Source organism: Gossypium arboreum, chromosome 1, assembly GCF_025698485.1.
Source record: "Gossypium arboreum isolate Shixiya-1 chromosome 1, ASM2569848v2, whole genome shotgun sequence".
In the NCBI taxonomy this organism is placed as follows: domain Eukaryota; kingdom Viridiplantae; phylum Streptophyta; class Magnoliopsida; order Malvales; family Malvaceae; genus Gossypium; species Gossypium arboreum.
The window spans coordinates 75288951-75361039 of NC_069070.1; the positions used below are offsets into that span (position 1 = coordinate 75288951).

Consider the following 72089-nt stretch of genomic DNA (forward strand, 5'->3'; position numbering starts at 1 on the left):
TTTCCACAACTAAGGATTTTCCCAAATTTACTAATTTGATCAACCTTTTAGGATAATGTTTAACCTTACAAATCCCTTAAGATTTCTACTCAAATCTTAAGATACCAAGATACTAACCCTCTTAAAAAGATACAAATTAGCAAACAATCCTTACAAGAACTGAGCATTTGCAAAATTAAGCTCAATTACAATGAAAAACACTTAAGCAAAAGAATGGAAATAAAACTCACAAGTGTACAAAAGAAAAGTATGGAAATATATGGCACAAAGATTGTTTTGATTGATCTTTAAGTTTGAGTATTCTTTCTAGTTGTTGTAGGACCTTTAAAAGTTGGTATGTATACTTTTTAATTCATTTCCAACCATTGTGGTTGTTGAGAAAATAAATAAAGTCATTGGGATGAAAATATCATATCATTAAATTCATCTGCAACAAAAAAGTATCGATATTTTTTGTAAGATAGTAGCATTTAATGTCAGTGGCCATTAAAGTTAGTTTTCGCAATACCAAAAATGATTTATCAATACCTGGTAAAAGGTATCAATATATTTTTATAGCTATCAATACTTTTTGTCATTTTGAAAGATCATGAAAATAGAATGCAAAATTTGTATCGATATAAAATTTTGGTATCAATAAAATTTTAAAGGTATCGATACTTAATGTTTGTGTTCAATTTTTATTAAAATAGATAACATTTTTGTATCAATAAAAATAAGGTATCTACTAAAATTGTACAAGTATTGATACATTTTGGAAAATATCGATATTGCTTGTAGGGAGTAGTTTTACAATTGATTTGAAACAAATTTAATTAAGTTTAAGAGTTTAAATTTGTTTTCAAAACCTTGTTAAACTTATTCTAAGTGTTCAAAACATTTTCTAAGATGTTTGGAAGTTTTGAAATATTATTTATGCTTTGAATTATTTGTTCAAAAACAAATTTTATTTAAAGATACTTTTGTTTGTTATATCAAAATAATTTATCAAATAAAGCAATTCAACAATCCCCATTTTTGATATAACAAAACACTTTGGTAAACTTGTTTTTGAATTTGTTACTCCCCTTTTTAAAGTTCAATTTGAATCAATGATTTGATTTTTAGAAAGTTTGGAAACAATGATTTGAAAAACAAAAGTGGTCACTTGTTATTGGCATTAAAAGATTAGTCATAAATAAAATCAACCAAATACCAAAAATTTACCTTTCTCTTCTCTTCTCCCCCTTTTTTTGTAATTTCAAAAATCAACAAATAAAGCTAAATAGAGAGACTTTGTTAGTTTAATAAAAGAGTAAATAATTTGAAAAGTAAAGAACTAACATTAATGTGCCAAAATAAAGTATTTACAAATAAGATACTAAAATAAACATTAAGGTCTATCATAGAGATAGGAAAATATGCAATGAAAATGAGTGAAATGCATTAGAAAATGAAATATAGGCTTCTTAGTCATCTTGATGAAGAGGAAGAGGTGGAGGGACGGAAATGAGACTTTAAAAGTGCAATATTTTCCTCCATCCTAGACATCCTAGAGTATAGACTATAAATATTGTTATTAACATGCTCAAATGCATCATCTGGTCAAGTGCGAAAACCTTTAAACCCCTCAATTAAGGAAGTAATGGCACTAAGGATGGCAGCAGACATGTCATTGGAGAGAGGCGAAGCAAACGGTTGAGCTGAGGAAGAGCCTGGTAGAGAGTCTTGTTGGACTAGAGGAATGCCATTATGGTCATCTTCAAGTCCTTCATCATCATCTTCTTGTGGGACATGATGGACATCTTTAACCCAATTTTTGGTAATAGGATCCATTTTAAAACCAACTCTATAAAGGGTAGAAAAGCTAATAGGTTTGTATTTGACAGCCAAAGGAGGATCGACATTTGTATGGATGTTGAGGCATTTAAAAATGTATGACAAAAATGTCCAAAAGGCAGATAGATCTTACTCTCGAGCCTCTAGCCAATACGTTTGGTAATGTCATTAATTAAGATTAACACCAGATCCGGACGCCTATTACGATTAAAAGAATCAATCCACCAATAGTCAGTAAATCAAAGAATGACATGTTTTGAAATGGGATGTAATATCCATGTAATTATAAAATGCAAAATGCGATCATGGACATTTAGCTCGGATGCAAACGAGCGTCGAATGTTCAAGGCCGAATTATAAGGGCCTTTCTCATTTGACTCACCCCGGAGGAAGTTTTAAAAATTCACCAAAATGTTCTAAAGTGAAACGAATAGGAGTGTTCATAAGAAAATAATTTACAGCAACCACAGTCTCACCAGATTCATCATGTTCGAGTCTAGCATTTCAATAAAATGCTTGAACAAGATTAGCATGAGTCGGTGAACGAATTTTAAAAAAGCCGATCCACTGTCATTCGATTAAAGTTTGAAGAAACAAAAAAATTGATTTTGGCTAAAAATTCAATATCAAGGGTGCGAAAAACATTAACTTTTCGTTTTAAAAAGTATTAATTAAAATGGTAAGTATCATTGTTATCTCTAAAACAATCATCGAGGGAATTGGGTTGACCACTAGATAAAGATGAAGGACTGGAACGAGGATGTTTCCTAATAGACATTCTAACTAACTAGACAAGAGAGACCCTATTAGCACTTAAAATTTTGGTTGGGGTATTTTATCGTACACTTTGTGGGCAAAAGGTTTAAAGAAAAATTTTAAGAGTGGTTAAATTTAGGCAACCTCCTGTATGAAAACACAAATATATATTTCAAATCAACCCAAAAACACAAATTTTAACCAACATTTTAATAAAAATTCAACAATTTTCATAATGAAAATATTTTTTTACCTCAAAATGGCTTCGATATAAATTGATATCGATATAAAATATTTGAAAGGTCATGAAAATATAATACAAAATTGGTATTGATATAAAATTTTGGTATCAATAAAATTCAATAGATATCGATAAAATTTTAAAGGTATCGATACTTAATTTTTGTGTTCAATTTTTTATTCAAAATAAAGAGCAATTTTGGTATCGATAAAAAATAAGGTATCGAGTAAAAATTGTAAGTATCGATACATTTTGAAAACAACGATATTGCTTGAAGGGAGCAGTTTTACAATTGATTTGAAATAGTTTTAATCAAGTTTAAGAGTTTAAATTCGTTTTCAAAACTTTTTCAAAATTATTCTAAGTGTTTAAAAGCATTTTCTAAGCTATTTGAAAGTTTTGAAATATTATTTATATTTTGAATTCTTTGTTCAAAAACAAATTTTTATTTAAAGATATTTTTGTTTATTATATCAAAATAATTTATCAAATAGAGCAGTTCAACAAAATTGAAAGGTTAACGTAAGATAAAAAAATCTATGAAAAGTCAGGATCTAAACATAAAAAATTATATGTAATTACCGATTCTTGGCAAAGGTAACAGATGTTTATTGATGACAAATCTAAACTCCAATAGAAAATTATTGAAGGGGGAATGATTTGACTTGGGATAGCAAAGTAATCAATAGTATTTAGAATGAAAATATGATGTAAAGAAAGGGAAGAAAATAAAAAGAAAACAAATAGAAAGATGAAGAGCAAATTCTATTACGATTTGAAAAGGGGCAAATTGAATATTTAATTAGAAAAAGAAGTGAAAAAGATAGTGGAATTCTAATTCTATTGGAATTTTGAAAATGGGCAAGTTGTGAATTCTAATTAGGAAAGAATTTATTAAATTCCTAGGGGCGTCATATGTAATTTTCTCAAGATTTTGCTGAAATTTAAAATTAAAATAAAAGGAGAAAAGGAGGTGGAGGCTTGAACTCAATTCATAAGTAGAAACTAACACTTAACCATTAAACTACTACCCATTTCTTATTTAATTGTGACTCTTAATCATATAGATATGTTTTGGGGATGTTTTTAGTGAAATTATGAAATTAAAAAAAAAAAAAAGAGGAAAGAGTGACTTAAGCCTAAGACCTCTAAAAAAAGTTTTAACATGCCTACCATTAAGCCTAAGTCTATTTTTTATTCAATTTTTACTCCCAACAATATTTATTTTAGTGTGGCTTTTATCTTAGGTTGTTGAAACTAACACTTAACCATTAGGCCTGAATCTTTTTTCTTATTTATTTTAGTCACTTAATTGTATATATTTATTTTGGGCTCAAATTACATATTTTTTATTAGCTTACACATTTTGTAACGTCCTAAATTTTGGGCCTAGAAGAAATAGGCTTCGCGTATCGAAGGAATTGTAATTTAGTTGTGCAAGTGAATGACACAAATAAATGCTTGCTTCAGTGGTTAAGTGTTATGGGAAGTGCCTGAGAACTCTTGGGTTCAAGCCTTAGCTCTTGCAAAATTTTGGTTTTTAAAGGATGAACCATGGCTTTGGCATGTAGGCTTTATAAATAATTGTGGATGATTTATGACACAAAAAGAGCCTGTGGTGGAGTGGTAAGGTGGTGTGTTGTGTAACTGTGAGGTTTGAGGTTCAAGTCTTGGGATGCGCAATGGAGTATTTATTTTGCTATTTGAGCTGTGTAGGAGGTGGAGTTGGACTGAGACTCTGGGGTTGAATTGGTCATGAGAGTTTGAATAGAGTTTGAATGCCAGGTTAGAGTGTACCATGGAGTGATTTATGGAGAGATTTAAGGAGGAAAAAATGGAATTTTAAGTGGGTTATTATTATCTTGTGTTCAAAGAATTCGGTTCTCATTCTTTTCCCAAAAAAATTATAGACGATAGTTTTCCTCTGCTTCTCAAGTCTACCATTTTGTTCTTTACCGATTTTTGCTAGATGGTTCTTTACGATTTCTTTCGATTCCCTTTTTGTTTTGTTCTTTTCTATGGCAACATTTGCACCCTCCTCCTTCCTTGCTGATTTTTTATTGTCTTCTTTTGTTTCTGCCAAATGCCTGTTGAACTTTCTTTTTTTTTTCTTCTCACAGCTTTGGATTTTCCTTATAAGTCATTCCTTCCTTAATCCTTGGTTTTCATTGTCGCAACATGCCACCTTTTTTTTGGGTTCTTGCGTTATTGGTAAGTGTACTGTGAAGTATTCTTTTCCTTTATGGATTTTTGGTGAATCGATCGACTGTTCTATTTGCGAAGCTTAAGGGTTAGAATGACTCGGTTAGCGTTGGAGTAGTGTGACTCTACTGTTATGCGGTTCGTAAGTAAAGTGGCTATATTTTGGTGGTGTTAAAGGAAAGTTTTTCTTTTTCCCCTAGATACGAAATGTGAATTGATGTTGGAATTTGGTCTTTATAGAATTTTTCGTGGTGAACTGTGGAGTAGTGAACTATCTTGTTCGGATCTGCAGGTCCGAAGTGCTCGATAGTGTTTTACAGTAAATCGCATCAGGTGTGTAGTAGTACCGTATTTGATAATCGATCAAAAGTCGAAAGAGTGTGTGAATCTTCATACATTGATTTGACCATAGGTCAGCAAATATCGAAATGTTGAAATGTCGAAATGCCGAGAAGTCAAAAAGTCAAAAAGAGAGGCTTAGAGTGTACAATCGCACGCACGGTAAACCGAGCTCACGAAACGTGGGTGTACGGTGAAAAAGGCCGCCATGAACGAATTCATGGGCTTAGGCCATAATCGGCCCAATCGGCCCAATGGGCCTGTGAGCCCGCTTGTGTAAATCTGACTATTAGGTGGAAAATAGTGGAGCTTGTCATGTCGCACACATGGCATAGGTCATTTTGGGGCTTAATAGGATGAAGCAGGCCGTGTTGGCCAAATGGGCTCGTAGGCCCTATACGGATAAAATCCTCGATAAGTGGCAAACTTTGGACTGGGCTGTTTAGTATGCATAGCAGTGGCTAATTTTGGGCTAATTGGGCCGCACGAGCATATAGGCCTATTTGGGCCGAATAATAAGCCTTGTGCCCATTTTCACCGATAGGATCGTTAGAGTTGTAAAAGTCACTCGGGGCAACTGTAAACCTTTGGATGGGCCGATAAGCATGTCTAGGCCAAACTGTTTATATTATCAAAATACCCCTGTAGGGTAAAATGACTGTTTTGCCCTTGTGGGTAAATGACTGACTTAGACTATGAATTTGACTGATTTGACTGTGATTGTATGACTGTACTTTAACTGACTTGACGGTGGTTGTACGACTGATATGCTTTTAATATATGTTTAAATGATTGTTACTGAGCATGGCCATTTTTCATGCACATGTGATGATTGAGCATAACATACACGACATATTGCATAGGGCTGGGACATTGATACGGAGGAAGTTCTGATAGGATCGCACGGGTCACATGAGATGACTGTGGATCCAGTATTGATTTGTTAAGGTCGTACGGGTCGCATGAGACGACTGTGGATCGATGAATGGCTTAGTGCTGCTTAACCTGATTATGGCTTTGTGCCAACCTAAATATGGCTCTGTGCTATGTTGATTATGGCTTTGTGCAAATCGTATTTACCAGTGGCTATGTGCCTATCATATTTATCGATGACTCTGTGTCAATCATATTTACCCATGGATGTGTGTCGATTATATTACCGTCGCTGATGGCTATGCGCCAAACTTATTACAGTTACCGATGGTTTTGTGCCAATTATAATACCGCTACTGAAGGCTTAAAACTGTATATGTACCAATAGCTTTGCTGCGATTTCTGTTCATGCTGCAACTGGTGCTAACATTGTAAGTGTAGGGATGGCGTAGGTGAGTTATTCCCTACAGGTAGTGCAGGGTTGGGCGGAGGCAAGTGCAGGGCTGGATGGAATAGCATGCATCCATGCATTCATACATTCTGTTTTGTTACTAAGATGGGTTAGGCCCAATTGATTCTGTTATGGGCTGTGACCCAAATGATAATGTAATAGGCTTTGGCCCACTTATGCTCTAAATCGGATCTGCATCATATCGTTAAAGGGCTCGCCTAAATTTCGTTTCAGATCTTGACTATTACTCTAGTAAGGGAATTACATGCTGAGTTTTCGTAAACTCACCCTGTTTTTAACTGTTCAGGCAGTCCCCAGAGTGAGGCGGATCGGTGCTGCGAGGGACTCGTAGATGGCCACACGACTACTCCTACTGCTACGTTAAATTGCTTACTCGTATTTTTTATTTTGGATTTCTGGTTTGTAATAAGACCATTTGTGGGATTTACTTTCTAATTGGGATTTTGATTACTTACTTTAAACTGCTAGTCTAGGAAAAGACAAGTTTTCAAACCAATTACTATTTCCAAAAACATATTTTTTAAACTTCTTTAATTTAAATTAGCTTCCGCAACTGTAAGAGATTTTCAAAAAAAATTAATAACGTTTTTTAAAAGTGATTAACTTTTCAATGAACCACATTTTGAAATTAAACGAACAAAAACTAAGACTTTACACAAGTTTTAAATAGTAAGAAGGGTTTTTTAATGAAATCACGGTTTCAAAAAACACTTCAATGTGACATCGCCAGATTCGGCCATAACATGTAGGCCGAGTTTGGGGTATTACATTTAGTGGTATCAAAGTCAAGTTGCAAAACTCGACTGGGAAATAAGCCTTAGTTTTTGGATTTTAAAGTTATTTACAAACGATTCTAAAGCATTTTGAAGGATTTTTATTGTGTGCTCACCGAGTCTCTGGCGCCGAACCTGTAAGTTTTTGAACCTGTTGTTTGTTTTCATTGAAAAGCAGTAGATAGAAATACTGAGATTTCTTTAAATATTAGACTGTATTGCTACACTTGAAATTAGAGTTTGTATTTATTCTCTATGTGTTCTGGAAATGGTATGCATGTGATATCTATCCGCTCTGAAGGATAGATGGTTTGGTGTGTGCTTGTATTATTAGGATCAGAGTGCGCAGCCCAAGCGTAGCGTGGTAGGCTAAGATGTGCGACTGTTCTGATAGTTGGAAATTTTGAGGACAAAAATTTTTTTAAGGGGGTTAGAGTTGTACGCCCCGAATTTTGGACCTAAAAGAAATGGGCTTCGCGTATCGAAGGAATTGGAATTTAGTTGTGCAAGTGAATGACACAAATAAATGCCTGCTTCAGTGGTTAAGTGTCCTGGGAAGTGCCTAAGAAGTCTTGGGTTCAAGCCTTGGCTCTTGTAAAATTTTGGTTTTTAAGGGATGAACCATGGCTCTAGCATGTAGGCTTTATAAATAATTGTGGATGATTTATGACACAGAAAGAGCCTGTGGTGGAGTGGCAAGGTAGCGTGTTGTGTAACTGTGAGGTTTGAAGTTTAGGTCTTGAGATGCGCAATGGAGTATTTATTTTGCTGTTTGAGCTGTATACGAGGTGGAGTTGGACTGAGACTCTGAGGTTGAATTGGTCATGAAAGTTTGAATAGAGCTCGAATGCCAGGTTAGAGTGTACCATGAAGAGATATTAGGAGAAAATCAATGAGTGATTTATGGAGAGATTTAAGGAGGAAAATATGGGATTTTATGTAGGTTATTGTTATCTTGTGTTCAAAGAATTCGGTTCCCATTCTTTTCCCAAAAAAATTATAGACAATAGTTTTCCTCTGCTTCTCAAGTCTGCCATTTTGTTCTTTGCCGATTTTTGCTAGATGATTCTTTGCGATTTCTTTTGGTTCCCTTTTTGTTCTGTTCTTTCCTATGGCAACATTTACACCCTCCTCCTCCCTTGCCTATTTTTCATTGTCTTCTTTTGTTTTTGCCAACTTCCTGTTGAACTTTCTTTTTCTTTCTTCTCACAGCTTTGGATTTTCCTTATAAGTCATTCCTTCCTTAATCATTGGTTTTCATTGTCGTAACTTGCCACCTGGCAAGTGTCACAACTGTAAAGTATTCTTTTCGTTTATGGATTTTTGGTGAATCGATTGACTGTTCTATTTGCGAAGCTTAAGGGTTGGAACTACTCAGTTAGCGTTGGAGTAGTGAGACTCTACTGCTACGCGGTTGGTAGGTAAAGTGGCTATATTTTGGTGGTGTTAAAGGAAAGTTTTTCTTTTTCCCTTGGATATGAAATGTGAATTGATGTTGGTATTGGGTCTTTACAGAATTGTGCGCGGTGAATTGTGGAGTAGTGAACTATCTTGTTCGGATTTGCAGGTCCTGGAGTGCTTGATAGTGTTTTACAACAAATCGCATCAGGTGTATAGTAGTACTGTATTTGATAATCAGTAAAAAGCTGAAAGAGTGTGTGAATCCACATACATTGATTTGACCATAGGTCGGCAAATGCCTAAATGTTGAAATATCGGGAAGCCGAAAAGACGAAATGAGGGGCTTAGAGCGTGCGATCGCACGCACGGTAAACCGAGCCCCCAAAACGTGGGTGTACGATGGAAAAGGCCACCATGAACGAATTCATGGGCTTAGGCCATGGGTCGAATGGGCTCGATAGGCCTATGGGCTCGCTTGTGTAAATCTGACTGTTAGGTGGAAAATAGTGGGGCTTGTCATGTCGCGCACATGGCATAGGCCATTCTGAGCCTCAATAGGCTGAAGTGGGTCATGTGGGCCTAATAGGCTCGTGGGCCCTGCACAGATAAAATCCTCGATAAGTGATAAACTTTGGACTGGTTGTGTAGTATGCATAGCCGTGGCTAATCTTGGGCTAATTGGGCCGCACGAGCGTGTAAGCCCATTTGGACCGAATAATGGGCTTTGGGCCCATTTTCACTGATAGGATCGTTAGAGTTGTAAAAGTTACTCAGGGCGACTGTAAACCTTCGAATGGGCCTATAAGCATGTTGCGGCCAAACTATTTAAATTACCGAAATACCCCTATAGGGTAAAATGACTGTTTTACCCTTGTGGGTAAATGACTGACTTGGACTATGAATTTGACTAATTTGAATGTGATTGTATGACTGTGCTTTAACTGACTTGATGGTGGTTGTATGACTGATATGCTTTTAATATATGTTTAAATGATTGTTACTGAGCATGGCCATTTTGCATACACGTGTAATAATTGAGCATGACATACACGACATATTGCATGGGGTTGGGACATTAATACAGAGGAAGTTTTGATAGGATTTCACGGGTCACATGAGACGACTATGGATCCAATATTTATCTATTAAGGTCGTACGGGACGCATGAGACGACTGTGGACCAATGAACGGCTTAATGCTGCTTAATCTGATTACGGCTCTGTGCCAACCTAAATATGGCTCTGTGCTATGTTGACTATGGCTTTGTGCAAATCGTATTTACCAGTAGCTATATGCCTATCATATTTATCAATAACTCTGTGTCGATCATATTTACCCATGGCTGTGTGCCGATTATATTACCGTCGCTGATGGCTATGTGCTGAACTTATTACAATTATCGATGGCATTGTGCCAATTATAATACCGCTACTGAAGGCTTAAAGCCGTATATGTACTAGCAACTTTGCTTCGATTTCGGTTAGTCCTGCAACCGGTGCTAACATTGTAAGTGTAGGGATGGCGTGGGTGAGTTATTCCCCACGGTAGTGCAGGGTTAGATGGAGGCAAGTGTAGGGTTGAATGGGATAGCATGCATCCATGCATTCACACATTCTGTTTTGTTACTGAAATGGGCTAGGCCCAAATGATTCTATTATGGGCTGTGACTCAAATGATAATGTAATGGGCTTTGGTCCACTTATGCTCTAAACTGAACTATACTGTTATTGTTAAAGGGCTCGCCTGCATCATTTCTATTTTCAGATCTCGATTGTTACTCTAGTAAGGGATTACACTCGAGTTTTCAGTAAACTCACCCGCTTTTAATCTGCAGTAGTTTCAGCGTGAGGCGAATCGGTGCTGCGAGGGACTCGTAGATGGCCACACGACTACTCCTAATGCTACGTTAAATTGCTTACTCAAATTTTTTATTTTGGATTTCTGGTTTGTAATAAGACCGGCCTTTTGATTACTCACTTTAAACTGCTAGTCTAGGAAAAGACAAGTTTTCAAACCAATTACTGTTTCCAAAAACATATGTTTTAAACTTCTTTAATTTAAATTAGCTTCCGCAACTGTAAGAGATTTTCAACGAAATTAATAACGTTTTTTAAAAGTGATTAACTTTCCAATGAACCACGTTTTGAAATTAAATGAACACAAACTGAGACTTTACACAAGTTTTAAATAGTAAGAAGGGTTTTTCAATGAAATCACGGTTTTGAAAAACACTTCAATGTGACACCGCCAGATTCGTCCATAACGTCTAGGCTGGGTTTGGGGTGTTACACATTTACTTAATTCTTTTATTAACTTGTAATAACCCATTTTCACTGAAATCGGAAGAGTGGTTTCAGGACCAAAATTCGAGCCGGAAAGAAAATTTATTTTTATATTTTTGCATGGTTAGTATTTCATAGGAATGTCATAAGAAAATTCTGATAAGAAAAGTTTATCAATTTTGTGCTTAATTACGGATAGGACCAAATTGCATAAAATGCAAAAGTTAGATTCTAACAGCTAGAAAGATCAAATAGCTATAGAATTCAAAACTTGAGGTCCTTATATGGTAATTAGACCATTAAAGAAAAGTTAGTAGATATTTTTGATGAATCATCCATGGAAAAATTAGAAAAGACTAAGGACTAAATTGAAAATTGAATTAATTAAAAGATGATAAATAATTAAAAGAAAATATCATCTTATTTTATGTCATCTTCTTCCCCAAAATACATGGACACCCTAGGAAAGAGAAAGCAAGCTTTCTTGGCTTAATTGGGTAAGTAATTTTGTCTCGTTTTTAGAAATTTTTATATTTTTTAGATCGAAATAGTTTAATTTATCTATTTGGGGGATTAATTTGAAAAGTTATCAAAGTATAGAAGTTGTGCCATGGTTGAATATGCTGAAAATTTGAAATTTATAGTAGAAAATGAAAGGTTGTTGATAGATAAACAACTTTTACAAAGTGAATTTTGATGAAATTGTGATTTAGGGGCTAAATTATAAAGTTCTGAAAATTGGAAAAAATTCTGAATTTTATAGGATACATGTGCTGTAAATTTTATATTAAAATTTTGGTTAGGCTTGGAATAAGGAGTAAATTGCATAAATTTTATTTTCCGAGCCTAGGGACGAAATTGGAATTTATGAAAAGTTTAAGGGCAAAATGGTAATTTTACCTAGGGTATAAATTGAATTCAATAGAATATGAAATGTGAGAAATTGATGATTAAATTAATTTATATAGATCCAGATAACACAAACTCAAAGCTAGATCGAGAGAAAGAGAAAGTTTCGGATTAGTAGATTTTCTTCTACGAACTATTATCGAGGTAAGTTTGTGTAATTTATTTATGTATATTATCATGTTTGAATTGAATGTTATATTTAATTTGAATAAAGTAAATGTTTATGTGACTATATGAATGTTATAAATATATGAATGATCACATGATGGAAAAGGTCATTATAATGTTAAATTTCGTTTGAATAATGAAAATCGATGGATAAATGTGATTTTTCGTATATGAATGTGATTATGCATATGTTGTAGAAGGGATTTAGCTCAGACGAGTAATCCCGATATAGCCTCTCGAGCATCCTATTATATAGTTCTTGCAAGCATCCTGATCGGTAGTGATTTAGCATATGTTGCGCACTACCACAACTCTTTGCGAGCGTCCTGATACATGTTTCAATCGGTTGTGATCTGGCATATAATGCGGACACAAACTCAACTCTTCATGAGCATCCTGTTAAGCTCGCTTGAACTCTCTGTTACCTTATTTGAAGCTTCCTAATATTATATCTTTGGAGATATCTAAAAGGCTTTATGAGCTTCTTGAGTAAAAACTCTTATGAGTTTCCTGATTAGCTCGAAGAAGTGTTCTGTTACATGATTACATGGCTCGTTTGAGCATCCTGACATGTGGCTTGAGTGTATGCTCCCTAAATAAGAATTGGCGATTTATAGATACGTACGCCTTGAGTGTACTATTTAAGTATTTATCGATATTTCAGTAATTCAACGAATAAAACTCCTAACAAGAGAAAGTGATGAGATAAATAAAATTATATCTTGAATGATTCTGAGTAATCTGATGAATTGTTTTATGATGAGCTCATCTATACTTATTTGATGTACATGAGACTTATGTAACTAACTTGTTTGATTGAGTGTACGTGTTTAGACAATTTGCCAAGTTGATGGAAAAACATGTTAATGTATGCTTAATTTTAATAAATGAAATTGGTAAGTTTAATTCCTATTATACGAACTTACTAAGCATATAATGCTTACTAGGTTTTATTTTCTCTTTTTTATAGTGCTCGGAAGCTCGCGAAGATTGAAGATCGGTCGGAGCATCATCACATTATCCATTAGTTTGTTTTGGTATAAATAGTTAACTCATTTTGGTATAATGACATGTATAGGTAACTTGGCCATTGTTGGCTTATAAATGTTGTTTGTAATCTAGCCATTGGAATGGCTTGTGATGGTTATGTTTTGATATACCTAAAGGTTATTCTATGGCAATATCATGAGTACATATTATGGATTGATTGAGTTATGCTAAATAAGTTTACTTAATAAATATAAAATTATAAATATGTATGCATGTAATAATATACCATGTTAGATGTTAAAATTATTTTGGTTATAATACTTGGATTGGCTGGTATATAATTGTAAGTGTTGGTGTAGGTTACTGGCAAATTTGAGTGAGAAATAAAGCTAGGAATTGGCTTTATTATGTCCATAAAGGTAGACACACGAGTGTGTGTCTTGACCGTATGTGACACAAGGCCTGGCACATGGGCTTGTGGTTTGGCCGTGTGTCCCCTGCATTTTAAAATTGAGGAATAGAATGCTCAGAATTGAGCACACGGACAGAGACACGGGCGTGTGTCTTGGCCGTGTGAACCCTGCACCTAATTTTTAAAAATTAAATTGATCACACGGCCTACTCACACGGGCGTGGGGTTGGCCGTGTGGCACAAGTCAGAGAGTTACACAGGGTCAAACATGGCCTACAGCACAGGCGTGTTTTAGGGTCACACGGGCGTATCCCTTGACCACATGAGCGTGTGTGCTCTGCATTTAAGAAAAAATTTGAAATTTCACGAAAAATTCTCTGAGTTCCCAATTTAGTCCCAACTCGATTCTAATACTCATATTGAGTCTCGAGGGTCCATTTAAGGGACGTTATGAATAATCTTGAGAAATGAATAATAAATGACATGAATTACCTATAAATATTCTAAAAACTTTAATAATGCTCCGTAACCTGTTAGGTGATGAGATCTGAGTTAGGGTGTTACATAACTTATTTAATTTATAGTTCTTAGCACATTTCATTTTAGTTTATATATAACAATTAATACTCATAGTCAAGTCTCAATATTAATATTTTAATTCATTTCACCCTTAGTAAACTCTAATAAAATAACTTAGATACATGGAAACCATCAAGCATAATATTCATTTTTATTTAACATACCACATAAGTAACATTCATAATTCAACAATTAAATCATATGTACAGTATAAAACAATTTATTAAGGACAATAATTGAAAGAAAATTCTAGAATTGATAAGTAAAATTCATTTAATTTTTAAAGCAAAGTTTAAGGATTAAATTGTACTTTTGTAAAACTTTTTGTAAAATCGAGAGTAAAATTATGAAATTATCCAAATAAGATTTAATCATGCAAAATTTTAAGTCATTTTATAGTATTTAGGGACTTCAATTGCATAGCATAAAATTCAGGACTCAATTATAAATATAACATAATATGCCCAATTTACCTATCATGTCAATTTTTCTATTTTAACATATCTTATATCATATGTATATTATACAAATCATAATTATAATAAAACATACATTAGCACATTTTAACAATCATACATATTTAAATTTAAATCCAATCAATCAATTAATCACCAACTCCTATTTTTTTTATATCACTTAGGATTCAAGGTATAGTTTAGAGACATTTTTCTATTAAAGCCTTTAGTTATTACACAACTAAAACCGGCTTTTGTCTGATTCCTACAAGTTAACAAAAAGGATCAAAATTTGGCATCGCACTCTGTTTTGTGGAAGCCACATATGTGTGCAGTAACATGAAAATAAGTTGCATAAAAAAATTGTTCCTATCCTACACCGGACTTGGGATTCATCGTCTCTTCACTTACCACAACTCACAGTTTTCTGAAAATTTCGTTAATCAGAGACCAACCCTGTTGAAAATCTCAATACCCATTTCTCAGAGGCCCAAAACTTAGTACTTTCATACCTTCAAAAGCTCAATCCTCAACCTTTTGGTCATTTTAATGGTGGAAAAGGTGGTAAACTTCCATCATTTTTGAGCTTTTTAAACCCTTTATTTCCTTTAAATAGAGAGTTACGACTCGCGATTTCTGAAAGTTTCATTAATCAGGGAACACTGAGTTCAAAATTCTCAATACCCATTTCCCAAAATCCCAAAACTCTGTACTTTGATACCTTCAAGAGTTCAATTTTCAACCTTTTGCTCATTCTTATGGTGGAAAGCTGGTAAACTTCCATCTTTTTTTAGCTTTTTAAACCCTTTATTTCGTTATAGAAACATGAGTTTAGGTTGTTATCAAACCATTCTGTTCCCTACAAAAGGGAAGTCGGGTTTTTCGTCCTGGAATCCATTGAAAAACTCACAATTGAAAGGTAACAAGATTAGTGGTGTCGAATTCAGCAACTTTCACGTCATTCAAAGGAGAAAAGGCATTCCTATGAGATTGAAATCCCTGTTGAGTGTAGACAGTGCGGTGGAGATAGAGGGAAAGGAAGGAGTCAATACGGGGAGTAAATATGATGCAATAGTTATAGGGTCAGGGATAGGAGGGCTTGTTGCAGCTACACAGTTGGCTGTTAAAGGAGCCAAGGTTTTGGTACTGGAGAAGTATGTGATTCCTGGAGGGAGTTCTGGGTATTACCAGAGAGATGGATATACTTTCGATGTAGGATCTTCTGTCATGTTTGGATTCAGTGATAAGGTCTGTTTCTTTCTTATCACTCTTTTTGTTTAACCTATGTTACTCATTTGTGTATGTTTTAAGTTTTTCATGCATTTGGATTGTGGAACTGTTTGCTGGCTTTTGTCTATGAATAGGGTAATGTGAGATATGTTTTAAACAATTATGAAATATTGGAGTCTTTGGACCTTTTCTTTGGTGTATGTCTTAGTGGTGAAGAAATCAGTAACTAGTTCTTAGCAGTGTCTGTGTTAATCTACATTACTTGGATTCAGATTCAGGTTTGTGTTTGTTCAAGTTGTTTTCTAGGTTTTTCATGTATTTGGAGTATCCAAATTCCCCCTTGTTCCAATAGATGTTAAGTGGATTATGGAACTGTTTGATGGCTTTTGAGTGTAGACTGATGAATTGATTGAAAACGAATAGGCCAATGTGATGTATGTTTTTGAATATTCTCAGCGATATAGAAAAATTATGAAAACTTGGTGTCTTTTGGTCCTTTCTTTGGTATATGTCTTAGCAGTAAAAAATTGCCATGGTTATCATTTTATCCAAGAGCTGAAGTGTGCCAAGCTATTTGTATATCTTCAATGTCGAGTTTTTCTTGGTTGATGTGTGGTTCGATTATTGGCAGGGGAATCTGAATTTGATAACTCAAGCATTGGCTGCAGTCGGGCGTGAGATGGAGGTGATTCCTGATCCAACTACAGTTCATTTCCATCTACCGAATAACCTTTCCGTTCAAGTACATAGAGAATACAGTGAATTTATCAATGAACTTATTAGTAAATTTCCACATGAGAAGGAAGGGATCCTTAAATTTTATGGCGAGTGTTGGAAGGTTTGTCTCAATTGAGGTGACTGCTACTTATTGTAGTTTCTATGGTTATGTTTTAGTTTATTACTCACTTTTAGTACTTGTATGCATATGTGGTTAGATCTTCAATGCCTTGAACTCGTTGCAATTGAAGTCCCTCGAGGAACCAATCTACCTTTTTGGACAGTTCTTTCAGAAGCCTCTTGAATGTTTGACACTTGGTAATGACTGCTGAATATTTAATACTTGATATGAGATTTTATACATAACTCAAATAGTTGCATGGCAATAGATTTGATATCCTTCTGATGTCTACAGCTTATTATTTGCCCCAAAATGCTGGAGATATTGCTCGAAAGTACGTGAAGGATCCTGATTTGTTGTCTTTCATTGATGCTGAGGTGTGACAATGTTAATCTCAATAGTCCTACATGAAGAGGGGGAAACGGTTTTTTTACTAATATTAAAGTATTTCTGCAGTGTTTCATAGTGAGTACAGTTAATGCTTTGCGGACACCAATGATCAATGCAGGCATGGTAAGCTGTATGATTACCTTTCAGCAACTTTTGTCTTGTCTGTCTTATAATCTTGTCTCTTATCCATAGATTGTTCCAGGTTCTATGTGACAGGCATTTCGGTGGAATTAATTACCCTGTTGGTGGTGTTGGTGGAATAGCAAAGTCTTTGGCCGAAGGCCTGATCGATCAGGGTAGTGAAATACTTTACAAGGCAAATGTGACTAACATTATAATTGACCAAGGGAAAGCTGTAAGTCTGTTATTAGATTTGAAATACCATGGGTAAATTGATGCCTAAAGTTGCATGATTGATGGTTCTGCATGTTGTAGATGTTATTTATTGCTTGTGGAACTGCATTTTGGATTGACTTCTGTAGGTGGGGGTGAAAATTTCGGATGGAAGGGAGTTCTTTGCTCAAACCACAATATCAAATGCTACTCGATGGGATACATTTGGTTAGTATTCGGAAAGAGTTAGTTATGTTTCGTTTACTGATTTCTTCAGCCCGATTATTGAATGACCGACTTGTTGGTAATCCATTGTCTCATAGGGAAGCTGTTAAAAGCAGAAAACCTTCCAAAAGAAGAAGAAAATTTTCAGAAAGTTTATGTTAAGGCTCCATCATTTCTTTCGATTCACATGGGTGTTAAGGCTGGCGTTCTGCCTCCTGATACTGATTGTCATCATTTTGTGCTCGAGGTATTTTCCTTTCTAATTGGCTTCTTTCAGATCAACTCTCTTGAACACACAACTGATGAGTACGGATTTTCTTACCCGTTAACTAATAGTTCATTGCATATTTGTTCTTCTATACTTCAAGGATGACTGGACGAGATTAGAGGAACCATATGGGAGCATCTTCTTAAGCATTCCAACCGTTCTTGATTCATCATTGGCTCCAAAAGGGCGTCATATTCTTCACATATTTACTACTTCTCCTTTAGAAGATTGGGCAGTAAGCTCAGGCCATATATATTAGTTTTCCCACTTTGAGCTCTTCCCCATCCATTATCCCTGCCCCATCTATGTTTTAAGTTATGGATTTTTTTCTATATAATATTTTTGTCTCATTGAATTGTTATAAATATTAGTATTTGACTGTACTAGGGGCTTCCACCAAAGGACTATGAGGTGAAAAAGGAGCTAATAGCTGATGAAATCATCGGAAGGTTGGAGAAGAAACTATTCCCGGGACTGAAATCATCCATTGTTTTTAAGGAGGTATAGGCTGCATCCATACAGTCTTTAACCTTTTGATTCTGGGGGTTATGAAATGTTTCAAATATGACTGTAGGTAGGGACCCCAAAGACACACAGACGGTACTTGGCTCGTGACATGGGTACTTATGGACCGATGCCTCGTCAAATTCCCAAGGGCTTATTAGGGATGCCGTTTAATACAACGGTGAGTCCTATGGTGATCTGCACTTGATTTTTTTTGAATTAGTTATTAGTTTTGATGGTGTCCCTATGATAATGATTTGCAGGGTATTAGTGGTCTTTATTGTGTCGGTGATAGCTGCTTTCCGGGACAAGGCGTTATAGCAGTTGCTTTTTCAGGCGTAATGTGTGCTCACCGGGTTGCTGCTGATATTGGTAAGATGTATTTTCCCTAGACTAGGATGGAATTAGCATTTATTGCGAATTTGAATAGGAAGTGAAATTTTTAATGTTAGGTAAAAATCGAGCTTAGTCCGACAAAAGGATACTTATAATCGGAGGACTTTTAAGATATTATTTCATGCCAAGTGCTTTGGCTGTGGTTTTTTGGTCATTTGGGTTGACATATTTCTTTTATTTATTTATTTTTCTTTTAAGGGCTTGAGAAGAAGTCTCCAATATTGGACGCTGCTCTTCTTGGATTACTTGGTTGGTTAAGGACATTGGCTTAAGGTAATATCTCTCTTAAAGATTTGGCTGTAATTACCCAAGGTGTGGATGTTAAGATTTCGGTTCCCCAACTTGTTGAATACCGCCTTTTAAGTGTATATTTTGTTGTTATAAGCTTGATTATAAAGAGAGAGAGAATCAATGCACTAATTAACAAATTCCAAAGATGATTTGGTCCTTGAAAGTTATATGGTCAAATTATAGTTTTGCTCCTGTATTATGCTAGAATTTGATATTTTGATTGAGCAGCTTTTGGTCCTCTTACCTTTGTAATATTAAGCAGAATTTGGTTGGTCAAATTAAAATGTTAAGCAGATTTTCTTTTTAAAAGTTTCAATCAAAAAACTTAATCTAATAAAAGAATTTATAAAGGTATCTTTAAAGAAAAATTTAGAGGTCAGCATTTTGAACTGACCAAGAACATTATAAAAGTAAGGAAGGAGATCAAATTACCAAATTAAAATACAACAATTAAATCTCAAATTTTAGCACATTAGAAGAACCAAAATCAGAATTGGATTTGAGGCATTAAGCTCAACAATGGAGTTTCATCCTCCGCAAAGACAAGTAGGCCAAGAGACGGTAGCCAAAGATCATGGCTACCAAAGCCCCGACTTCCCTCGACCCATTGTCTGTTTGAATCCCTTTTAATGGCGGCACCATGTCTTGGTATTGTACCTTTAGAAGTAGCTTATAAGTATGATAGTTAAATGACAAATACCTGATCCAGGATATGAACACCGGAACTCTCTGCAATTTTCAAATGTATAGTCATGCATCAGTACTTTATTACTGCTGGTCCGCAGCTTGACCCAATTTATTATTCATAAGATTTGTTGGCTTACCTCAACAAAAAAGCCACCAGCCAGCATAAAGGTCATGACAGTAACCGAAGCCAAAGTGGTAGCTCTCTTTAAGTCCATTAGAGTGGCTCCAATCGCTAATCCAAGACCCTGCAAAAAACAAGCCATCTTTCGTAGTTGATTTTACGCTCTCTCTTCACATTTATGGTTTTAGTTGGAAATGGGGGGCAAACCTGAGCCGCTACGATGCAGAGAAAAACCGTAAGCATACTGAGGAAAAACGGACCGGCACTCAGTCTGAGACCGGCCATGAAATAGACCACTAAAATAAAAAGCACTGGTAATATAAGATCAAGTGGAAGGTCACTTGTAGTTCGAGCTAAAAAGTAAGCACTCAATCTATACATATCTGCCGCTCTTTCTTTACTCAGCATTGCTCTTTCTTGAGGGAATGTGAAGATTGCTGTGAAAACAGGGAAGAAACCCCAGAAAACTGCGATGAAAAACAACAACCCTGCCTGCAAGGTTCCATGGTTAAACAAGATATAGAGCTTGTATCAGTATGTTAATAGTGAAACAAATGATGAATATATATACCTGATCTTGACGGCCTCGACTGGTTTTACTATCTGATTGCCACCACAGTAATCCCAAGATTATGGCTGTGGAAAGAACTTGTGTGATCCTCAACCAACTGAAATAATCATGCCTTCGTTCTTTGATCCCTCTGATGAACAATATGCAGTATTGTTGCCACCAGCTCGCTCCCCATTGTCGCTTCGAAGACAATACTTTGAGCTTTGGTTCTTCGTCCAAAGGAAGAGGATCCATAAGTTTGTTCTCGTTTTCCGATAACCTCAACTCGTAGGCTTCCACTAGATACTACATTCAAAATGGAAGTATCATTAGGCTGGCATGTTAAGTTTTTGATTTGTGTCGAAATTGGCTGTAGAAAAGGAAGTTTAGTTGAAGTACCTCATGAACGACTTCCGGTGGTGGCTTTCCATTTCGTGTTTCAGTTTCGGAGTTCTCCATTTGAACTCTGTCTTCGAGCTCTGGTGGGACGGAGATATCATTTAAGTTGCCATTAGCAAGGTCAAGCAAAAACTCAGCTGGATTCATGGCAATGAGAGGGGAACATCCAATAGTCGAGAAATAATCGGTGGCTTCGGAAGCTTTGCCGAAGTAGAGTAAACTGCCTTTCCCTAAAACAATCAACTTATCAAATTTGTGGAAGAGTCTACTTGATGGCTGGTGGATTGTTGTTAACACTGTCTTCCCAGCCTGCAAAATGAATGGAAAAACAATTACAAAAAAACATGTCCGATTTGTCAATTACTTGTAGTAAGCCCTTTAACTAACCTCAGCTATGTCTTGTAATGTTTGAACAGTCCTTAAAGCTGTTGTGGAATCCAAACCGGATGTTGGTTCATCGAGGAAGAGAAGAGAAGGGTTGATTATGATCTCGTTGCCAATACAAACTCTTTTCCTCTCCCCGCCCGACACGCCACGGACGAAGGAGCCGCCTATCATTGTGTCTTGGCATCTGTGTATGAATCACCATTGCTTTAGAGGACATAGTTTGAGATTGAAAAGCAATATTGTTGAGAGAGAAAGTAGGGTACCTGTCCAAGCCAAGCTCGTAAATGACATCTAAGGCTCGCTTTTCCTTCTGTTGTTTGGTTAAGGTCATGGGCAGTCGAAGGAGAGCTGCATATGTCAATGTTTCTTTCACGGTAAGGTGAGGAAACAACACATCATCTTGTGTCACGAATCCGATCCTGCCGTATTCATATACCACTAAAATTATTCCATATTCGAATCGTTTTTTTTTTTTGGATGATTTTTTTTAAATTAATGTATTCAACTATAGTTTTTTATACAATTTGTAAACTTTAAATCTTTATCACGTGATTAAACGCACTTTCAACCTACAATCTCTATATTACCATACCAACACTCCATTTGAATACTCATGTTTGACTAAAGTTTTAATATATAAATTAGGTACCATCAAACAAGTCATCTAGGGCTTCTTTATAAATGATCAAATTATAAATTAACATAAAAAGACTCTTCCTCAAAATGTAATAATTTTTATTTAATTTTTTAAAAATTATAAAATCATAAATTAATATGTAAAAAATTTATATTTAATGTAAATCCAATATCCCTTGAACTCAACCCAACATTTTTCTATTAAGAAAAAACTAAAGTGGGAATTAACTGTTAATAAAAGCGTGATACATATATAAAACACCATATCAAAACCACATCTTCAATTTCAAGTCATAATAAAAGAGAAAAATAAAATAGTGCAAAGAAAAATCCTAAATTAAGAATTTCAGATTTTTATTAATTATATAAATATATTATGTTTTAGTTTTTATTTTGGAATTTTTAATAAAAAAATTTAAATTTGACTTCTATTTGATATTAATGATATGATTTTGATGTTGCGATTTGCACTTTATTGCAACATCATTTTTTTCCTTTAATATATATATATAAGGGTGACTTGCTTGACAAACTAGTGGTGTAAGTACTTGGACTACCATTAGTACTTAGACTGCAATAAAGACGGAAGTTGAAAAATTCAAAGAAAGATTACCTGCTTTTAAGAAACTTGGAGTAAGGCTGGTCATTATAGGTAACGGAACCGGCGACGGCGGAGTGAGTTAAACGGCCGCCGAGTATATTAAGAAGTGTGGTCTTCCCACTTCCAGAAGGTCCCATAAGTGCTACAACTTCACCAGGGCTCACATCACCCGATATTCCATTCAATATATCCCTCTCTTCACTGCTCGTCATTCCTTTTATTACCACCTTGTAACTCACTTCTCTGAACTGCACAGGTTTCACATCAATCAAAATAAACCCTTCATTCACTCTACTTTGCAATATTCATATAATATTATGGGTTATTATTTCGTCTTCTAGTAATTAATCTTACATATCAAATAATTTTCATAATAATAGCAATAAAATGATAAGATAATTTCATATTAAAATAGAGTTGCTAAATCTTTAAATTTAAGGTTCATTTGTTTTAACGAAAATGATTTATTTTTGAAAAATTAATATTTTTTAGTGTTTGAAAGAATTTGTGAAAAATTTTTATTGTTCGATAGATTTAAAAAAAATCATAAAAGCTATTTTCAATAAAACAAATATACATTTGAAATTTTCTTATCTTTTCATTGTTTAATTAAGTTTATTTTATATCTATAAATTTATATTTTACATTGTTTTTACATATATTAAAAATATTTTGTTAAATCTAGGTTCATTAGAATATCTTTTTTAGTTACATGACTACCAAGTGAGTATTTTTTTATTTAAAAATGCGATATCAACAAAATAGATAAAAAATTTAATGATGTTAATAATTGGACTTAATTTTCAAATTTGAGAAGTAAAAAGATTAAATTTTTGAAAATAAAACACAGAGACTAAATTCCAAATTTGTGAAGAGTACATGAACTTATGAAATATTTTAACTTTTATACTACAAAATATTTATTATTAATATATTTATAATTATAATAAATATTTTTATTAAAAATTAATATTGAATATTTATAATAATATTTGAAGAATATTATTTAAAATTATTATTTTAAAATTATTATTAAAATAAAACTGATATATTAAATTATTTATAAAATGATAAATTATATTAAAAATTTATTATATGATTAAATATAAATAATTAAATATGTATGTTTAATAATATTGAAAATTATAATGCTTTATATTAATATTTTAATAAATTTAAATATTTTAAAAATAAAAATAAAATTTATTATCAATATAATAATATTAAGCTTGATTTAAGTTAATTTTATATAAAAATAAAATTAAGAGCTATTTTTCAGAAAATAACTTATGATTTTCAAAAGGATAAGTTATTTTACAAGAAAAATAACTTATTTTTGATGATTTGTAAATTATTTTCAGTTGACCTAATTTTTATATAAAACAAACACAGGAAAATATAAAAATATTTTTTAAATCATTTTTCTTGAAACAGGGGTGAAACTAGAATTTAACCCTTTTGCATATAAATGCCACTGAACTTAATCGTGCTACCTATGTTTTGTGGATGCATATTTGAACATGAAGATATAACGTTTTAAAGATTTTCTATATAGAAAATTCAAAGAAAAATTAAACATACCCGTGTCGGATACATACCCGTATCCAACACTTAAACCTGAATCCAAGTATTAAAGTAATTCTGCTACAGTAGCCTGTCCATGAACCATTCACAAACACAGATTGAATATGCTGTTGGGAAGGGGATACTAGTAAACCCTGCATATGTTAAAAAAAATGTTACCTTCAAATAAATTGGCAATGTAGGCTCTGCTTGAAATTTTGGCCTGCAGATTCCAGCTTCAATATCTTCAGCTGCAATCAAAGGTTATTATCTATTTTAACAAATATTATGACTCATAGTTTAGATGAAAACTATATACAACAAAATTAAAAATTAATATAATAATTAAATATAACTTTGATTAAAATAATAAAATTAATATTAAAAATTATAATTCTTTTTCTCAAATCTTATCATATGCAAATATTTTATGAAAAGATATTATTAACCTATAAAATAGTATTTATTACTTTGTAAATATAAAATTTTTTGATAATTTTATAATTAAGTTAAGACTCAATTAATAGGTGACACAGATAGATAGATGATATTTTTACAACTCAATTAAGACTCCATTGATATTTGACATTAACTTGATAAAAACTAAAATATAATTTAAGTGATAACATGATTTGGTGGGTGATTTAATGATTAATATCTAAATTTATCCTAATAATCACAAGGGCAAAGTAGGATTTGGACAGTTCAATTTCTTCTCTTTGTATTTTCAAGAGACAATTTATAAGTTTGGCTATCATCATACATTTATGCTAATAATTTAGTTATAATTTCAAAAAATAATTAAAGGAATTAGTATTTTTAACTCTTTTCACAACCCTCACCAGAATTTGAAGTGACTAATTGCATAAAAAGGTGGTGAGTGGTGACCTTTATTTGGCCTGACTATTTTCAGGAAATAAAAACCAATCATAACTCTTTATCCATCGAACTTTTGTGGCCAGTAATACTTCTATTTTTTTAATGTTATTTTTATGCTTTTGTGGCCAAAAATAAATAATACATTTTAAATTAACAAAACTTCTAATATATATATATATATATATATAAATATAAATACAATTTGCTTCATGAAATGAAATTAAGCATTATTGCATGTATATTGTCTACAGTTTAATAAAAGAAGGAAATTAAATTAAATTAGTTAATTAACATTTTGCATGTAAAGGTAGAGATAATAAAAGAACTTACGTATATCGTCATCGCTGAAGAGTTTTGAATCGGCAATCTCATCCGGCGGAACGGTGAAGCCAGTGAAAGAGAAAGAAAAGCCCAAGCTAGCGCTAGAAGCACGGCTGAGCGCCGCCCCACTGCTCAGTTCTTCCAAGTCCAACTTCATCTGAGCGCTCCTCGCCTTCCTAATGTGTGCATTTCTACTACCGCCGCCACTGCTCCGCGCCGGCGATGCCCCCACTACAAACCGCCTGCTCGATTTCCGTGACAAAGTTCCACCGCTATCCGACGTTCCCGGCGCTAGATCACTCTGCGACGTAGGCGATTTGAAAACCGCCGCCAGCGTCTCCAACAGCTGATCCGATTTTGTTCGACCTAAAGTTGTTGAATTACTGGATTTCTCCATTTAGGAAACAACTGTATCCACATAAGATCAACCAAAATCAAAATTTAAAATAATAAATTGTTAAAAAAAATGAGGGAAGTGTATGGTTAAGAAGGGTTGCCCTTATGAACTGGTAACTATCAACTCCGTATAATAACGTAAAAAGATAATAAAATGATTTCAAATTTAACTATTTTTTGGCAAATGAATCAACTTCTTTGATAAGAAAACTCCGAGATTTTTCATTATCCGTACACTATTTTTAACTCTAAGGAACAAAACCAGAAAGAGCCAAAATATAAAATGTACTTACTTTGAAAAAAAAAAAAAAAGGTTTTTGCCTTTTGAACTGTAACAGCTTTCAGTACCAGTGTAGTACTTATAAGGTGCAATTAAAGGATGGGGAGAGTGAAGTTACCGAAACACCCTTTGTTTTGTTAAAATTTTACAAATAGACCCACAAAATCCAATTATAATTAGTTGGCTTGCTTGGTTATGAATCTGTGATGATTGGTGATAACTGGAGTTTTTATTAATAAACGACGGGAGATATAGGGTGGAACTAGCTACCGCCCATCACGCCCATCCTTTGTATTACACGTGTCCCAACACTTGTACATTTTCTTGTTGAAATTTTTCCTTCATTTTTAAAATCTTAAAGTGATAATTCTTTTGTATATTTTTTATAAATTTATTAATTAAATTAAGCATACACATAATTAGTGGTGCATTTATTTATATATTTATTTTTATATTACATTTTATAATATTTTTGTAACACTTTCAACTCGTTTGTAAATATTTTGGCCTCTTAAGAGGATGTATGGAATAATTTGAAGATATATAAATAAAATATTAATATCTATTACATTAGTAATATTTTTTATTATACAAACAATCTTAAAAATTACCATACATTTATAAAATATTTATTAACCTCTAATCTAATTTATGGAGTTTAAAATCTACGTCCAAATATTATTTCATAAATAAACACTTCAAAATTTTAATCCTATGATGTTTTTATAATTTTTCCCTATGTGCATAGCATAATAAGCTTATTATATGGGTGAAAAATAAAAAAACAATTTTTTCTAAAAGAATAATAATCATTAATAAATTAAAGAAATGCAAATAATTTTGATACTTAAACTTCCCGATAAACAGAAATTTTATAACTTTATACACTCCAAGTTTAAATCAATTCTAAAAATAATATTTTTAAGTTAATAATTTAAATTTGAAATAATCTAAATCAAATCTTAAAAAATTGATTAAGGGATCTAATATGAAATGACAAATCATGGTTCTTAATTTAATTTTTGTTAAATTATCTTAAAATTGATAGAAAAATTAATGTTTTTAATTTTGTTGATGTTACGTATACGTGGATTGTATATTAGCATTTGATTATTTTTTAAGATTTAAAAATATATATAAAATATTTTTATAATTTTTAATAATTTTAATGATTTTAAATTTTAAAAATAATTTTTATAATTTGTTTTGAATTTTAAAATTTTAAAAGTTAATTAAATATTGATATGTCATTCAAGTAATAATTCACGTGTATGATACATTTACAATTTTTTTTTCCATTTTGAGGTAATTTTAAAAAAATTAAAAACTAAAAAATAAACTATAATAACAATTTTATTATGCCAAGAAAAAGCGTAAGGAGAAAATATTTGGGTGCGAAAATGTATGATATGAAAAATTAAAGATGGAAAAAGAATGAAGTTGTAACGTAATAAATAGGGTGGTGGATGTGTGCCGCATACAGACAGAACCGTTGATGTCCAACTCGTCTGTTTGTCTGTTTCTTGTAGATTACCTCTTTATCAGGCAACCCAACAATTTTGGAACCTTGTACACTTCGCTTTCTTCAACTTTACTCTTCCATTTTCATTTTAACTTTACTCCCAAATTTCGCCATCTAGGGCAATATACATTTAAGATTATCAAACTCAGGCGCTCATCGTTATGGAAAATCATATGCAACAAATATATTTTCAAAATTTTAATCAACTTATTAATTTTTTAACAATGAACAACTTATATTTTAGTTAAATTATATAAACATAGAAATATCTATGCATTTTCACTTCTTCGCAACACTTTGTATCAAAGCCTCATAATAACGAGACCCAAATCTATTTGCCATTATAAGCTCTATTAAAGACCATCAATTAAGAATTTATTGAAATACATACTTTATTTAATAATTTAAATGTAATTAACTTTAATGCAAATCTAATCACTGTATAATACATTTTACAAAAAGTTGCAAACACGTTATTTTTATTTTATGTTTATGTCATATATTATTATAATTATGTCAGATAATAAAATAACATTAATTATTTTAATGAAACTATCGTTTTGAGCGTCTAATTAATAATATTTTACAACAAAAGAAATACTTATGTAAGAGTATTATTTAATGATTAAGTTTTTATGAATTATTTTGTAAAAATATTATTTCGTGCTACTTATGTCTAATTATAATATGGGGAAACGATTTTTTTCAGAAAAAGGAAAGAGTGGGACATAAAATTAAATTAAATTGAGGAATCTTGATATGATATATTGATGGGAGCAAATTTGTGTCCAAAAATATAGGATAATTTATTAAAAATAAAGTCTTTTTATAACATTATTTATTGAATTGGGCCGATATTTTGATTATTTACTGGAAAGGGCCATTTTCCTCGAAAGCGCGTCCATGTCAGCGCGAAGTCAGGGGATGTGTCAGCAAAAAGCGTCCATGGGGGAGCGTTTTGTCCATGTCAGCACAAAGCGCGCCCTTGACCGTTTGAACTCCAACGGTCAAAAAAAGGAAACTATAAAAGGCCTCCCCCTTTCATTTTTTCACACAATAGTCCTCTCACAATTCTCTCTAAGTTCTCCCCAAATTCTCTCAAATTTCTCTCAATTTTTGTCAAAGCTTTCTTTAATTTTGCAAAAAAGCTCTGTTTAAATTTTTTTTAAATTAGTTTTTTTTTTAAATTACAAAAATATTTTATCGTGTTAGTAATGGCCAGAGAATTAATTCGTCTAGATAACAAACACATCTCTCTCGATCAAATGATAATGGTAAGTGATAAGTTTAATTAATTTTTGAATACTATTTAATTTTTTTTCATTTATGCAATTTTAATTAATTTTTGTTTTATAATTTTTATAACAGTCTGTAGATCGGGTGTTGCAATGCTATATCCGTAATATGTCTGGTCCTCCATCGCCGTTGATAAAGAATTACCTGCGGGAAGCGGGTTTTTGGCACGTGGCCCCGATAGGCCAGGGGTGCAAGTTGGACCCAAAACTAATAGTGCGTTGATAGAGAGGTGGAGACTCGAGATGCACACTTTACATCTTCCATGCGAAGAGTGTACTATCACTTTAGAAGACGTGCAATTGCAATTGAGATTGCCGGTGGATGTGTACGCAGTCACCAGGTCTGCTCAATCTGCTGATTGGGGAGCCGTATGCTACGAGCTTTTGGGTGCTATTCCGGATAATATTAACGGAGGTCCAATCGAGATAGGCTGGTTACTAGACACATTCCCAGAGCCGAATAATGATTCGACTGAACTAGAAAGAATACGATATGCTCGAGCATACGTTTTTGAGATGATTGAAGGTTATCTGATGCCGGACTTGTCACGAAACTGCATACATCTGAGATGGCTACTGAAACTTGTTGATTTTAGAGCAGCAAGTGAATTAAGTTGGAGGTCTGCTGTGTTAGCAACATTATACCAGGAGATGTGCAGGGCGTCGTGACCGAAATAAAGCCAAAATCGAAAGATGCCTAGCACTACTGCAATCATGGGGACGATTTCGCTTTCCATTTTTATGTCCTTGAGTGAACCACCCATATACATTCCTACTGATAACGAGGTAAATTTTATATTAGATTTTACAATTATTACGTAGATTTAAAATATAATTGTATGCTAAAAAATTATTTAATTAGGTGGAACCATTCGGCGAGTTATGTTAGAATACCTACATCTCTTGAAGATATACGGCTTCTATTAGACTAACAGTCGGAAGCACAAGTAAATATTAAATAAAATATATATACATAATAAAATAGTCGTTTCATATTTAGTATTTATTATTTAGTATTACGTATATAACTAATATTTTTATAATGTTCATAAAGTTTCAATGGATACTATACGAGGATCCGACAATTCGGGCAGTAATTCAATATGAATTTTTTCAAAATCCGAACATTTGGCATGTGAAGGTCCCATTGGTCAACTATGCTATCGTAGAGATGCACCAGTCAAATAGAGTATTGCGGCAATTTGAATTCCAACAACCGATTCTCGTGGCACCTGAGGTGCTCGATGATGAGCACAAAGTCGACTTACGGCTATTGAATACGGATTGGTCGAGAAACTGGTCAGAATATATCGAAATGTAGGAAAATCAGTATGACTATATACCTACTTGGGAACCGATCATCGTTCCTGAGTTAGCATGCGTCCCGGAATACATACCATGGTTTAGGATCCATTGCAAGCCATATTTACTATCGGAAGAGGAGAGGCAACGACAAATTCATGTGTAAAGAGAACGACGGGGCCTTTTAAATCCAAGAAGAATGGATGACGACGCGAGCCCATCAACAACGCCCACACAGTCATCTGGCCCAACACTTCAACCGACGACACCCATACCATAGCCTTTTTAGATTATGCTAGGTGCGTATCTTAGCCCTTATATGTACCCTAACCTTTATATGTTTCCTTTTCCCAGTCCTATGATAGGTTGAAATACATAGCCCAGTTCATCTTCGTTCTCAATTACTCCGATTTAACCACCGATCAATAGGCTGCCATCGCATGAGGGATCGCACGAGGCGCCATCGAAGAGCTGTTCTTTTTACCATTTCCCATCACCTTATGAGATTCAAACACCTCCGCCATTGAAGATACAAACACCTCCGCTACAAACACCTCCGCAGTCATTATTCTACCAAGGTGGGTCATCCTCCCAACGCCCATAACCAGATCCCCTGCCGAAGGAACCACAATCCCCATCGGAGCAACCACAACCCTCGCCGGAAGCTAAACCAAGGAGGAATCCAACACGTAACCGTCGACGACCCCCATGTGGCACTGATTCCAACTGACACCAACATTGATTTTTTTAATATATTTGTAGAAACTTTTTTATATAATTTCAATTAATAAAATAAAATTTGTTTTTAATATTTTAATTGTACTTTACTTTTTATAATTTTAATAAAATAAATATTCTTTTAAATTAGTCAATATTTTTTATTAAAATAAACGTTATTTTGAATATGACAATATTTTTAACATTTTTTATATTTTTAATAAAATATAAATAACGCAACATAATTTTATTACAACAACTATTAGCTATTCCGATTTGGACATGATCGAGTTGTATGGCCTGGGTTCCTACACCATCCGCACAACTTCTGTTGGTTCGTTCTTTCTCGGATATCCATATTGCTACTTATTCTAGTCAAGCAAGGTCGACCATTTGATTTGCGATGTAATTCTCTATCCAGTAACAGCTTAAACGGAGCAAACGATACAGACGACCACTTACGTTCATCTGGAATCAGTGGGAATACGTGTCTCCACACGTTGTACATGTATTCTATTTTGTACACTTGGTTGACATACGTCATGGGATCCAAACGAAGATTCTGACAAGCTACAATTACATGAGTGCATGGATAACGTAGTGCGTCAAATACCCCACAGTCGCAGGTTTTATTTCTCAAGTGTACACGATATTGCCCGCCAATAATACCTTGGTTTGGTCTGTCAAACTCTGTCACACAAAACCAAAGGTTGTCGCAATTGTGACACATTGTGTGCATAGTATTGGCTCATACCTTCGCCTTATTAATTTCTTGCAATGCCTTCGTGCACTATACATGGCCTCCCTGCATTTGACCTTTATAACTTGTTGCTCACTTTGGAAATAGTGCCGCTAAACGAAATATGTCTCTCGCACAACTGATGTTATCGGTAAATGACGCGTTCCTTTTAGAACATAATTTATATATTTAGCCAGGTTTGAGGTCATATGACCAAATCGTAGGCTGTCGTCGAATGCTTGTGTCCATTGCTCAAAAGATATGTTACAAAAGTAGTCTGCGCCTTCTTCGTTAACTGAATGCAAAACCGTCAATATATCATGAAAACGGTTCTTACTTATCCCATACCCTGCCAATATAAATTGATAGCAAAAATTACATACCACTTTTCCATTCAGAATAAAGTGAATATTACAAACAAAATTATATTAATAGAGATTAAATACCCATGTTGGTCACTTGCCATCATTTAGTTGTAGATTGATATTACCCTTAGTAGTTGGACACAACGTGTTTTAGGCAATGCCGATGGTGTGTGCGATGCCATTGGCTTCATTGTCGCTCAATTGTGGCTAATATTCTAGTGACCCGATCCGATATAATACATATATCAGGTTGGGGGCAGACATGCCTCCTTAACCTAGAAATAAAGAAATCTCAATCATCAGTTGACTCCCTCGATGTTATTACAAATGCAATTGGAATGATTCTCTCACTGCCATCCTGTGCCACAGCTAGCAATAGCCGATGGGTATATCTACCATACATGAAGGTACCTTCAATTTGTACCAATGACTTACAGTATAGAAATGCATCTCAGCATTGCTTAAAACTCTAGAACAGACGCTTGAACACTTGGCATACACGGAGCAATTGGTCGTTGTAGTATGCAGGTGCCATTTCAAGGTTTGTTATGTAACCTAGGACATATCTCTCCAGCACCTGACACCACTACCACACTTCACTATATGAAGCGTCGCACCTACCATGCATATTTTCCAATGCCTTCTACTTAGCTATCCAAACCTTGTGGTAAAAGGGCATGTACTTCAATTGGCTACGAATATTGACAATTAAGACTGACACTAAAGTCTTGGGATCCGCCTTCACTATTGGTAGTATTAAGCTAGCTAACATATCTGAATCCATCTTGAGATGATCTTGTGAAACACCTGTCAACGAAATAAGTTAAATAATGCAACATTATGTAATAACAATATTATTCAAAAACCCTAAACACCTAGTGATATTGTACCGCCAACACATGTATGTGGACCTTTGTACTTTTTTATCTCCCACAAGCCTGTCCTTTTTCTTAACGAGGCAATGATTTTCCATGAACATGTACCGTCTTGCACTGCACACTTGGCCTCAAACTTATTGGATTTGGATTTAATCACGTTGTAGTTAACTCCGTTCATGATGCTATATTGTTTCAATGCACCAAGAAAACTATCATTATTGGAAAACTCCTTACTAACTCCCAATTCACCCAAATTTAATGACGAACTTGTACGGTCATGCCTTTTGTATGGTAGCTCTAGAAACTCTAACGCATCATCTTGAGATAAATCAGTATTATACATGTAGGCTGGAGGCGAGTATGCCCTGAATCACGGATCTTCTTCTTTTTCATCTAAACCCCCTTCAACATCTTCAAGTATGGTTGGAGCAGGCTCTGATTCTGAAAATAATGTAACTTCTACACCATCGGGGTTGGGCTCTCGAGGTGGATCCATATCAGACTCATCATCTGACCTACCATCATATGCAACGAACGAGGTCTCCTTGCCGGTGGATATCATAGGGAGTACATCATCCCTTCTTCTGGACGTTTTATAACGTCCTCAAGTTGATATGGGTTGCCAACCACTAGAAGTTGATACTATTCCCAATACATATTTCTAGTATCAAACATCGACCCACAGAGGTACATATCCCATCTACCAACGGAGTGTTGTGCAGGGGTTGTGTATTCCATACTGCTACCAAACACAGGTGTTTCTGTATTTTGCCATCCATTAACGGAGTGTCGGGTAGGGGTCGTGTATTCCTCTCGAACAACAGTAGATGTTGAAGTCGCAAATGCATCATTTGACGATGAAAATTATACATATAACTCAAGATAGAGTGATCCACTAGCAAGATGAGTTTGCACCATTACCTCAAAGCTACGAGGACCTTTGATGTTGAATGAGTTATATCTCACATGATCAACCGAAACACAAAATCGATACTTAATAGACAAAACTTTCATTGGCGTCGTTTCGAAGATTTTACACCTAATTCTTTTACGAAGTTCTGTCAAATCTATGTTCTGGTTAAAAACCAGTCGCGCTGTGTTCTCCGAGAAAAAACCGCCATTCTTGGTGTCACGGACCTAGCCATCATAGTAAATAATAGCACTAATACATTCACTCATCTTCAGTTTCTATTTTATTTTAGCTTCAATTTCTCTTGCTGTAACTTATGCAACTTGAGAATGAAATTTGGTTCATTTATAGTCTAAGGCTAAATAGTAACTACTGTAGCAAAAAAAACGTCCACGTGAGAGCTTTTTTTTGTAAATTTGCTGACAGTGCATCCTGCTTGAAGCGTTTTGGACACTGTTTGTTCAGAAACGTCTTCTCAAAATTATTTTTTCAGATACTACTATAGCAAAAGAGCGTCCACGTGGGAGCTTTTTTTCGTAATTTTGCTTACAGTACATCCTGCTTGAAGTATTTTTGACACTAGTTATTCAGAAACGTCTTCTCAAAATTATTTTCTCTAATACTACTGTAGCAAATAAAAATAAAAATTTATATATTGATTTTTAAAATTAATTACCCCTAATAACCCTAAAACCTAAACCCTAATTTAATTGATTCTTTTAAATTAATAGTTAATTTAATTAATAAACCCTAAAACCTTAAAGCTTAATTTAATTGATTTTTTAAAATTAATAGTTAATTTAATTAATTAACCCTCAACCTTAATTTAATTAAATTTTCCTTAAAAACACTAAAACCTTAAACTCTTAAAACCATAAACCTAAACCTTAACCCTAAACCAATCAAAAAACCCTAAACCCTAAAAAAACCCCATGTCAGCACAAAGCGCACCCTCAAGGAAGCGCTTTGTGCCAACATGGACAAAACGCTCCCCCAGGGATGCGTTTTGCTGACACGTCCACTGACTTCGCGTTGACGTGGACGTGCTTTCAGGAAAAATGACCATTTCCGGTAAATAATCAAAATATCGGTTCATTTCGACAAATAATATTATAAAAGGGCTTTTTTTGTAAATTAGGAAGCGCTTTGTGCTGACGTGGACAAAATGCTCCCCCAGGGATGCATTTTGCTGACACGTCCACTGACTTCGCGCTGACGTGGACGTGCTTTCGGGAAAAATGACCATTTCCTGTAAATAATCAAAATATCGGTTCATTTCGACAAATAATATTATAAAAGGGCTTTTTTTGTAAATTAGGAAGCACTTTGTGCTGACGTGGACAAAACGCTCCCCCAAGGATGCGTTTTGCTGACACGTCCATTGACTTCGCGCAGACGTGGACGTGCTTTCGGGAAAAATGACCATTTCCGGTAAATAATCAAAATATCGGTTCATTTTGACAAATAATATTATAAAAGGGCTTTTTTTGTAAATTAGCCAAAAATATACAAATTCGGAGCATATTTTGCAGTGTTTTTTTTTTAATTATTATAATTCATACCCAGCAAAAACAGCTAATTTTGGATTTCAGTACTTTGGCTTTAAACTCATCATTTTGATTTTTTTTTTAAATTGTAATCTTATCCCTTTATTATATTCAAAATTGAAATTTAGTTCTTATATTTTGCTTCCTATAATACATTCCTTTCAATTCGCTTAAAATAATACTTCGAATTGCTGTAAAGAAATGAATTAACTATGAAGAATAATTAAATCATTATCATTTAATATAATAAATAACTTTAAATGATTATATAATTAACGAAATTATTTATGCAAATATTATGATGTGCATATTGATATATTATGAAATAAAATTACAAATTTAAATATAATCAGTCTAGTAGGCTCCACCTATTTTACTATTTATAATTGATAAAAATATAAGAATAATTTTATATTAATATTAATATATGTTATAATTAAATTGAAATAATTTTTTTAATTTTTAAATAGTAAAATTTACTTTTCAAGTGATTTAAGTTTTGACTTTGAGTTTGAAATTTTTTAAAAATTAAACTTCAATCTATCCTGACACATGATCACCTTCGATGTATTTTGGGATTTGGGTTGAGATACTCTTTCAAGTATAAAATATAAAATTGTGAGGTGTGAAGAGTTGATTACAAATATGGTTAAATATGCAAAAGGGTCTAATTAGTTGGCCTAAGCGAAATGAATGGATCAAAAATGAAAAAGAGAAAAAGTTAGGCCACAAAAGGACACATTTGGTGATTTGATTTGTGATTAGAGTTAGTCCATGGACCAAATTGAGTTTGAGTTAGGCTAAGTAAAAAAATTAGGTCTGTTTTTTAGGTTCGAATCCGACAATAGGTCTAAAATTTTGCCCAAGTTCGACCCAAATAAAAATACTAAAACTTGAGTGCGACCCTCCCGTATTAATTTTTTTATATTATTTTTTATATAAAAATAAAATTTAAAAATATAATATATCAAATACACTATAAATATTAAAATAAATATTTCCCGATAAATAGAAAAAAATACTTAAATAATATTAATATAAGTACAACTTAGCAAACAAATATCTCTACGATAAAAGCAGAGTTATATAATATTCAAATAATAATAACAAAATACAACAATATAATAATAAAATAATAACAAAAAATAAAAAATAAAACAGTAACAAAAAAATAGCAACATTTTTTCAAATTCAAACTGAGCCGAGACAAAAATTACCTAATATCTAATCTATTTAAAAACGAACCTTATAAATTTATTTTTAAAACTTATATTTTCATCCAACCTTTCTAATTTTTAAACTTAACTTTGGGCGAAACTGGATGGCCCCACCCAGCAACAAATCAATTTGTGATATGGTTTGTCTACCTCTACTACTGTGCTGCTGGGGGATGATTGGTCCATGAGCACTAACCACGTGTCCATTTCTATTTCATTTTCTTTTACTGCCCAATTATGATTATTATTTTATCCTTAATTTACACATATTCCCAATAGATAAATTTCAGTACCTATTTTTAAGATTTAATCTCTGTATTTAAAAATTAAAAATTAAGTTCTATTATTTTTAATTTAAAATTACAGTCTAATCATTAAAATTTTAAGTATTTTCATTAAATTAAACAATTTGATATGTTGATTAGGAATTTAGAATGTTCTCATGTAAAATGGTATATAATTGACGAAAAATAAATATGTTAAGTTATCAAACTTTTACAAAATTACCAATAATAATAATGATTGGACTAGAATTTTTAAATTGAAAAAGTAAGATGATTGAACTTTTAAGTTTTAAAGTATAAAGATTAATTTTAAATTTTATCAAAGTACATGGAATAACTGCATATTTTAACCATTCCTAAATTATAATTTATGGCTTAATTTTTAATTCAGGTTTGACATTAAACATGTTTGATAACACATGCATTTACTATATGAAAAATTTGTATTTAATATTATAAAATTGAATTAGCGGTCAAATTGATTAAACTATTAGTTCGATTCAACTGGTTGATTTGTTAGTTAAACAATTATAAAATTATAAAAATATATATAAATAATGGAAAATTAATAATTGCAAATAAATAATAAAATTCATTTTATAAATTATAAAACTAAATTAAATATGGTCCAAACATTTTTAAACTAATTTTACTCAATTCAAGTGATTTTTATTAGTTCAATCAATTTTATGTTTATTCAATCTTCCTTTAGTTTTATGGTAATGATTGAATATATTGGACCATCAATTCCCGGTTTAATAAGCTAATATAATTCAATTTAACAATCATCTCTTGTATCTATTGTATGAAAAAAGATAAAAAGTCCTACAAAAACTTGTAGGGTTGTTTTTTTTTAACACGTCAAATGTAAATTGTCTATATGATAAGTGCACATGATTTTTTTAACAATGGCCAGTAGAACGAAGAACCGTATTGAGATTCTTCAACTTGAGGATGAGGTGTGTTGTTCTAATGATGACATTTTGAAAGCTACAACAATCAAGTTCTTTTTTTATTTATATATCATTCAAAGGCGTGGTACAAGGGAAGTTCATATCACAAGGATATTTTCCTAAGTCAATAGGGGTTGTTTTGAACTCTTTATGTAAGGGGGTGCAGAATGATGAAATCAAGCAGGTTATTTGAGATGAGAAGGTTGAAAGCACCTAGCCCTCACGATAGGGTTGTAAATGAATAGAGTGTTGGATGAACAGTTTGATTTTTGTTTGTTTATTAAGGTAAATAAATGAACATGAACAAGATTTTGAGGCTTGTTTATTAAACAAATTGAACACGAAGAAAGCTTGTTCAGTTCAATTATGTTCATTAACAAGCTCGTTTATGTTCGTTTAAAGCTCTTTTATTGTTATCTTTAAAAAAAGTTATTTTATTGTTCCATTAGTATATATTAATAAAATAATTTTTGTTTGTATATTTTTATTTATAATATAATTATTGATATTTATATTTGAGTGTTTTATATTTGTTTATTTATTGTTTGTATATTTGTTTATTAGTCATGAACATTGTTCGAGAACATGTTTAATTTTATGTTCATGAACATGTTTTTGACAACATGTTCGTTTAATGTTTGTGAACATGTTTGTTTAAGTTAAACGAACATGTCCGTGAATATTAAATAAACGAATATGAACACACATAATTTTAAATAAACTAACACAAACAAAAATTTTGAAATTCTTAATGAACACGAACCGAATACAAACAAGCTTAAAAATAAACAAACAAACATGAACAAAGAACAAAGGTTTGTTCGTTCAAGCACGGTTCATTTACAACAATACCTAATGGGTTTCATGCACAATTCTTTCAGTCTCAATAGGACACAGTCGATCCATCAGTTTGTAACTTGGTGAAGGATGTCTTTCAAGAGGAACTCCTTGATCCATCCCTTAATAGAACATTGTTGGTGCTGATTCCAAAAATGTCGACCCTTGAGTCCTTAAAGTAGTTTTGGCCAATCAGGTTATGCTCGACCATATACAAGTTGGTTAGGAAGGTCATTGTGAATCATCATAAACTAATCATGCCTACATTAGTTGCTCATAACTAGTTGAGTTTTATGTCTATACGTCGTATTACAAATAATATTTTGATAACCTAGGAAGTGATTCATTTGATAAGGATCAAGAAAGGTAAACAAAGTTGGATGGTAATTGAGATTGGTCTTGAAAAAACATAAGATCGTGTACGCAGGGACTTCCTTGAAGACTCCCTTCTAGAAGCTCAGATCCCACAGTCCTTGGTCTTAGTGATTATGCACTGTGTCTCTTCCTCTTCAATGCAAGTTCTCTAGAATAGGGGGGGAGAGGGTTAATAGAGTATTTTAAGCTAACTTGGGGCATTAGGCAAGGGGGTCCCCTCTCTCCATATCTCTTCGTTCTTTGTCTGAAGTGACTAGGGCATAGTATTATGAAAGTAACGTGGGAGAAAACATGGATGCCTATCTAGTTATCTCGTAATGGCCCATCAATTTTTTACATGGTCTCCGCTAACGATATGGTTCTTTTATTAAAGCAGATATGGGGCAACAGTTATTAAGCATGTGCCTCAACAATTATGTTATTTTTTTGGGCATAAAGTCAACTCTTCTAAGACTTAAATATTTTTCTCCCTTAATGCATCTAGGTAAGTGGCGAATTCTATTGTTCATTGAATAGGTTTTAAAGAGGTTGATGATTTGGGTAGTTATTTGAGAATCTTGCTATTTCACAAACGAGTCACTAACTCTACTTTTTAGTTTATTCTTGATAAATTCAGAAGGAAGTTTAATGAGTGGAAGCTAAGTTACTTTCAATGGCGAGTGAAGTGACGCTAGAAAAGTCGATGCTACTTATGATACCTAATTATTTCATGCAGACTTCTCTCTTATTAGCTCGAATATGTAAAGAGATTGAGAAGTTGACAAAGAATTTTATTTGGGGAGCTTCTAATGGTGAAAGGAAGACTACCTTAGTTAACTGGGCTGATTACTGCCAACCTCCTAAGTATGGTGGCTTGGGTATTCATCATCTGAGATAGCATAATTCCCTCTTTTTAATTAAGTTGAGCTTCAATCTCATGTTGAATAGGGAGGTTTTCTAGGAGCAAGTCTTGCGAGATAAATATAAAGTGTGGGACAGGTGTCCCATTAGCATTAGTAACATATCATGCTTATTTGTATGAAAATTTTTTATGAAAGTTCGGGATGAGGTTCAAGCAGAAACTTTTTGGATGTTAGGGGACGATCATTTAACGCAATTTTGGTCAAATGTTTTGGTGGTAAAGCTAGGCTTTTTGTGCAACTATTTCCATGTATTGGATGGTATTAACGAGAATGTTTTGGTTAGTGATATGGTGAGCTTCGAGGGTCTTTAGCATTGGCTTAAGTTTGCAAATGTTCTCATGCATGAAGCAACAATTCATATTAATAATATTTGACATCTGAATCCACAGGCTGGTCTAGTTTGGGGAAATGTTCTATTTTAAGAACATACCAACATCTTGTTAAAATATATAGGTTCCAGATGAGCACAATTGGAAGTTGATTTGGCGGTCCAAAAGACTGTAGTGTATTAAACAATTTTTGTGGTTAGTGTGAAAGGGAAGACTACTCACTAATATGGAGACAATATGTATAAGGATGACTGCTGATGCCATATGTCCCATATGTGAAAGTTATGAGGAAACAGTGTTGTATTACTTACAGGACTGCATAATTGCTTTGAAAGTGTGGAAGCAACTGGCACTATGGGTTACTTGGCTTAGAATTTTTTCTATGTCCTTAATTGGTTGGGTAGATGACAAAATGGCTAATGTTATGAGTGTCTTTTTTCAAGAATTAAATTGAAGTGTCTTGTTGGAAGTTATCGTTTAAAGAATTTGGAATGCAAGAAATTTTGGTTGATTTTGGAGGTGGTAGAATTAACTCAACTACTATTATTGTCTAAGGCAGAGCTTGGGTGAATAACATTTCGGTAGCTTTCATTTGGGTCAAGGTCCACATTAGTAGCGACCATGCATAGGTGAAATGAACATGATCAATTGTAAATTGGTAAAGGTTAAATGTGATGGCGAGGTCAACCTAGCTAGTAATTGTGCTTCTATAGGGAATGTGATTCGGGATGAGGGGGGACATTGGATAACTAAGTTTAGTTGATTCGTAGGTGTTTGTACTATTCTGCAATCAAAGTTGTAGACTATCCATAAGGGTCTTTCCCTCGTTTGGGAGGCAGGCTTTAAGTGAGTCATGCTTTAGTGTGATTGGTTGATTACGATACAAATGATCAATAAACATGGAGGGGGTGCCTCTTTTATTGAGTTGGTACAATCCATCAAGAGTTTATGTAATCAGCAAAGATAAGTCTTTGATCACCATGTTCATCAATGATTGCTCTTTGGTGTGCGTGCACCGAGGAAGATAAATTTTACTAATAGCTACGAAAATGCGATGTACTGCTAGTATATATGTTAAATTGTAACATTTCTAAAGATATCCAATGGAATACCTTCAGAATACTCCAAGGATCGAACCCAAATGAGGTATGAGCTAAAATCGAATTGAGCAGCGAAAAACATGCAATAAAGTAGTCTAAAAAACTACTTATCTATAAACTATATTACAATAAATAATAAAGTAATAATGGAGTACTAAGCAAAAAATGACCTAATTGCAATAATGTCAAAAGTTGCAAACAAATCAAACAAGACAAAAAATAGAGAATTGGTTAATCTTTATTGGTTTATCAAACAAGATAAACAATCTCTTAATTGGTCTAACTAATAGCTGTTGGACTATAATTCTACCAATTTACAATTTAGTCTAATTTGTCTTTCGATTTAATTGAAACTTAATGAGGCAATTGAATTTCTTCCTAATAAGGTCTCCTTTCGATCTCCCTTATCTAGATTTTCACCTAAAGTTGTCAATTCTAAGTTTTGATTTTCATTCAATTTAGTCTTATTATTTAGCTTAAACCCTAAACCCTAGATTGATTGCTCCCAAGTCAATTAACTAATTTCTGAGACAATTTTAGTTCTGGTCTATCGTAATTCTACAATACCCATTCAATTCACAATCCATTTAAACAATTAAAAATTAAGGGTTTAGAAATGTTCAATGCTTGATCAACGAAATTTTAATTGTGTAGATTACAATGGAATGAAAGAAAAAATCTATATTAAATGATTTAGTTGATTACTCTTGATGAAGAATGAACTACAATAAATTCTACTTGTATTACCAAAATCATCTAAAAGAACAAAAGAAAATTGAAAGTACAAAAATTTATTTTAAAACTAAAAACTACTATAAGATTTTTGAAAAATCTCTAATCTAAAAACTAAAACTTCTTAGCAGCCAAAAAGGTGATCAAAATCCGCCCAAAACATGTTTTTAAAGTAGTATACTACTTTTAAGTTTTAACCTAAATTAAATAACTTTGCCCTGAGTTTACTCATTCTTTTAAGTTGTGTAGACTGAAACACCCTTTCAAAATTTAAGTCCATTGAGCCTCAATGTCGTGATACCATAAATTTGGTGTCACGAATTTTCTAATAGTCCGCTCAAATATCTATAGGGTGACTTGAGTGTCACAACGTTGCTATCGGTATCATGACTTTGTCGTAACATTATGGTAAACTTTCAACTCTGGCAATTGTCGTTGATGTCGCAACTTTACCATTATGATGCCGTGATTTTACCTCTTCGGTGTTGGGACTTTGGCCACAATCCACTTGCAAGGTTGTTGCTCAAAATTCCTCCTAGGTGATTATTCAACTTCGATGTCGCAAATTCACCAATATAGTGTCGTGACATTCTAGGCAGTCCTATTGTGCCTTTTCCATTTTGTCCAAGTCATTTCCTGCACCAGCTACAATCAATTGTTAGAACTCATTACGCAAGATTTTGCCTAATTGGCCAATAAACACATTGAAAAACCTAATACGCTTAACCAAAAGTAAATCAAACAGAAATTGAAAATAATTAAAATAAGACCTAGAAATGCTTGATTACAAGCTCTTTAAGTATAAAAAAGAACTCAATTTGACATATCAAATTATGGCAGATCAATCAATAAACAAATTGGGTCGCTAATGCTTTGGTGAGGCAAGCGGTAGAGAGCCAGTACAAGTTACAAGTTTTCAAAAGGGTGCTCCATAACTTGAACAATGTCTTAAGAGTTGATTCTATAGTGAATATTGGCTCGAAAATGATGTGATTTTTTTCCTTTAGTACTTTAAGGCGTAGCCATCTCTATTTTTTAAATCAATTTGTTTTAAGCATACTCAGTGTCAAATTCGAGTTAGCATTTAATACCTAATCTAACTAGACTAACAAAATGACTTGATTAAGACTATTTATAAATTAAGTATTCGATTAGAACATTCTGAAGTTTGAGGGTTAATTCAAAATTTAGATCATAGTTTGTCAACATTTAGTAGAATTAACCCTTATTTTAGATACAAATTTATATTTTAACATTGAAAAGTTTTGAAGTTCACAAGTTTATAAATATTAATCCTATGAATACTCACTCGTAAATGAAATTAATGAATGATGATCGATTAATCAAAGTTGTAGATTTTATTCAAAAAAAAAGAAAACAAATTACTAGTCTAATATAAACTTTTGAATATACTGCTTTTTTTTTATAATTTGAGTTTTATATAAATTCCTAATTGAGTTGAGTAACATCAAACTCAATAAAAATTTTAGGCTTAATTTGATTTTTTTTTATAAAACAAAATTTATAGTAGTATAGTTAATTTGTGTATGTTAATTAATTCCTAAATTGTTTAAATTATAGTATCTTACTAGTTGAAAATTGACATAAAAGTCCTTTCTTTTCTTTTTGGTTAATATATATATATATAAAAAAAGCTTTTAAGCTAGTATACTATGTTTAAACAAGTCCAACTTATTTTTAGTTAAATAAGCTTCTAATCTATTACTTTTACTCATTAAAGCCCTTAATTTTAAGGGTAAACTAAACAAATTGTCACTCAACATGGAATTATTTTTAAAATTTTGATTTTCCACATCATTTCAATAAAATAAAAAAATTATCATTTTAGTCCCTAATCTTTTAATGTAAATAAAGTTTAATCCTTTCCTTAAAAAATGTTTAATCTTAAAAATTGGGGACAACAACTGCCTCCTTTTACTTCTTTTCTTCAGTTTTGAAGTAAATAATATTAGCGGTTCAAATAGATGTTTGCTTCGTGATGAATTCTTATGGAGATGTTGTTAAGTTCTCAAGTTTTTCATTTCATCCCTTATGTTGCAATGTCTTTTGATCTATTAAGTCTAAGTTTACTTAGGCACTTGAGTTTTTGCCTTTGATATCAATGTCTTTTGATCTATTAAGTCCAAGTTTACTTAGGCACTTGAGTTTTTTCCTTTGATATCCACCTAGTACTTCAACAATTTATTAAACAAAATAATTGCATTGATTAGCCCTTATTTACCTAGTTTTGTTGATTTTTTTTGCTATAAAAGGTGAAGGTTTTAAGGATTTTAAGCTATAATCCCATAATTCTAAAAAATTTCTTTAAGTGGTAAATTTTATTTATTTTATTTATTTGGTTTTAGCTTTTTCGTGTAGTTTAGTTGTTTATTTAAGCTTTTTCTTTGTTGCAAAGTGGAATTTTTTGTTTGTTAAAATGATTTTTATTTTGCATAAAATAAGGAAAGTCTCTATTGTTTGAGTTTTATGAGAAAAAAACTAGAGAAAAATTTTTGGTTTTTTTTTATAGATTTTTCTGGTTTTTTAAGGCAAACAAAAAGAAGAGCTTGAAACAGGTTAATCATGGCCTTTAATATTTCTCTTTTTTAACTTTTTATATGCATTATTAGTACATGAATGCTTGTTCATATTCTTTAATGGATTCTTTCATGAAATTAGGGCTTAAGAGATGATATTGAATAGGGTTTAACCTTAAAAATTGGGTATAATCCCTTTTCATTTCTTTAATTTTTAGGGTTAAACCTTTTTTAAGGAAATGATTAAACCTTATTTATATTAAAATATTAGGGACTAAAATGATAATTTTTTATTTTACTTAAATTATGTGGAAAATCAAAATTTTAACCATGTTAGATTTCCATTTACAATTTTAACGAGAGTGATCAAAATGATCAAACTATATAATGTGGGTGCCTAAATCGCAAATATTTTTTTTGAGTGCCTAAAATGAAGACTTTTGAAAGATGGGTGGCCATTTGCATAGGCCATTTGCATAGTTTACCCTATTTTTAATTAAAATAAGTTTTTATCTTTTATTTTTACATATATCATGATTTTATTTGTAACGTTTCGATTTTTAGTGGTGTCGAAAAATGTGATTCTGGAACCTCATTTTTGTAAACTAAATCTGTAAGAATAAAATATAAAGATTAAGGAAGTTAGTTAAAACTCAGAGACTAAATTGTAAAAGACTAATAGCTATTGAGTTTTAATTTAGAAAATGCTTGAAGACTTAGATTGCAATTATCTAAAGGGCCTAAATAGTAACTAAACTATTGTTTTCATATTGTTAGTGGGAAGTGATGATGATTTCCATTAAATTTATTAATAATGATTAAATTAAGTAAATATTAGATTAATTAATTTAATTAAGAATAATTAAGTATTAAACTTAGTATAAATATTAAATAAGTTGATGAAAGATGGAATGACCATCTTCTTCCATCGTCCACCTTAAGAAGATAAGAAGGAAATTCCATTTTTACAACCATACATTCAACCATCAATTTTATTAAGGTCATTATGTATTTTTCCTTTAATTTTTATAGATTTATGATAATGAGAGTTTGATTTTGTTAGCTCATGTATCAATATGTTCAATTGTTAAGTTTTTAGCAAGTTGTCATTATAGAGAAATTGATAAATTAAGCTTGAATTTGGATAGTTAATAAACTTAAACTTAGATCATGATAAAGACTAAATTGTAAAGTTAATTAAGCTTGCTAGATAACTTTGTAACATTAGGGACTAAATTGAATAAATTAAAACCTGTTATGAAATTCTATCATACATAGGAAGTATAAGGTCCATAATGAAAGAATGTGAAATCAGATTTTTATCCAATTTTAGATATTGAAAAATACAAGTATGCTAATGTATGGACTAAATTGAATAAAATGAAAAATATGTTTGACTATGCATTTGAATTTTAATTGGATGTAAATTGATGTTTCTATATTGAATTATCAAACGTAGCTAAAGACAACGCCGATTCATCACGAGAGAAGGGGAAAACGAAAGTTGTAAACAAGTGATGAAAGCTTCGATTTGTACTTTTATGATTCAAGATTATTCTATTTATAAACATACATATACATATTTGTTGCTTATTAACTATTAAGGTAAGTGTAACACTCCAAACCCAATCCGTTTAACTGAATCTGGATCTTGGATGTTACCACACTTAAGCAGACAAAACCTAAACTACTTTTACAAATTTCAATCAACTACAACTTACTTAATTACAAAACTTCTAACTTGAATACAAAAGCTTGTTCAAGAAGTAAATACAATTACGACACTAGGTGATCAAATTACAATGTTATTTAATTAGAAATACTAATCTGTTACGGACACCCCAAAATGTGAAATTCTCAAACAAATCAGCCTTTGGATGCGTCGCCAAGCTCGTTCTGTATGCATAAATCCTCGATACACCATTTCATTTGGTGTAATCTTGGCATCATTCCTCTTGGTGCATACTCATAATCAGCCTGAAACAAAAAAAAAAAAAACTCATATAAGCTCATAAGAACTTAGTGATAAAACGTCTTTTACCTATACAATGCTTGCACATTGTTACTTAAGAATCATTATAAATTTCTTATCATTTTGGTCTTTCAACTTGATTCTGGCGAATACTTTTCTCAGAATTTCATTATTCATTCTTTATGGATATCATGCCTTACTCTAAACTCATTACTTACCTATCAACATATTTGATATGCCACTTACCTCTTTCAATTTGATCCTTCATAACTCTTTACTCATTTCCTTTATAAAGGATCATATGACGAAAACATTGTTACTCTTATATATGTAACTTTAAGCCATTATTTCACCATAATTCATGTTTGATCACATATACAGATAATAGGTGACTTCCTTTAGATATTGTAACACCCCAAAATTGAGTTTAGGATTTTTAGGGGTATTTTAGAGATTTTAGCTCTAACGAGCTCGAAACTTTCGTAAGCATGGTAATCAGAAATGTTCTCATTTATGGTATTTAGAAAATCCAATCAAAATTTGAAAATAATGTTCAAAAGGTTTTCAATTTTGAAGTAAAGACTGATTTGTAAAAGGGTTTAAATTATGAATTTTTAAAAGAAAATTTAACCATATTTTAATTTTCACCCTATTTCCCCCTTCATCTTTATAAAACCCACGTTACTCTCTTCTTAATATTTTTGTTTTGTCGTCCATTTCATTCCATAGCTCCTCTCATTCAATTTTGATTCCCAAACTGAATTCCTTAGATTTCTATCATTCCCCAAGCCATAAATCTTCATATTATTTCAAGAAAAACATCCAAGAACACCATAGATTTCTCTATTGTTGAATTTTTAGGTTTTCGATCAATTATTCAATTTTTCGTCAACTAAGGTAACGATTTGATTCCTTATTATTATTTTGATCTTATTTGATCCTTTAAATTGATTTTTTAGTCATTAAATCGCATGTTTTAAATAAAAGCCAAAAATTGGGTCGTTAATGGTGGGTTTTGAGATTTTAGGTTAAAATATGGTTTCAATGTATTTTTCAATTAAATTTGATGTGATTAGAATGTTTCTAAATTTACTTTAAAGTTTTGTTAAGGATTTAATGAATTTTCGTGAAATTTGCTATAACATGTTGAAAAATTTCGATACCATAAATTGGGTAGTTTTGTATAGTTTAAAGGTTGAGAGCCTGTCATAGGTGAATAAATAGATAAACGGAATCATTTTTAGACAAAAAGATTAAGTATAGGCTGAGATAATTGAAATTCAAATTTACTATGTTGAAGGTTTTGATTACATAAGAATTTAGCTTAGACTTGTGTTTTGATTGTTTGAAATAAGCCTTTGGTTGATTGTTGATTGTGTTGTTGAAGCTTCGAAACCGTTAAGACCTTCAATGATTAAAGATAAAGGAAAGGAAAAACTAGTTTAAGCTTTCGGCAATTAAGTGAAAGTGTAATCGATGAGTGTTTAGAATCGTTACTTATAGACACGATTCATTGTGTTAATTGGGAGCTTAGGAATAGCCATCCTAAGTTCTTAGTATAAGCTTTCTATTTCGCTTGCCTTATTTTGGCAAATTATGTGATTATGTGAATAATTGTAGATTGATTATTATGATACGATATTGTGATATGAGACATGTGTGATGACTATCAATGATACCGAGGAAGCCACGTGGGAATCGGAAGAATCAATGCGATGACAGTATCCGTATCTGTTTGACTCATGTAAAATTTTGAGGCCGAAATTTCTTTTAAGGGGAGAGAGTTGTAACGCCCTAAAATCTTAAGAACTTGTTTGTGAAAATCTGTAGTAATTAAATTTCTATATCTGTGGTTCTGTTTTCTGCAATTGAGCTTAAAGTCTGGAGTTTGAGTCGTATCATTAAAAGTTTTGTTGTTTTAGATTCAACCTACAAACATGCATTACCCGCTTAAGTGCAATTCTTTGTGAAGGTGTAACAAGAATGAGCCTGTTGGTTCACTGGTTAAACATCTTTCTGTATTCTGTCTGGTTCCAAGTTCGAATTCCATCGTACGCATTAGAAATGTATTTTTTGAAAATATCAGGAAGGGGTGGTTAGTTTAAATAGTCTAAAGAAAAAGTTATTGTCCTTTTCCTTTTACTTCTATTTTTTTTTTCAATTTTGCTTCTTCTTCTCAAAATTTTTCCTTTTCTTTTCTTTCCGCAATAGATTTCGTGGAGTAGTAAAGTTTAGTTGTTTGTGAGAACAATTCAGTGTAAGTTTCGTTGTAATTTTTGTCGTTATACTTTTCATTTGGTTATCATTTTCTGTCAAAACGAGACTTTTTCGTTTAGTTAACTTAATGTTAAACGCTTGATTTACTACTATGCTTAGGCAAGGGTATTGCCAAAGACAGTAATCCACTGTGTGAGGATGATTCTTTTTGTGTCGTATGAGGTAAGAGTGCGAATTGGATTAGAATGGTGTCGAACATTTCGACGTATGTTAATGATAAGTGGGTTTTTGCTGAACGTTGAAATTGATCATGTAATTGTTTGTGGAATGGATAATTAGGTTCCGGGAAGTCTCCGTATCGTTTCTCCTTTGAAACCAGAACAGGTGTGTACCGGAAACTCTACATTTCAAGTTTCAGATCGCCAATAATGAAGATTGTCAATGACACACGGCCAGGCACACGGGCATGTGGTTAGGCCGTGTGTGTCACAAGGGCGTGTGGCAGGCCGTGCAAACAGCCGTGTAACTCACTATTTATTGAATTAAGGCCATACAAACGACCATACGAGCGTGGGATTAGGCTGTGTGTGGCCATTCTAGTGCAGGGTTAACACGGCCAAGGATACGGGCGTGTGCCCAGGCCGTGAACTCACTGTTTGGGGTGTATGAACCTCACAGCCAAGGACACGGGTGTGTGCTTAGGCCGTGTAACTCACTATTCACTGTATGAAATCATACAGGCAGGGACACGGGTGCGTGCCCAGGTCGTGTAACTCACTATTCATTATATGAAATCATACGGCCAGGGACACGGGTGTGTTCCCAGGCCGTGTAACTCACTGTTCATGGTATAAAACCACACGGCCAGGGACATGGGCGTGTGCCCAGGCTGTGTGATGCACTGTTTGTGCTTAAAATCCAGACGACCAAAGCACATGGGAGTGTGCCTAGGCCATGTGGCAATATGTTGAGCCCGAGAACTATTTTGGGGTTGAGTTGGTTACTCCACTTTGGTATTGGCTTTCTCGATACATGAATGATTGGATTCGCTTACATGACACTGAACTTTGGGTCACATACTTGAAAGTGCACTGTGATATTATTCTATTATTGAACTGTTTTATTAGCTATGTAGTGTATTGGTATAACTGATCTTGTTATATGGACTACTGTATTCTGCATTATCATGTGGTGTGATATTGTAAGGTGATGGGAGTCTGTATTGAAATCGTGGCTATGCCATAATAAATGTTAATCTGATTCGGGCGCTTGTTGCTTGTTGAACTAGCAGCTAAGCTACGTTTCTGTGAAAGTGTCATTGAACACTGTTAAGGTGTGTAGGGATGGATGGGCATTAATTGTCCATAGTGGTGTGCTGGGATGGTTGAAGTTGGTGTGTAGCAGATGGCATAGGGACATTGCATTTAATCTGATCTGAATTATTTCTGAACTGGAATAATGTATATATGTAAAGTCTCTGCTTTGGACTTAGAACGAACACGTCTTTATGTTGAGCCGAATCTCTGAACTGGAAAATCTTCTATAAGTTACCAATGTTGTATTACATTCCTTTTGATGCACTGGGTTCATAACTCACTCTGTTACTGTTTGAATTTCAGGTGGTAATCAGACTTGATCGGGTTGGTTTCGCGGAAGCTCGGTCCATTGTTAAACGATGTTCTTAGCATAGTTACTACTAGTAGGAGTATTTGCTTTATGATGTTATGAATTCGGAAGAGCTGTGTGTTTAATTTACTATTGTGTTGAATATTACCTAATTACTAATTTATTTTAATTGCTTAATGCTTGTGTGAGTCATGAAATGCTTGATGTGGCTCTCGATCTTGGTTTGGACGTTTAGGCCAGGTTTATGGTGTTACAGGATTACCCTATTCTTGTCATGAATGCATATTAGTCTTAACAGCATGTATGGATTGTTAAATTGAATTGTAATTGTTTGTAGTTACTCTAGTAACAAATGTGGCATTCCGTTGCTCGAGCTCAGCGATTGAGTTGAGCATGAGGTATTACATTATTAGCTATAGACATTTTAATCTAAATATGTTACTAAACATTTTTTTTATACATCTTAAAAAAACTCTTTTTTTTTTGAAGGGTGAAACTAAAACTCTTTTAATCTACTAAAAATAAAGAGAAAAAATAACATCCACCCTAAATTTATGCATGGGATTAAAACGCTTAAATGTTCTATCTTGATTTTATTAGCATTGACTAAATTAAAATACTCAAATAACATTGACTAAAAATACATAGCATTGAGTAAAAGAAATAAAATTGACTAGAAAATTTTAAGGGCTTTGTTTTCAATATATATGAAATAAAAAGATTAATAGATGGGATTGTAGAATTAGTGAAATAGTTGGAGTCGGCACCTGAGAAGTGAGAACCCAACTTCAACTTCTATATATTTTTTTTGGGCTCAAATGAAAAATGATCAAATATCATAAATAGTCTCCATATTTTATCAAACTTCCAAAATAACTAATTTTAATTAGTTTCAATACAATATTGATAGGTTTCAAGCCAAGACTTTATGGAACTACAAGTAAATATGACATTAATTTATTAATTTCTTCTTTTTTAAAATTATCTTGAAATTATAATAAAATTATAAGGGACCATTTGCGATATTATTCCTTTCTTTTAGTTGAGTGTAAGAACAACTTGTTCCTATCTTTGGACTAAAACTGAAATTATATCACAAATGATTTCTCATAATTTTATCAAATTTTCAAGATAGATTCTTTAAAAATTAATTAATAAATAAATGCCATATTTACTGGTAGTTTTCATCAAATTTTAAAAAAATTGAAACTAAGTTTGATAAGATATGGGGACTATTTATGATATTTTCCCATTTTTCATTTGAGCTCTAAAAATTTATATAGAAGACGGCACCTACTTTGAAATTGGGTGCTGTAGGTGCCGACTTGAGCTGTTTTACTAATTAATCTATAACCTCATTTATTTTGCTAATTAATTTATATATGGGGAAACTCTTTTTTTCTTTTCCGAAGGTTAAAACTCTTTATAAAAACAGCACCAACACCACTCGTCTAATTGATGAATAATTTGTAAGTATTAGGATTAATCACCATTGACACCCACCAAACTTGAATCTCATTATACAGATTACACAATTTTCTTTTTAATTTTGGTTGAATAAAAGAATTTTAATTCCATGCTTAGTAAGAAATTTAGATTAAATTTTTGCAACTAATAAAATTATTATATAAGTAAAAATAAAATACAAAAATTACTTTACTTAAAATTAAGGGCTTTAATGGACAAAAATATACAGGTCTGGGACTTATTTAACTATAAAATAAATATAAAAGTTTGTAAAATGTGGTGTAGTTTGAGGGCTATTCTTTAAATATATTAACCTTTTTCCCCAAAAGTATGAAAAAACATCTATTAAAAGACAATATCTCAATTTTACTTGTAGAGTTAAAAACTTCATTGTCAATATACCAAATAATAAGAAAGTAAAATATAAATAAGAATAACAACAAATTAATATCTACAAATTCTGTAATATCCAAATCTGAATTTGCAAATATGTTTTAGAATACTAAATCGTTTATTATTCGGATTAAAGGTATTTTGTTTCACCGAAATGACTCACATAATTATATATATATATATATATATATATATATATATATTTATTTATGGAATGTAATTTGATTAGCCAAAAATAAGTCTTTTAGGAAATTGCCTTTCTATTCTGAAAAGCATAAGTTGTTTTTAAAAAATAAAATAATTTATAAGTAATTTGATTTTATATAAAAATTAATTTAAATAAAGTCAAATATTATTATATAAATAGTAAAATTTTAATTTTAAATTTTAAAATGTTCAAGTATTGATTTCAAATATTATAATTTTTAATATTATTAAATATACATATTTATATTTAGCCATATAATAAATTATTAATAAAATTTATTATTTTAATAAAATTATTTAATATTATAATTTTATTTCAATAATAAATTTTAACATTAACATCAATTTTAAAATTTAAATAGTAATTTTAATATTTTATAAAAACTATATTAACATTTTAAAAATAAATATGTACTGCAATTTATAAATATTTAGTAATAAATATTTTATAGAATAAAATATGAATATTTTATTAAAATGAATATGAGTTTTTGTTTAAATCCTACTTAGCCTCATTTATCACTTACAACTTGAATGTGCTATTATCTATTCTCATGTTATCATATCATATTATATATTACAAGGTTTAAGGTTTGAGACCCAAAGTTAAGTTGAACAATCTATTTAAATGCCACGTGAGTTATTGAAAATTTAAATTAATTAATAATTTTAAAATTTTGTGATTATTTTAAAACAAAATTATGTATGTTATAAACTTAGAGTACAAAAATTGATAAGATTAACAATTCAAAATTTCTCATTTCTAATTTATAAGATTTTAATTATAATAAATATTGCTTTGTACCTGCCAATTCTAAAATAAATATTTAATATTTTTTAAAAGCTACATATTTTATATTTAAACCTTACACAATCTATTAGATTTACATAAATTTTGCTATAATAACTATTGGTAATGTAAAAGAATATTTTCAAAATATTTTCAGTTACAAAAAGTTCTTTGACTGCGGTAGATGAGGAGAAATCTCTACTACTTTTAGAAACTGACACTGTTATTTTACCATTTTGTCCTTCAAAAAATTGTATAAATAGGAGGTCATTCTCCTCATTTTTCACAAAACACAACAAGAGAAAAAAAAGCTTCTTGCATCCTTTTTGTTCTCTAAATTCTAGTGTTCTGCGAAATTACACAAAAGAGAAATTCTATCTAGGAGATTGGGTTTTAAATCGGATCGTCTATGACCCATCCAAACTTTCTTGGAAATTGAACCTACTATGGTTTTATCGGTTTTCTTCTAGTTTATTTTCTGATCAGATTTTCGACCAACTGTTTTTGTTTTCCGATTTCCATTCCTTTCGAGAAGAGCAATGCCAATTGTATTCCACCTTCTTTATTCGGGTGTTCAAATACTGAAGTAATGTGGTAATCTTGGAGGGCAACATCCATTACACGATTATACAGGTCAAGGTGAATTTACTTCTAAGGCAGTGATTCTTCCATGATCTTCCATGATACGGTGATTACTTTTTTATTTACACTCAGTTTGGTTTCCTGTCAACACTAATGATTTTGTTTTGTAGTAATATATTTCCAACAATTTAGAAGCAAATTATACTACCGTTTAAACTTGAGATTTGGTTTTATTTTCGCTACTGGAACCAATGAAGGCTCCTACAAGCAACGAGTTAAAGTACACTTGAGGCAATTGGTTTGAGGGCACTTGAGTAGTGCAAGAGTGTACTTTAGTAGCGTTGGAGCGGTTGCAAGCTCCATCTGTGTTGGCTAGTGGGCCATTGCGATCAATATGGGCTTGGAAGGCCTAACGAGATTAAGCCAAGCCTGGTAACACTAGCTTGTAACCTATTGGGCACTTTAAGGTGATGGAACACATGTTTGGCTTTGATGAGTCGGATCTCGGGTGGTTTAACTTTGGCTTGGCCGTTCCAAGTTGAGAGTTGAGCTAAATTGTAACACCCTAAACCTAACCTAAAAGTTTAGACCAAATCTTGGGGGTCACATTGATCACCGAAGTGATTGTAGAAAAATTTTATAAAACATATTATCTCAATTCCACTACAACATTTTAAAGTTTAACAAACTGAAAACAGTTAAACCTTAGCTTTCAATCAAAAAAGTTATAGTTAAGTTTAATAAATGTATAAAATAAAATGTACGATTGAAAATTTAAAATTGAACTTGTACCACAGTTTTTATAAAACCCTACATATCTCAATGGTGAATCAAAACAAAAACTAAAAAGAAAAATGATAAATTATTTTCAACCAAGACTGTCTGAGACCTCCACGTACTGAGCCCAGCGTTAGAGTTTTAGAAACGTACCTGCAAGGGGAAACACTAAGGGGGTGAGCTACACGAGCTCAGTGTGAGCTCGAATCGAGACTAAGAACAAAATTATGGAATGTAATTCAATAGCACAATAGACTTACAGATACTCATAGAGACAGAAAGTAAACTTGGAACTAACATCTCAACAGAACGTAATAACTTAAGCACACTAAGTCACTCACAGTAAAATAGAATACAATCAGATGGTCTTGCACCCTAAACTCTCAAATAGTTGCATATGAAATGCAGTCAAGTAATAAAACCCACCCATCTAGCCAGCACACCTCTCCATCCCCCGATCACACCCCATAAGAGTTGATTAAGCTCACCCAACCGAAACACACCACATAGGACATCAAAAGACCCATCCAACCCTACACACCATGTTTGTAGACTAAGCCACTCAGATATCAATACATAGCAGAGCTTATGTATATATAGTACAGTGTAATGCAGTAATCCATTGTACAATCATGATGCAGTTTAAATTGCTAGTTCAGATAGTGGTACGCAGCAAAGCTGACGTACGTGGAGTATAGTATGGTAAACTACTGTACAAATAAGCTTGCAGTTAAACTGCCAAATTACAATAGAATTAGTTTTCCTTCTCTTCACAACTAATCCCAAAATACTTTATGCAAGTGCATGAATGCATTCGATCCTACAGAAACAATGAACACGTCAATCTACAATCAGACAGAACCAGATATGTACATACAGCCAACAGATCAGATTCAGAATCAAACATCTCACACAATAGTCACAGATATCACATAAGCCGAAGCCTAGATTAGAATTATTAGCCACCTTGTCTAAAGATTAGCGAAGTCCAAAACACACAGACACATTCTCAGTTAAAAAACACACACAGAACCAGAACAAGTGACTTAGAGCCACACGGTCATGTGCTCTGGCTGTGTGGAAAAACCTAGGCCGTGTGGGGTTCAAAACACCCACGTAGAGGGAGGCACACAACCATGTGGCTGAGGGACATGCCCGTGTGAATAGGGACACGACAGTCTGAGTAGGCTGTGTAACTCACTGTCCAAAATGTGCTAAAATAGAGTATAGCACAAACACGGCCGTGTGAGTGTTTCACACGCCCGTGTGCCCACCAGACACGACTGTGTGTCCAAAACACATGCTCGTGTGGGATCCCTAAAACCCCAAATTAGCCACACGATCATATGGTATCAAAATACTAAATCCCTAATTTCCAATCACACACGCTCGTATACCCAAAGGACACGGCCGTGTGAAAATCGACTAAAATCCCCAAATAGGCCACACAGCCATGTGGCCAGGTCGTGTAGCACCCAAATTAGCCCAGAAACCCTAATTCCCAAAAGCACGCAGCTATGTGAATCGGCACACGCCCGTGTGGCCACCTGTGTGGTCACAAGACCACCCTAAAATAGCTTGAAAATTGAGTTTTCCAGTCAGTAAATTGACCCCCAATCGATGGGACTCAAAAAACACACTAACCAGAATAGATTTCCACAGCACTTGACAGCACTTTCAGATTTTGATAACCAACTTCCAAAATATACCAAGATTGCCACATTCTATCAAAATCAAATTTACAATTCACAAATAAAATAGAAAAGTTCCAAAACCCACACTTGATTCACGATTAAAGACGTCCAGAATCTGACTCAAAGATCGAGAAGTCGAAGTTCTTCCAAAACCACAACTCAACCATTTTTTAAAAAGAAAAGAAAGAAGAAGAAGAAAACCAAGAAGGAGGAAGAAAGAACGTCCAACCAAAAAGAAAACACAAAAATCAATACAAAATAATAATGAAAATAAATATAAGCGGTCAATATTTTTACTTCAAACAAAACGAAATAGAAATGCTTCTGTGAAATGCGCACAGAAAGACTCGAACCCAGAACCTTGATGTACACTAACACTCACTCAACCTTCATACCAGCAAGCCCATTCTGTTACTTAAACATGCAACTAAACATAATAGCACAACCTACTCACTGACCATAACCACAACCCTTAAAAATTCCAGCCTAGAAAATCGGGGTGTTACATAAAGGGCTTGAGTTTGAGTTGGTCAGAGAACCACAAGTGGATCATTGGATCATTGTGTTTGGGATAGGGTTTACGATGCCTTTCTCCATGATAAGCTACTAATACATGAGATTTATGAAGCTAGTCTAAGCGTCACCGAGTTTTTAACCAAATTAAACTAAAAGATTATCGAGTCAATAAGCTTGAACAAGAGAATTAATGGGGGATATTGTAACAGCCCATTTTTCAGTAAAATTAGAATAGTGGTTTCGGGACCAAATTCGATCCAAAAATAAGGTTTATTTTTATTTCATTATATGGTCCGCATTATAATAGGCATGTCATGTAAAAATGTTGATACGAAAATTTTATCGATTAAGTGTTTAATTAGGAGAAGGACTAAATTACATAAAATATGAAAGTTGAATTCTAGGAGCTATAAGGATTAAATAGATATGAAATTCAAATCTAGAGGTCTTTATATGGTAATTAGACCATTAAAGGAGTATGTAGATTTTCTTTGATGACTCATCCATGGAAATATAGAAAAAGGGCAAGGACTAAATTGGAAATTGCTAAATACTTAATTAATTAAAAGATAAAAAGAAAATATTCTCTTATTTTTTTCATCTTCAACTTAAAATTCTATGGAAACCCTAGGAGAGAGAGGGGAAACTTTCAAGGCTTAATTTGATCCAGAAAACACTAATTCGAGGTTAGATCGAGGAAAAGAAAAGGTTTCAGATTAGTAGATTTCTAACGTGAACAAGTGATGAGTTAAGTTCGTGTAACTTAATCGGGCATGTAAATATGTTTAATTGAATGTTGTGATTGTATGAAATGTTATTATCATTTGATGTGAATTATTTGATTTTTATAAAGAAAAATTGAATACATGCTTGAAATGATGAAATGGGTTAAGTCCTGATTGAATATTGAATTTCGATGAATATATGCGTTTTCCTGAAATGAATGAGGTCCTGCATTTATTGCGGACGGTATTTAGCTCGGACAAGTAATCCCATTGACCTTGTTAAAGAAATGATTTAGCCTGGATGGGTAACCCTATTATAATACCTCTCGAGTGTACTTTACGATTAAGGTTTAGCCTAGACTGGTAATCCTAATTGAACTCTTTAAGCATACGTTATATAAAGGATTTATCTTAGACGAGCAATCCTATTATACGATATGTGGCTCGAAAGTGTGTTCCTTGATTAAGTACGATAATGGGTACCATCGAAAAAAATTGATGGATTATTGAATCGTACACCTCTAGTGTACTACTTGAGCATCTATCGAAATTTCAATGATTCAACGAACATAAAAATCTCCACATGGTATGAGAATTATGAGATGAAATGATAATGTCTTGAAAAAAAATATTGCGTGATGAGCTCATCTATGTTTACTTGATTTTTATGAGGATTTTTGGTGACTAAAATGTTTGATTGAATGTATGTGTTTAGGCAATATTGCTAATGGATGGAAAACATGATTTTGTATGCTTAGATTTAAATAACGGGATTGGTAAGTTTAGTTTTTGTTATACAAACTTACTAAGCATGTAATGCTTACTCCATTTATTTTTCCTTATTATAAAGTGCTCAGAACTCGCAAGGGTTAGAGATCACTGGAGTATCGTCACACTATCAACTAGTCATTTTGGGTATACTTAGTAAAATCATTTTGGTATAATGGCATGTATAGGACAACTTAACCATTGGTAGCTTGATAATGATGTTTTGTAACCTAGCCATTAGAATGGCTAATAATGACTTATTTTGGTATGATTAAGTAGGTTATTTTGATATATATATACACATGTGTTAAGTTGAGTATATGTTATCAAAGTTTGTTATTTCCTAAGTTAATCTAAGGTAAGTTTATAACCACCTATGCATGCAATGATATGCCTTGTTGAATAAAGAAGTTTGTTTAATTTGAATGCTTGGAATGACTAGTATTGTTTACGTGTTTCAAGTGCAGGTCTTGGGTGAAATTTTGGGTGAGAAATGAAGCTAGGAATGGCTTCATTTTAATCACATGGGAAGACACACGGGTGTGTGTCTAAACCGTGTATGACACACGGCCTGGTAACATGGGCATGTGGTTAAGCCGTGTGTCCCCTCCACCTTAATTTTGAGAAAAAAAATGCTTAGAATTGGGCACACGGGCAGAGACATGGGTGTGTGCCTCAGCTGTATGGTCAACACGGCCTTGGATACTGGCGTGTTATACGACTATGTGAAAACTGCACCTAATTTTTAAAAATTAAATTCACCACACGACCTAGCACACGGGTGCGTGACTTGGCCGTGTGACTTCAATTTCTTCATTCCTTAAAATTCAGAGAGTTACACGGGTTAGGGACACAGGTGTGTGCAGTACACGGCCTGACCACATGGGTGTATCCCTAGACTGCATGGGCGTGTGAGCCCTGCAACTTGGAAAATTTTTAAAATGTCGCGAAAAATTCTTAAAGGTTTCAATTAAGTCCCAACTCGACTTTAATGCTCGTAATGGGCCTCAAGGGTCCAATTAAGGGATGTTTTGAATGATCTCGGTAAATAAATAGTAACTTACACGTATTGTTTGTAAAATGCTTTTGAAATTCCTAGTAATGCTCTGAAACCCTATTTCATCGAAGAATACGAGTTAGGGGTGTTATAGATGTCTTGTTCAAGGTAACTATGAGTTTGTGTGAATGAGCATTAATCTAAGATTGAGATTGAGATCAACCTAATTCGGTGGTGCCATATGTGTTGCAATTGGCCAAGATGGCCACATCCAATTAGGTGGCCATGGAGGGGTCGAGAGGGCCTAAATTGAGGATGGCCAATGTCTTTGAATTTCCCATGTTGAAATGTTTTGTGTTGGTACCATAGGGGATGGTTGGCATAAACCATGTCTAGAGGGACGCATCCAACAGGATGTCGCAGGAGTGCGGCTGGTGCCACATCTAGAGGATTTTTTTAGTATCAAAGACATGGTTATATTCAGTCAACAAAGGATCATACCATTAAGGGTTCCTCAAGGTTGTAACTTGATGATTATGTGTTGTGGCATTGAGTTCAAGTCTTTAGTGGAGGAATGAGCATAGACAAGAGTACACCAATGGTTGAGATGAAACTAAGTTTGAGTCTTTGTCTAATGCGCGTTGAATGGATCATAACCTTAGGCCTTGAAGGCCCAAGATGGACTTGAAACTAAAATGTCAACTCAATGCAACAAAGTTACTAAAAGCGTGGCTTCATGTCATTGAGGGCATCGGCATAATAAGTGGGGGAGGATCATGGTCCACAATTTACTATGCTATTTATCAATGTTGAGCTTTCTCTAAATGGTATTGAGTGAAATTAAAGTACAATAACTTAAAAGTTGGAATTTTTTGGGTACCCTACAGTCTTAGAAGGATGTTGTGATGCAAATTGGGTAAATGATAAAGTTAGCTTTACAAGTGGGAATGTCTTCACTGTGGGTAAAGTAGTTATTTCCTGGAAGTCTACTAAACAGACGTGTATTGCTCATTCTACAATAAAATCAAAGTTTATAACTCTTGACTGAGCCGAGAAAGAGGCTGAGTGGCTTAGGAATCTACTTGTAGAGATTTATTCATGAGAGAATAGAGTACTTGCTTTAGAGTACGTAAGATTTCAAAAGAACCTAGCTAATCCACTAACCAAAGGGTTAAGTAGGAAAATTGTTCTTGATTCGTTGAAGGGGATATGTTTTAAAGCCTAGTGGTTGAGGAATTCATGACGGATACCCAACTTAGTTCTCTAAGTTCAATGTGATCAAATGAAACCATGGAAAGGCTCATAGTGTACATGCTACCTATTCCTAAGGCGAACAATGTACATGCATAAGGTTGAGTTCTCACTCTTAATGAATTCATATCCCAGGATTTGGATGGTCCTATTGAGACGGACTTGATGAATTCACTGACATGTGAGGTTGAGTTTATTACTCTTAATGAGTTCATATTCCAGAGTTTGGGTGATCCTATTGAGATGGGTTTGATGAATTCACCGAACTTAAATTTGAGAGTATGAGCTTAATAAAATGCTCTTAATGATTTCATAGTCTTTATTCAAGTGGTCTATATTGAGATAGACTTGATGAAATCACTTACATAAGTGTGAAGAACTAGCCACCTTCTATGAAAGACATTGGGAAATCTTTTTAGATCATTTGCTAGCATCTTGGTATGTATTAGCCAAAACTTGTTGATCAATCGCAGAACATCAATTGGTTCCGAGATTAGTTTTGTATCATGAGTTAACCCCCATCTTAACAAGTTCAAGATTTGTTCACTTCTTAAAAAGAAGAATCACTCATTTCACTATGTACTAGTTCAAATCCACAAGATACTAGTGCTTAAGCGGCTAATTTCACTATTGCTTTTATCATGTTTACAAAAATTTCTAATTCTTTTGCATTAGCGGGGGAATGTTGGTAATGCAAAAGAATATTTTCAGTTATGAAAAATCCTCTGACTGTTGTAGAAAATATTTTAAAAATAATTTTGATTGAGGAAAATCCTCTGCTATTTTTAGAAACTGACATTGTTATTTTACCATTTTGCCCTTCAGAAAACTATATAAATAGGAGGTCATTCTCCTCATTTTTCATAGAACACAACAAGAGAAAAACTACTTCTCTCATCCTTCTGTTCTCTAAATTCTGGTTTGCGAAATTACATGAGAGAGAAATTCTATCTAGGTGATTGGGTTTTAAGAGGGATCATCTGTGACCCCTCCAATCTTTATTGGGAATTGAACCTAGTGTGGCTTCGCCAATTTTCTACTAGTTTATTTTCCTATTAGATTTCCGACCAACTATTTTTGTTTTTTGGTCTCCATTCCTTTCGAGAAGAGCAATGTCAATTATTTTCCACCTTATTTATTTAGATGTGCGAATATTAAAGTATTGTGTTAAACTTGGGGGGGCAACATTCACTACACGATTATATTGATTAAGGTAAATTTGCTTTAAACTTGGGGGCAACTTTCACTACACGATTACATTGATCAAAACAAATTTACTTCTAAAGTAGTGGTTCTTCCATGACACAGTGATTGCTATTTTATTTACACTCACTTTAGTTTCTGTCTTTACTAACAATTTTGTTTTATATTAGTATATTTCTAACAATAAATTATAAGCTTGAATTATTTATATATTAATTTACATTGAATAGATGTGAAAATAAAATTACAATTTTCGTTTATAATCAATGCAAGCGAAACTTGATTAATAAATATTATTTAATTACCATAAAAATAATTAATTTGATTATTATTAAATTTATTTCATAATCATTGTTATTAAATGATTACTTCTCTATATTTAAAATGTAGGCTTATATATCTTATATACTATATTGCATAAAATTGTGTTTACTATAAAATAAATTTAATAATTGTCAAATTACTTTACTTTTAAATTTTTTAAACTGTTATGTAATTTAATAAATCTTATGTAAAATTTTTAAATATTTCACTTCTAACTACAACACTATCTATATCGCAAACAAAATTTGATGAACTATTTTTATTTTTTCATAATTCAAATTTGTATTTTAAATTATTTCTAAACTTAAAAAGTATTGAAAATATGAATTGTTAGATCCTTGGTTGGTTGAAGCTATCACGATACAGGAGGATCTTTCCTAGCTTAAGACCATTCTTTTAGATAAAGTTGTTAATCAAATTGTTCTATGGTGGTTGAAGCATTGAATAAACCCAGTAACATTGATTCAGAATTTGACTTGCTTGTTCGCGACTGTTTAGTGTTGACATATTCTTTTGAAAACTTGCCTTTCCGTTGGACATATCGGGTGCTAATAAGGCGTATCACGAAATTGCTCTTGTAACCTTGTTTCATGCAAACTACATTGAATGGGACAATCTTCTTATTAATATTATTTCTATTTTAGTTTTGGATTTTGAGTCAATTATAAATCATGAAGGTAGAGATTTTAATACCAAGTATATAGGGTAAGCCTGTTAACTTGAGATTAGTTGCTTCTCCACCTCTTTGGTTATATGTTACTTGCATTAATTTTGTTAATAATAAAAAGCTACTTTTAAAAATATATATTTATAAATATATTATTTTTAAAATGGATGGAGCATAAATGGGGCCCTAGTTGAAAGTGGTTATGCAAACACAACAACGAGTTTTTTGTCGTCAGAGGAGGATACTTTATAAAAACCATAAAGAAGTCAAAGAAGAAAAAAACAGTGGCATTTTATTATAATCAAGTAATTCATTTTATCCATCACCACAGGAGGCAGTGACCCTGTTACAATAACCTATGATAAAATTGGGGTGCAACAAGTTTCAGTAACAAAGGCACTCCCTTTAGTGGAGATGGACAAAATGAATCACTTGATTATATTGGAAGGCCCTTGTGTTTTTCATCTTTGACTTCTGACGAGGAGAAACTTGTCGTACCTGCATAACCACCATCAACTAGGGTTCCAATTATGTTTAATCTTTTGACAACATAAAATTTGTGAACTTGAAGCCTTAGTTACACTTCAACTCAAGACCGTATAATCACCGCCAACTTGGACCTCTAGTTGCAATGCGATCCCGACTTCTCAGGTGATGGCTCCATACTCATACAGCAAGTGAAATTTATAGTTTGGGCTTCACGACATTATTGTAAACCCAAACACAACTTAAAATTATGACTATGTCTTCCTTAAAGCCAGAGAGAAATAAATCTTCAAACTCAGAAATTTCAACAGCAAGAAAAAAGGAAAAAAAATCTAAAGGAGATTGAGATATGTTGGAGTAGGGGATGAGAACGATCATTTATATAAGGGATAGGGCAGGGTAAAAAAGAAACTTTTTTATTTTATCTTGGGAATCTTGAGTTGCAGGGGCTCAAAGGTAGAAGCAATCAAGTTGACGTGGGGTTTGACATGCCTAGAGAGAAAACGCTCCTTGTAAGGGGAGTTTTTAACTGACATGGTAGTGAAAATGCTTCCTACAGGATACGTTTTCTACTGACATGTCAGACATGTGGCATGAAAACACACCATGTAGGAAGTGTTTTCACTACCATGTCAGCTGAAAATGCCCCCTATAAGGAGCATTTTCTTTCTAAGCATTTCAACCTCCACCCCAACTTGATTGCTTTTGCCTCTAAGCCCCTTCAACTCGGGATTCCCAGGGTAAATTTCATTATAGCTGCCTTGCTAAAAGCGCCATTGTGGGGAGTGTTTTCTCCTTAACAATTTTTAACTTTAATTGTTTACATCAAAATTCGTGATGCCCGGGACATGTGTTATTACTGGAATCGTTTGATGTGCCTTAGGGTATTGTTCTCTATAAAATAAACTCAATACAAGCCTTTGAGTTTCCATACTGATCTTTCAAGTAGATTGTTTCCAAAAGGATACTTGACATTAGGATAAGATGGTTGTCATGAAAAACTTGAATTTTAACATAATTGTCCAAGAAAAGATAATTTATTAAATTATGTGTAGGTCTTTTAATTTGGGTGATGAGAACTATGTTTTTTTTTAATTATTTTATCAGTTTTAAACACGTGGAACAGGCTATTTGGTTTAAGATGAGAAGACGAGTCAAAGTTGTTATCCGTTACAACAGTCAAATTTGTGAAACTGGAATTGAGCTAATTATTGTCTCAGCCCAATTTGAAGAATTGGCTTCCAATCAAACCATAACATCAAAAGAGCTTCAGGCAAAGATTAGGCACAAAGTGGGGATCCGAAGAAGAATTTCGAGCTTGAAATGTAGATATCTAACGTCATTGAATCCCGTTAAATATGACATTTTTGATATCACAAGGGACAACGAGATGGAGACGGTGATCTAATCCTATTGCTCTAGTGGGAATTTTGTACTAGAGTTATATGTCCTCTTCGTCAATTAGGATGAAGATGGCTCAAGCTCGATTACACCGTGTCCACCAAATTCCTCGCCAGATGAAGAAGCAGAAAATTTGACCACATGTTTGTGTAGTGGATTCACATCATTGCTGCACAGCTCCTACCAAGACACCCCAGAATCATCATCAATGGCGAGGCATTCATCTGTCTCACCCTTTAATTATAATTTTGGAGGACAATCGAGCGTAAGCTTACGAGACACTCGCATGACATTCTATCAGTGCTTTTGATTTCAACTTTGGCACATCGATGTTCAACCTTGGTAACACTCACACGAGTATGATTCAAGTTACTGGGTAGGCCTAATAAAAGTAATTTTGGAACTGACTTTGGATTTAGAAGAATGAATGACCTACTCTTGACAACCTCGATCGGCGAGGGCACATCCAACTCTAGACATGTGACTAGGGTTGACAATGAAGGGGGAATCGATGACTAAGAGAATCACGAGAACAAAGAGAATGAAGAGAAGTCTAAAACCAATAATGACCCAATATAGGAGTCCAAATGGTTGATACAAAAATTGCAGTAATTTTAGAACCTGATCCCACTCTTAGTGAACCAGAAGATAGTGGTTCTAACGGCAAAGCATCAGATATTTCTCGATGGGATGATCTAGGTTTCAAGGCTTATGAACCCCCACCCCACATACGTATTGTCAATGTTATTGCTGAAGGTGGTTTAGAATTCCTAAACCTCCCTGGTCTATGCGATTTCGTCAACAAATTTTGACGACTTAGAGATAGGATGGATCTTGACTCCAAAGATGCTTTTGTCGCTGCAGTCAAATGGTATAGCATACAGCATGGCATCAACTTCAATGTTATATGCTCCAAATTTAAGAAATATGAGACGAAGTGTGCAATGCATGGAACAGGATGTCCATGGAAGAAGTTAGCATTCTGAATGATCAGGAAGTTTACCACTCCACATACATGTGTTGTAGCTTTTATGCATCATGGTTAACAACATCAATTCGAATTTTGACATTTTTTAGACATTATATTACATATGGTGATCCAATTTATTATCTTTTCAAGCATGTCGAATGATAATCCAAAATTGAATTCGGACATGATATTTAACTTTATATTACCCATGGTCAAAGCGAGTCCTAGGGTTTTGATCCTGTTTTGATCACACACATCCGTAGCGAGTTCAATTACATCTTGTCCTACCATAAGGGATGGTTGAAAAAAGGTGTTGGAGAAGATGCATAGCGAATAGGAGAAGTCTTACAATGAATTGAGGAAATGATCTCAGGTATTGGATCGGTATGTACCAGGTTTTGTAATTTACCTACAAACAGAGCCTCTATATTACGACGACCACTTGGTCCTTGGAAAAAGACTTTTTCATCTTTTTTTTCTAGACTTTCAAGCAATGCATAACTGCATTCTAGTACTATAAGACACTTGTCCAAATTGATGACACATTCATATACAGGAGATACGAGCATCGGTTGTTGTTAGATGTTGTACAAGATGCTAATAAAAAAAATACTACCAATAGCTTTTGCAATAATTCCTGAAGAATTCAAAGATGACAAGGATTTCTTCTTAACTAACCTGAGAAGGCATGTTGTGCCACAACCCGATGTATGCATCATTTCTGACAGGGCAATACAGGCTACATTCGATCAATGTTCATGCTTCTGGGATCGTGAACACCATAGGTATTATTTACAACATATAGGGTTTAACTACATGGGCCAATACCATAAGGATGCGGCACGATGACATGTCATTAACATGGGTACATTGTGTATAGTATTTTTTCCTATATAACAGTTTAACATATCCATTTGGGTCGTGTTTCTTGAATATAATATTGATCCCTTATAATAGCTCATTTTTAGTGGTGTCGAAAATAGTAGTTTCGGGGACTACAATTTCGACGAGTGAGTTATTATTTTAATATTTATTTAATGTCTAAGAGATTATTTTAAGGTCATAATTAAATTTCGTTAAGAAATTTTGATGTCTAAGTGGTTAATTAGGTAAAAAGGACTAAGTCGTAAAGGTTGCAAAAGTGGTTTTCTATTAGTTAAACGGGTCAAATGGCTATGAAATCTTGAACTAATAAAGAGTTAGTGGATAAACATGGACAAGGTTTACTTGAAATTTTTTATTAATAACAATGGCGAAATGGTAAATTAGTAAATAAACCTAACTAAGTAAATGCTGTTATCTTCTCCATTTCTTCATTGTTTAGGCTGAATTGACCATTTTTGAAGGGAGGAGCATTTGACTATTTCTTGTACTTTGCATGGTATGATTTTGTGTCCCGTTATTAATGTTTTTTTATGTTTTTTAGTTCGTTTTAGCCTAGTCTAGCTAGTATGGGGGTTAATTTGCAAAAAATTTAAAGGTTGAAGGACTTTCCATGGTTGTTTTTGAATAGGTTTTGAATTTATTTAATATATTATTAATCTTGGTTGTAAAATAAACATGTTTTGTTAAGTGATTTTTTTATGAAATTGCATTTAGGGATTTATTTGTGAAAGTAGTAAAATTTCATGGTAAAATTATAAAATAATGATTTAAGTGGGTAGGTATGTGTCCCTAGGAAATTCAGCTAGCTTGAATGGAGGATTAAAATGGTTAAATGTCAAATTATGAGCTTAAGGACTAAATTGTAAAACGTTAAAATGTTAGGGGTAATTTCATAATTTTACATAAATATGAGTTATGGATTGAATTGAATAGTTGAAGTACTTAATTGAATGAAATCATCTATTTAAATTAAGAGAAACAACAACCGACTTAAATCAGGGAAAAACTAAAACTTTGGACTTGACGTTAACTCGACTATTACGACCCTAGTTATTGAGGTAAGTTTGTATGAATTATGATCGTATTAATGATAGCTAAATTGATTATTTGCTATTTTTTATTAATATAAATGAACTTGAAATTGCATATGTATCGAATGATTGAGTAATTGACGGATAATGAATCTCGTTTTAACCCTAAGAATTCTTAGGATACGAATGACATGTGATTAGGGATTTCATGTTTCGGGCGCAGGTTTTGAATGCCCTACCGGTGGCTGAGATTCTGCATTTGTTGTAGATTCTCCACAGCTCATGTGAGTAGGCCTATTTCACAAGTCATGTGAGCACTATTGTAAAGGAGATGTTACAGTTATATGGAAAGGTACACCATGTGTGAGTATTCCCAAGTATCCGATGCAATTCTAGATGCTTTAACGGGTAAAGGAATGGCACGGTAAGTACATAATGAGATATTAAATTATGATATATGAAAAGGGTTAATGTAATAAATGATGTGCATATGAAAATTTACTTATGTTATGGTTGAATTTATATGTATAACGGATGAGCTTACTAACTTGTGAGTTTAATGGTGCTTGTATAGCCTTTTACTAAGCTTATGTTCTTGGTAATGACATTATGCATATTTTATAGTTTGTGCTAAGGAAATGGTAAGTTGTGTTTGTGTTTATATGAGCTTACTAAGCACTCATTGCTTCCGTAGTTATTTTTCTTTGTTTTTATAGATTAGTAGAAGCTTGATCAGTTGGAAGCTTGTCGGGGATCAATCACACTATCCAACAACTATTTCGGTAGTTTTTGTGTATTTTGGCCAAGGTTATAAATGGTATGTATAGGATCTTTTGTAATGGTAGTTTATGAATGTGTTAATGGTTGGTTTGGTATGAAGATTATGTTTGGTTTGATGGATTTGTAATACCTTGTTAAGTTAGGTCATTTTGGCCACTTTTCGAAATTTGAAATACATGGTTTTTGTTGGTATGTTGGTGATGATATGAAAATGAATGATTGTATATGATGTTATTTGGTAGTTAATGAACTAGGTTTTGTGCTTGAAAGATGATCAAATTTATTTGTTGGTTAGCGATGTTTTGATATACATATGTGGTGGCTTTGAATGACATACTGGTTAGATGAAATAGAATGTTTGAGATGGTATGTTTAAGGGTTTCTGAATGATATTTAAGTCTTTTGAATGTGTGCTTAAATGGAACGGTTGGTTTGGTATGGTTTAGCCTTTAAATGGCTTGAATTTAGGGTCAATTTTTGGATCACACGGCCTGATACACGGCCGTGTGAGGCAAGTCAGATAGTTCTATGGCCTGCGACACGGCCATGTGACCCTACTCAGTAAGTTACACGAGAGAGGAAACAGGTGAAGACACGACCTTGTGTCCCTTTTTCAATTGTTACAGGGCCTGGCCACACGGCCATGTGACCCCTATTTTAAAATTTTTCAACTTTTTGCTAAAATCTTCTGTTTTGGTTCAAATTAGTCCCGGACTGCTTCTAAGCAATTTTTACGGCCTCGAAGGCTCAATTTAGGGACCAAATGCATATGTTTGATTGGTTTTTAATAAGATTAACCTATTTAATATTATGATGTTAAATGTTTTTTGATTGTTTGGTAATGCTCCGTAACTCTAATCCAGGGGCAGAGATGGGTTACGGGTGTTACATCCTCATCGACAGGGTACGAGCTTGTCCAATATTGGTTCAAAGAAATGTTGTAAAAATTATGAGCTATAAATCGAGAGGGTGTGGTGTACCTCGATGGGATACCCAAAGAGTAGTGGACACAATCGTATGATAGAAGGCTACAATACAGGCACATGACAACGAACCTAGAGGAATGCATTAATTTCTTACTAAAGGGGGCACGCCATTTTTCGGTAACCTCGGTGGTCAAAGAAACATATTTTAGATTAGCAGCCTTGTTTCCAAAGCGGGTTGAGACACATGCAGGATAGAGAAAGGATGGTCACATTTGATGCGAGTCAATATTGAAAGATATTGGGGAAAATGTAGAGAGAGCGAACTCAATGTCTTCAGTGTGTCACTTGAGTACCATGGACCTGACAAAAGAGTTATCAACGGAGTGTAATGCGTAGACTTGAGACAAATGACCTAGGGATGTAGGAGATTTCAAGCACTCCGTTATCGATGTGTACATGCAATTGCGGCATGTGCCTCGGCACGTGTAGATTTCATGAACTATGTTGACAAACTTTACAAACTACAATGCACATATAATGTTTGGAAATCTAAATTCTCACTTGTCTTAGATGAAAGCATGTGGCCACCCACCCCTCACGCTCATTTCGAGTTTGTACCAGATAAGAACTTGCGATGCTAGTCAAAAGGTCGAGCGAACTCAACTCGGATACGATTCGATATGGATATTTAGGAGCTAGGAGGCACACCAGGGTTATGCAGTTGCTATAGGATCCCAGGCCATATAAAGCCAACATGTCCACACCTGGAGAGAACATTGAGGAGAAAAGTTAATTAAAACACTAACTTATTCATTTATTCATTAATTTTTCTATAAATTATAAGTTAATATTAATTATTGAAGTAAGATATATTACAATACGAAATAAAAAATTAATATTTTCTCGTACCTTGTCAATAAATCTTTGCTTTTTCAAAATATTGTAATTAACAAATAGATAGGCAAAAACTTAAATGAAAAAGTAATAAAAATGAAAAAATTGATATCAAACTCACCAAATGATATGGTGTAAAGCAAACCAATTTAATAAATTTATCTCTTAAATTGTAAATAAGTGTACATTTGGATGTAAAACAAAGTATACTGTTTGGTGTCAATGAAAGTGTAACAATTGCATTATGGGTGGAAACATTTATTACAATGTAGATTAAAATTTAACAAACTAAAGAATGAAGTCTTTGGGAAAAATTACAAATAACATAATCATCGGCATCTTGAATGTGTGCCAAAATTATATGGCAGTTGAGCACACCCAGGGTTCTGTCAAATAATTATTGACACCTTATACCCGACCCGATTTATCAGATCTAACTATAGAATATCACAATACTTATATATTTAACAAAAATTTTTAACTGGCAAAAACCATAGTAGATGTACTTATTTATTTAAAATGATTTCTAGGTCAAAAGATTTGAGTGAAACGTTTATCATTTGTAACAAACTCTTAAAAAATAGTAAAAAAAATTACAACTTAAATCTTTGATAAGACAAACATATTCATGGCATATAACACTATTCACCATTTAAAAACATATTTCCCAAAGTGTTCCTCTATATGTATAACATCGTACAATGATCAACCACCTTGGCGCATTCCTAGCTTGTTTCTTCTGGCGAACTGGTTCAACTAAAAAAAAAACATTACAAATAAAAACCCATAAGTTCAATGGAACTTAATGAGTTACAACCAATTTTACCTTCAAATGATGATATTGAATTCCTCGACTTAAGAATTCTTGACTTCCTTTCAGATTTTGGAGGATACTTTTCTAATTCATGGCAGATAGCTATATGCCAATCCTCTAACTCGACCACCTTGTACACATTCCACTCAATTGGAGGACTTTATACTTCCCACCTATAGCGGATTCCATTTTACAATCTCTTAAAGATGGAAATTGGATACATTTCTCCAAATGATATACCTACGGACACTACTCTTGGTACATTCATATACTGGCTCTGGTGTATTGTAAAGTCACCAGACACACCGTACCTCTGATTCGATCTAGCCTAACAAAACTTGGTTTTAATAAATACCATATTTCTAATCATACAAAAAAATCCAGATGACTTCGGTACATGATGTAAGAATTTCCAGGATGGGTGGACACGTATACCACCCAAAATTTTGAATATGCCAAGGTCACTATCTTGGCTTTTCATTAAAGTGGATTCGTTAGTCGATTACACTGCCAAGATCTCCTTCAAAAAATGTCTCAAGGGCATCCAAATCTTGCTAAAAAAGTGAATTAACAGCTCGCACTTAAGTGTTCCAGAATTCAACTTACAGGCTTCCCAGATGACTCGCCACAAGGTTTTCTAGATGACTTGCCACAAAGGCTTCTAAATGTCTTACCACAAAGGCTTTCCAAATGTCTTGCCATAAAGGCTTCCTAAAAAATTCGCCACAAAGGCTTTCCAGATGTCTTGCCATGAAGGCTTCCCAAACAATTCACCACAAAGGCTTTGTTTGGTTTGCCACTAAGGCATTACATAAACTGTCGTGTTTCATGATATAGAGTTGCTTAAACTTAGCATAACCTGAGTTTTGCCTATTATCACCTCCGGGACACACAGAAACCCTAGTAGACAAATGGGGTTCATCCGCCATTCCCAAAATGTGTCATGGTCATGGTCTTTTCATATATTTGCCACACTGGCACTTTCTCGTTTTTAATGTTCCAGAGGACCTTGTGCTTATGATCCCGATGGACTATATTTCACCATACTAGCCTTCGTGTTTGCTGCCCTGACAGACATAATTAAATCACCACCGCAAGGTCCGTTATCGTATCACATACTTTCCCGACACTCCGTCCAAATCCCCTTATCACCAACCATACTTCGTCATGCATTACTCAAATATCATAATGGATGCATTTACACAGATTTCACTCATAAT

At 33.2% G+C, this 72089-nt stretch overlaps 3 protein-coding genes across 5 annotated transcripts; 2 read left to right on the forward strand and 1 right to left on the reverse strand.

Moving 5' to 3' along the window:
- Positions 1–14891: 14891 nt before the first annotated feature.
- On the forward strand, positions 14892–19282 carry LOC108483253 (prolycopene isomerase, chloroplastic). Its single transcript, XM_017786542.2, has 13 exons — positions 14892–15918; positions 16532–16738; positions 16836–16935; positions 17033–17115; positions 17195–17251; positions 17331–17483; positions 17611–17689; positions 17785–17933; positions 18055–18189; positions 18342–18455; positions 18529–18639; positions 18722–18830; positions 19053–19282. The coding sequence occupies exons 1-13, from the start codon at positions 15496–15498 to the stop codon at positions 19124–19126; spliced, it is 1794 nt and encodes a 597-aa protein (XP_017642031.1). The 5' UTR covers positions 14892–15495; the 3' UTR covers positions 19127–19282.
- Positions 19283–19440: 158 nt separating this feature from the next.
- Positions 19441–26091, reverse strand: LOC108483252 (ABC transporter G family member 22-like). 3 transcript variants are annotated; one of them, XM_053029027.1, is made up of 11 exons: positions 25299–25329; positions 24270–24340; positions 24125–24180; positions 22539–22774; positions 21553–21708; positions 21290–21473; positions 20903–21211; positions 20525–20809; positions 20161–20445; positions 19970–20077; positions 19441–19874 (listed from the first exon to the last, which is right to left on the reverse strand). In XM_053029027.1, the coding sequence occupies exons 4-11, from the start codon at positions 22736–22738 to the stop codon at positions 19659–19661; spliced, it is 1743 nt and encodes a 580-aa protein (XP_052884987.1). In that variant the 5' UTR covers positions 22739–22774; positions 24125–24180; positions 24270–24340; positions 25299–25329; the 3' UTR covers positions 19441–19658. The 3 variants fall into 3 exon arrangements, with proteins under 3 accessions (XP_052884987.1, XP_052884989.1, XP_017642030.1); XM_017786541.2 differs by lacking the exon at positions 24125–24180 and adding an exon at positions 25979–26091 and having other exon boundaries at positions 19471–19874; positions 25299–25697; XM_053029029.1 differs by lacking the exon at positions 24125–24180 and having other exon boundaries at positions 22539–22769; positions 25299–25358.
- Positions 26092–28432: 2341 nt separating this feature from the next.
- Positions 28433–29451, forward strand: LOC108481281 (serine/threonine-protein phosphatase 7 long form homolog). Its single transcript, XM_017784438.1, has 2 exons — positions 28433–28493; positions 28922–29451. Exons 1-2 carry the CDS (start codon positions 28433–28435, stop codon positions 29449–29451), a joined length of 591 nt encoding a protein of 196 aa, XP_017639927.1.
- The last annotated feature ends 42638 nt before the right edge of the window (positions 29452–72089 follow it).

Excerpts from the sequence above, each read along its gene's own strand:
- LOC108483253 (XM_017786542.2), top strand. The coding sequence starts at position 15,496 with ATGAGTTTAGGTTGTTATCAAACCATTCTGTTCCCTACAAAAGGGAAG. Across the intron at positions 17,252-17,330 it reads CAATGATCAATGCAGGCATG|GTTCTATGTGACAGGCATTT; the intron begins GTAAGCTGTATG and ends AGATTGTTCCAG. Across the intron at positions 18,190-18,341 it reads CTCCTTTAGAAGATTGGGCA|GGGCTTCCACCAAAGGACTA; the intron begins GTAAGCTCAGGC and ends TGACTGTACTAG.
- LOC108483252 (XM_017786541.2), bottom strand. The coding sequence starts at position 25,686 with ATGGAGAAATCCAGTAATTCAACAACTTTAGGTCGAACAAAATCGGAT. Across the intron at positions 21,709-22,538 it reads TCCAAGTTTCTTAAAAGCAG|GATCGGATTCGTGACACAAG; the intron begins GTAATCTTTCTT and ends TGAATACGGCAG. Across the intron at positions 21,474-21,552 it reads TACGAGCTTGGCTTGGACAG|ATGCCAAGACACAATGATAG; the intron begins GTACCCTACTTT and ends ATTCATACACAG.
- LOC108481281 (XM_017784438.1), top strand. The coding sequence starts at position 28,433 with ATGGGGGAGCGTTTTGTCCATGTCAGCACAAAGCGCGCCCTTGACCGT. Across the intron at positions 28,494-28,921 it reads TGACCGTTTGAACTCCAACG|AATTACCTGCGGGAAGCGGG; the intron begins GTCAAAAAAAGG and ends CCGTTGATAAAG.